Genomic DNA, 57133 nt, shown 5'->3' with positions numbered 1-57133 from the left:
TGTATGTGTGCACGTGTGTGTGTCTGTTGGTATGTTGGTATGTTCGCTAGCATGTACACTTAAGCGCAAACGCTTACTCTCACTCACACCGGAGCAGCAGGAGCAGTAGCAGAAGCAGCAGCAACAGTGGTGGTGGCAGATGGTGGCAGTAGCACTCTCGACGCCCTGAAGACTATGGCCTGAACGCCTCGCAGCGCGGTCCTTCCCCGCGGTTTCCTGACTCACACTCCCTCACACACACACTCACACTCACTCGTATACGCGTCGAGGGGTCATCGATCAGGGGCCAGAACCAGGGGCCAGGGGCCAGGGGTGCTGTGTTCCCTGGACTCACTGGACTTGGACTATCAGAGCTTCACCTGACCTGACCTGTTACTACTACGGGGTTGACTCCTTTCATCCCCCATTTTCTCCGCTGGTTGCTGGGGATGATTGATGGAAAACAACGTCGTCGAACAACCGCCTTCCCCGGCGTGGAGGGAGGGGGAAGGAGGGGGGGGAGCGTTGCACGTTCCAGTGTCTTCCGGTTCGCTTGGAGGGGGAGAGGGGGAGGCGACAGCCTATGGGGTGACGATACGGTGGATTGAAATTCATTAACCCCCACCACCCCCAATCCTGAGAGGGTTGCATGCCACAATTCTGATTAATGACACAGAGAGGCAAAGAGAGGTGAAGAGAGGAGAGAGAGAGAGAGAAAGAGAGAGGGAGAGAGACCCAACATCCGGCCCAAAAGTCCCAAATCGCAGATCGCAGCGCACGTGGCCGTGGCAGAGAGAGAGAGAGAGAGAGAGAGAGAGAGAGAGAGAGAGAGAGAGAGAGAGAGAGAGAGAGAGAGAGAGAGAGAGAGGGATGTGACCAAGCTAAGGGATCATCAAGCTGTTCACAGACACACACACACACACATACAGTTATAGGTGGTGCTCTGGTTGCAGCTTTGATCGGAGTCATCCTTCCAGCCGTCAAATTGACTCCCGAGGGAAGGAAATGGTTACTCGTTTCGTTGAAGGGCGAATACGAGAAATTGTACTCGTCTCGTCTCGTTCCAGGGCACCCTGCACTGCACTGCCACTCGCCTTCTCGGGGCGACTCCCTCTCGCTCCTTGTGTCCTTGTCCGTGTGTTGCAATCCTTCTCCGATCATTCAGTGATTTAAGTGGCAGGACGTTATGATAGATGAACTTGCGAGTTGGCTCCCTTCGGTTCCCTCCTTTTCGCTCTCTTTTTCTCTCTCTCTCTCTCTCTCTCTCTCTCTCTTTCTCTCTCTCTCTTTCTTTCTCTCTTTTGGTCTGGTTCTAACGAGAAGCAACGAAGCACAACATCGGCGAAGGCAACAGCAACCGGAACTGGTCGGGAAAATCTAGCCTCCACACATACACACACACATACACACCGGTTATAGCCGGAAAACTCGCCCGCCGGGAGAAGCACCGTCTTGGAGCCCTTTACCCCCTCTCCCCAGCAAAGCCAAAACTCTTCTCGCTCCTCTCCAGCTCATCCCTTTTCTCATCCCTTGCATCCGTTCGATGCGTGCACCCAGACACACATACACACACACACATACATGCGCGCACGTGTTGCTTGTTCCTTTTCATTTTGCTTTCCTTTTGCTGCTCCCGGTTTCGATGACATCAATAGCGTGCTTCGTGGGAGGCGAGGTGGGTGGGAAATTTATTTGCAACATTCTCTACCTTCCCTCCCCCTCCCCTCCACATCACTCCACCGACCTACACAGCGCAGAAGAAGAAGAAGAAGACGGGCGGAAAGTAACGGTGGCGGTGGCGGTGTTTGTCGCGAAACGCTCCCGGACCCGGAGTTTCCCGGAGAAGAAAATAAAACTTTCCTCCCTTCTGACCCCCCTCCCCCTCCCTCTCTCCCCCTGTACCACTCACTGGCGCTGGTACCAAGCTTGTATTAATATTATTTACAAATTATTCGAAACTTTTAATAGAGTTTCGTCTTGGGATGTTGGGGTGAGTGAGGGGGAGTGGAGAGGGAGTCGAAGGGGGTGCATAAAAGTTTTTCCGTAACCGAAGCGGAGACCGAAGCTAGTGATGCAGGGAAAGGGGGTGGGGGATGGGGGTGGTTGCAGTAAGGGCAATCGACAGGAAGCGCAGGATGCACCAGTTGCACTCTGCACCGGACGAGTAGATAGAGAGAGAGAAAAAAAAAAGTACGTTCAGTCCACTGGCCGTCGTCGTCCCCCCGCCCTCTGGATATTTATCGCACCCCCTTCACAACCCGCGCTCTCTTCCTCTCTCTCTCTCTCTCTCTCTCTCTCTCTCTCTCTCTCTCTCTCTCTTCTTCTCTCTCTCTCTCTCTCTCTCTTTCTCCCTCTCTCTCTTTCCCTCTTCACTCTTGGCTGCATCTTCGCCTTCATTACATCTTGTGCCAATGGATTGACACCGAAGGCGAAGGGCGAAGAAGGCGATTGCAGCACGGCGGGGTTGATTGAACCCTGGCACACCCCTCTATCCCACCCCCCCCCCCCCTCTCCCTCGGTACCGTGCTGCGTCCTCCGTGCTTGCTAATCAGCTTTGAGGTGAGATGAAAAACTGGAGAAACTTTCACATCCGAGAGTCGAGAGCCCGCCCGCCCGCCCGAGATGACCAGATGGGCCTTGGTTTGTGGTGTTCCAGTCACACTGTCCCAGCTGCTGCTGCTGCTACTGTTTGCTGACCATCGCACTGAAGGACCTAACTTTTGGGGGGGAGAGACGCTGCCAAGAACGAGAAACGAGGAATATTGAAGGGGAAAGGAGTTGAGGGGCGAGGGGACCAGGAACACCTTCTACCTCATCATCCACACACACACACACACACACACACACACACACACACACACACACACACACACACACCAGGACGCCGCTGCGATGCTGCTACCACCGATGCTACCCATGCCTCTGTCTGCTCCACCCTCCATCCTTCTCGCCCTTCCCCTCTCCTCAACCCTCCCCTAGTTGTTCCTCCTGGAGTCCTCCTCCTGTGGAGTGGGCCCTCAACCACCAAATACCACCAGGCTGTCCTCGTCCGTCGTTGGCTCGTCCTTCTCCTCTTCTAGCCCCAGCAACGACGCTCCACTCTGCCGCCTACGCTCAGTTGTGTTTCCAGCTATTAGCTGGAGAGGAAAGGAGAAGAAAATGCAGAAGAAGAAGAAGAAGAAGAATAAAAGAAAAAGAAAAAGAAAATATTAGATACTTCATAAGAAATTGGGTATTTTTTCTTTATATTGATGGAAATTGCCAATTTCAAAATTACCCTTTTGTCATTTATTAGTTCATGATTTCGTTTTTAATTATGTGTGTGTGTGTGCGTCGCTTTCAATATGGAGTCCCCCAAGGCGAACATTTCCAACACATTTTGCTTTATTATTTTTTGAGAAGAAACACCACCGGCGCGATATTCCACCAAAAATGCAATGCGAATCATTAAAAGGCAGTTTTTGTGCTAAAAAAATCGCTTGAAAACTTTCGTTGTTGAAAAAAATCCCTCAAAATTATACTTAGTTAGGTTGATGTAGATGTGGTAAATTTTGAGCCGATCTCAAGGCAACGCAACGATTGATTGCAATGTCCTTTGCCAAAAATTGGTCCAATTGAATGCATTGAATTTCATATTCCACCAGGGCATCGCTAGGCCGCATAACATCCTTCTTATGGCCTCCCCCAAAAAAGTAGATCACTTGGCGAGGAACTGTTGCTACACTCGTCATATAGCACTGACCGTGCACTATTCAGACTGCCATTTGTTTCGTTTGTTTTGCGCAACTTTTTGTCGATAACAAGTCAAAAGATGACAGAACAAAATGAAGCATATACATACATATATATATCATTGATCTAATCTTCATTACAAGTATTTTAAAAACGGTCTTTACTTCGGTTGACACGCAAAAAACACGCTATTACTTATGAAACAACCTAGTGTAGCAGTTATGGGAATCCACAGTAAGTAGGGAGTATGGTAGGCAAAAACAAAAATGATATTAAAAGTGTCAACAGCAGATTGACCTACCTTTATAGTGAACGTCCTTGTACATAGTTGGACATATTTTTCCCCCCTTTTCCTGTTTGTTGCGAAAGTCAATGTTGGTCCGCACGGGACGGTGCAGCAGCGGTTGCGGTGGCCGGAAGTTATTCCCTAGTGGTGCCTTCGGATGGTCCGGTCCACCCTGCATCAGCCGGCGGAGCGCGTGTAGCTGTGAAGGCACAATCATCATCAACAGTCATCGTAAACGTCATCGTGAACGTCCTCGTCAACGTCATACCTGCTGCTTGGTAATGTAGATCGGTTTGTTCATGACGATCCAGGTGACGGTTTCGTGGCAGGCCGGGGCCGTCGTGGAACCCTCGTACGTCATGTAGTGCTCGGTGTCCGGCAGCAGATCGCGCACCGAGATCCGCCGGACCGGTGCCTCATCGCCACCGTACCGGATCCGCTCGAGCTGGTCCGTAAGCATGCGGAGCTCCGGGTTCGAGAGGTCGCCGAGCTGCAGCAGCACCGCCACACCGACGATCCCCTGCGCCCGGTACAGCGCGTCGCTGAAGTTCGCGTACAGCTGCGAGTTGTAGCCGAAGATCTGGATCTGGATAGAAAGGGGGGCATGAGCGACCTGACGTGGGTGAACAAAATGGCGGCGACGGCCGCTCTTACCTCGGCCGGAAAGGTGTAGCTTTCGACGCTGTGCTCGGAGCCGAACTGATCGTGCAGCCCGTAGTGGATGTGGATCTCGTGAAACCGGTAGCGGTAGGAAAGGGGGCCCCCGGTCAGGTTAACCGGCACCTGCGGCCCACTCCCGTACGCCGAGATCGTCTCGTTGTCCGCGGTAAAGATGACGCTGTGGCCGGTGTTGGCGATGGTGCCGCTGATCTGCCGAAACGAAACGCAAAAGGAAACAGTGTGTGAGTCGTTGAGGTCTCGTCACGCACACACACACACACCATACTCACGTACCCGGTGTTTGTCGATGTGCAGCGTGCGGAGGTTCGGATCGAACAGGAGGCGCTGCGGTTCCAGGTTGACCGGCGACTGGCGCCGTCCCTTGTTGCACAGTGACCACTCCGGGTTGATCAGACCCCAGAAGGCGGGACCTAGCGGGCCGGAAAAGGAAAAGCAAGCCCCGTGACAGTGAACGTGGGATTAGAGAAGCGATTCTCGGATTCGAATTCGAATTCGAATACGAAGACTCTGACTTGGCAAATTGTGTCTTTGCTGCTGCTGCTGCTGCTGCTGCAGCTGCTGACTCATTGCTCGCACGCTGACTATGTTGGGGTCCCCAATTCCCGGGACATCTCTCTCTCTCTCTCTGTCTTTCTCTCTATATCTCTCTGTCTCTGTCTCGGATCGATCTACTCTCTGGTGAATTGGACTTCAGCCATATTGCAGCAAGATTTAGATCATTTGTCATCAACATCTTGCGGTTTAGGGAGCGAGAGAGAAAGAGAGAGAGAGGGAAGCTCATTTCAACTGCAGTGTGCAGTTCTTCTGGAACTTGAAGCTCCTTCTCTCTCTATTTCTGTCTTTCGCTTTCACACACACACTCTTTTTACTGTCACTGTGACCAACCTCTTCTTTTCCTCTCCTCTGCAGAGATCTACAAAAGAGCAAAGGACAAACACACCGCAAAATGCATTGCATTGCATTGCAAAGGGGAAATCGAAAGCAGAGGTCCTGCAGCAGCAGCAGTCGCTACCGGATCCTCAACTAATGTGCCCGTTGTGTGCTCTCCCCTATTCCCCTCACGGGGGAACGGGACAAGGGGGTGGCTTTGGCTCAAGATGGATGAGCATCTTTTTGGTTCTCCTCCTTCCGGCCGAGAAATCGAGGACCACACCTCGGTGCCACCTCGATTAGGTAATTGATTTTCTCCCGTAGCCTCTAGTAGGCCACGATCGGCGCTGCTGCTGCTGCTGCGTCATCATGGTCGCACTCCGGGATGCCTTCACCTTTGCGCGCTGGCGGTGAAGGTGATGATAATGAGCGCACGACTCATTACCTACGTTGCTCCTCTCGTGGCCTCTGCGAACATTAATTCCCGTTACTCAGCAGCTTCGCGCTGCGCGTCATTAAGGGAGTTTTGGCTCGCAGCCTATATCCGGAGCCTATCCGGAGTGCTTGAGAAGCGGAACATCTTGCGCGAGCACTAAACAAGGCCCTGGAAGCAGCAGCAACAGCAATCTTCCGGAAGTTGCGTGTTTTTTCTAAACAAAACACACACAAACATCAAATACACACAATGCAACAGCATCGTCGGGCAAAGGCTCGCTGTTTGAGGAATAACGGGCCTAGGAAGGAAAGGAATCTTGAATGGCGGAGGAAAAGGGAAGGTCGGGAAAGAGGGTAGTCCGCAAGAAAAAGGTCCGGAACGGCAGCAGCAACAGAGCTTTCGAGCTTCCTTGGCATGGCGGATCCACATACCACGCTATCGTCGCTCGCTTGCTCGCTTTAAATTGCCGAAAGTGAAGCCAAAAAGGCAAGATCCTGGCTGGCCATCCGGAAAGCTAATGAAAAGTCAAAAAGCAATGTAGTATGTGTGTGTGCATCGCGAGGCAAAGATCAAAGGCCCCGAGAGGGTGCATAATTAGTGCCGCGACTACCGCTCGCTCGCTCTATCTCTCTTTCTCTCTCTCTCTCTCTCTCTCTCTCTCTCTCTCTCTCGCTCTCTCTCTCTCGCGCAGTTTATTCGCGTAGAGCTCTGCTCTGATATATCCCTAGAGACCCTGCAGCCCTCAACCCCCAACCTTCCACCCACCCCCCGGGGGGTGTAGATACGCGATTGATTAGCATTATCGGGCCTCGGCCGCCACTCCTGGCAACTCCTGGCGTACAGGCGCAGGCATCGATCGGCAATAAAGCTCGCTCGCGTCTCGTCCCCGAAGGTGATTAAAATAAAACCGGAACCGATGGCGTCGCTGCTGCTGCTGCTGCTGCTGCTGCTGATGGGATCGGGAAATTCCGTAAACCGTCCCCCTCTACCCTCTTCGGTCTTCCTCTTCCTCCTCCTGCAGCAGTGCCGGCGCGGCCGATTCCATCGATATTGCGCCCGGTGACCGTGTGGATGCCTTAGGGGAACACACACACAAGAGCTGGGTGCAGCATAGCCGGCGGAAAAGCGGGGCGGGAAGGTTGAGGGCAAAACACCTGCACACCGGGAGCGACATCAAAATGATTGAAATGCAAATTTTACTACCATCTTTGGGGTGTGGAGAAGGGGGGATGATTTTCTTTCTTTTTTTTCCGTGTCGTTTCAGCTTGTTGGAAAACATAATAAACGAAATAGAACACAGAGAGAGAGAGAGAGAGGGAGAGAGAGCGAGCAAATGAAGGAGAAGCAGCAGAGAAGGAGGAAAAAAGAAATAAAATTGGAAAATGGCGATCATTGGCGAATAGCGTGGAGGTGGTGTGAGCGAAGGGAGGGGGTAGTGTAGAGGGGGGTGGTGAAGGGCCGTGCGCCAGGCCGTTTAATAAAAGATAATGTGCAACGGATATCCGCTTCGCGCTGATCGCGCTTCTTGGGTCCGGGGTTTTTTGCGGGTCGGTCTTTTGTCCAACCCCCTCCCCCGGGGAGGGTGCGGACGGTGGGGATGGTGATTAAGACCTGCTCTAGTAGCCAGCTCTAGTGATATTGATATTTGGGCGCCGTCGAATACCAACCAAGGCGAGTCCTTTGCCTTTCTGACTTGGTGGGGGAGGGGGGAGGGGGAGGGGGGGTGGCTGGTTTGTAGAAATGGAAATTGATTTCCCGCTCCCGGAGAAGGGGTGAAGGGGAAGCGAATTGTCGTAAAAGGGGCGCCCCCTCGATCTAAATCGAGATCGAGGTGACGAACTGCCGTGAAACGAACAGTAAAAAACACCCCAACAAAAGCGGGAGGGGGATGCAGAGTGCGAGGGATGAGGGTGGATGGAAAAACTATTACCTTGGCAATTGGGTTTTTCGCAAACAGTCTCCAGACCGGTGCTGCCAAGGATCGGGCCGCCAGGCCGGCGGTTCGGATTCTATTAATTTAAAATTTTAATACCCGAACCCACCCCCGCGGGGTGGTTATTCGTTTTCCATAGTTTTCCACCATCCAGCCCATCAAACCACCGCCACCACCACCATCAGCTTTACTGTCGCACGCGGCGCGTTTGGCGAAAAAAAAAACAGAACGGAACGGAAAACACTTAGGCAGTAAAGCGAATAGTGGCCCAAGCACCCGGTTCTCCGGGTGTGTGCGTGTGTGTGTGCGTGCGTGTGTGTGTGTGTTTCTTGAAAGGCAAAGAACCCGCGGGAAGTTAGGGTTTTCCCCCTTTTTCAGGAAAACTATATACAGCTCGCAAGCAGAAAGAAATCAAAAAAGGTCTTCGTGGAGGGGGCGCGGGGGTGCAGGGGGATGAAATGGTGCGCGGGGTGGAAAGGGGTACATTACTCAAACTCGGCCTCGGACTGCTTGCCACCTTTGATTAATTATGTTAACACTTTGTCGGTCGCTACACCTTGCTGCGTTGGACCCCGGGAAGAGAGGGGGGCGGGGGTTGCAAAGAGAGAGGGGAAAGAGGGTGGCATCCGGCACCGGAAAACAAATCCAGCGAACCCAGCGAGGGGGTTTCCGCCTTAACGCACCGACAAATTGAGTCGTCGTCGTCGTCGTCGTCAACCCTTGGTCAACGGGCTGGCAGGGGGGTGGTGGTCCCCCCCCCCCCCCCCGCCCCGGTGACGAGTACATTTCCGGACCGGACGGGAGTGGGCAGAAAAAACGGCGCCGCCGGTTTTTGCTTTATAGCTCCACCACTTCACTGTAACCTGCGAGTGGGTGGTAGAAGGGGGGGTCAGAGAGGAGGGAGGCAGGTAGGGCAAAGATTAATCACCACGTCCAGCCACTTCCAGCGGAAGCATTGTGCCTGCCGTTCCAAAGGAAGCACGCGGAACGCAGGACGAGAAAAAATGGCGAAAATGGCGAAGAGTGAATGCACCAAACAGAAAAAAAACGATAAAAACGATCAAAACAAAGGAGCAGATTATTGATGATAAGAGCAAATGTAAGAGAATGGTGCGATCCGGAAAATGGAAAACCGTACACAGGGGATGGACCAAAAGGACCCCGGGGGAAGGGATGTTGAAGATACGCAACGCAACAACCGAAATCCCAAGAAAACAATGCTGGAAATTGGAGTAATTGATTGTGGGGAACGCGCGAATGTGCGAATGCTTTCTCTCTCTCACTCTCTCTGTCTCAAACGGACGGACGAAGCAAAACTAAGGACTAAGCAAAGAACAAATGGAACAGAAGAAGAAAAACAACAACCAAAAAAAAAAGGCAAACCATCGCCGCTTGGCGGCTCATCATGCATAAAGCGTTATGATGGACAGTGGCCAAACAGCAAACATCATTATCGTTTAGCTGCGGATGAGTTGAGCTCCCCCACCCTCCCCTTTTCCCCCCCAAAAGCTGGTGTGGAGAGCAGAAACAACCCAAATCTCATCCAAATTAATGACGCACCTTTCACACCTCATCATCATCATCATCATCATCATCATCACCATCATGGGGATCCTAATCATCCCCGGCGTCTTTCGTGGATGCTTAACAGACGACACACACACACACATACCGCACAATTGGCCAGCGACAATCATAATAAATGGAGCCGTTCGCCGAAAAACAAACACAACCGCACAATCCGCCACCGGACCGGACCGAAATTTTGGCCCATTATTACGGCCGTGACAGAGGTGGTGAAGAGGCAGAGAGGGGGTAGGGAGGGGAGCGCCGCACGACCACTTGAGCAGGCAGCTGGATCAAAAGTTCCGAAGCAGATCTAATTTATAATTCACAACCTTCCAAACCCAACCAGCTGCTGCTGCTGCTGCTGCTGCTGCTGCCGCGTGTTGGTTCTCTGGCTCGGGCTCTCATGGCTCTGGGTGGAGCGTAATTGGTGCTCAGCTCACTCTAACACACCCCACTCCACCCCTCCCACCCCTTTTTTCCATTTCCATTTTTTTTTGTTCTCGTTTCGCTTTACGTTCCGCCTCCTTCCTTCCTTCCTTCCTTGCTGCGCCGTGCCCGCTGCCGACCCAGCATAAAACGTTTAGCAAATGCTCCACCACATCCCCCCTTCCCCCTTCCCCCACCCTTTCAAAACGTTCTTCTCGGTGTAATATTATCTTTTTCGTCGGTCGGTCGGTCCGTCGCTTGGTCGGAGGGTGGGCACCTCCGTTTGGTTTGGAAGTTGTGGGTGGTGGTGTGGGTGAGAGGGTGGCTTGGTTTTCTGCGTTTGCAAACGCCGTTTTTTTTTTGCTGCTTTTTGTTTTTTTTCTTTTCGGTGAACGTCATCGTCAACGACGTCGGTTTTGCGATGCTGCTGCTGCTGCTGCTGCTGCTGCTGCTGCTGCTGCTGCAAGCTCTAAGGTCTAAGCCGGCCGGACATGTTTTTCCATCTCAAAGCACACCCCCAGACACACACACACCTACTGGCAGGCAGAGCGAACGAAGCCAGCTTGCTTCTAAAAGCGTCTCGGGGGGTGGGAGGGATGTTTTCGTTGTTGTTGTTGTTGCGGGGTGGGGGTTTTTGGGGGGATGAAGGCGATTTGCCGAGTTCAAAGCGAGCCAGCAGCCAGAAATGCTTCTCCCCAGATCATCCCCATCCCCATCACAACCACAACGCCCTCCCCCTTCCCCCTGGAAGGATCTTCGACGCCGCATCTCCTGTTTCCTGTTTATCATTCCGAGCGGTCGCGGGGCGCCTCTCGCCGCCGCTTCGCGAGTACATTTGTTCTAACGCCAGCCCGTGTTTGGGTGCTTTTTCCGCACCAGCACACACACACACACAGGCACACACACACACCAACACAACAAGCGGTTGATGGTCAAGCGAAGCGAAAAAGGCGAAAAACCGCAAAAGAGGTTCCTTTCCTTCTCCATCCTATTCATTATTAAAATTAATTGTGAGAAAACAATCAGATGTTGCGTGTTCCGCCCGTTGGAAGAGAAGGGGGAAGGGAGAAGAGGAGAGGTAGGTAGGGACCGAGGGGGTTCAGGACTTGAGCTTGAGCTTGAGCCAAGCGACGACGACGACATCCCCAGCATCTAGTGCATTCCGCGGGAGGTCGCTTGGGTGATGGTCTTGGTAGGATGAGCCCCTTTCTGAACCGAGGCCCATCCCCAGCCCGTTGCTCCCCTCTGACGGGACTGCTTCGCAAGGTTCACCATCTGTCAAAAAACGCTGGAGCGCTCCCGGAGAGAAGGTTCGGAGCCTCCGTCTTCTTCTACTTGCTACGCGCGCGATTTGCCGAACCCTCAACCCTGAGAAACGGACCAGGTGACAAACACACACACACACAGAGGCACACACAGGGCAGGCTACTTACCGGATATACCGTCGTACGTCCACCATTCCTCCCAGCTGACCGCCGTTAATGCTGCAATCGAGACAGAGAAAGAGAGAGAAAATAAGAGAGAGTGTATATAAGTGTGTGTGTTTGAGAGAGAGAGAGAGATGCACAGGATGAAAGGGATGCCACTGATGCCACTGAAGGACTTTCACCTTTCCGTTCTTTTTTTTTATTTATTTCTGTTTTTGCTTGAACCTTGCAGCTTGAACCGAAACCCCTCAGAGAGAGCCCCCTTCGAGTGCGTTCCCCCTACTACTTCCTTCTAGCGTCTTGCTTGCTGAGAATCCCAAGCGAACAGCGCAGCAGCAGCAGCAGCAGTAGCATAAAACCTACGAAATGAGATTGAGGCCTACCACCGCCGCAACCAGACCTCATGGACATGGTTTTTGCGATTTGCGATTTGCGATGTTCGAAAAGAAAACACCTCATTAAGAGCACACACACGCACACACACACAAACACACACATTAACGCACACGCACATAGAGACACAGTCCTTAGGAGCATGTGAAAATGAAGAAAACTCTTGGGATAAATGAGACTCATGTGCAGCAGCAGCAGCAGCAACGATGATCGCGAAAAAAGGGAACGCTCGATGGAAGCGAACGAGCAGCAAAATAGCAAATCGAACTACTAACACACACACACATACACACACACGCGCGCGCCCCCGCAGAGCGTGAAGCAAAGTTTGTTGTGTTGTTTCGCCTTGTACCAATTGTTTGTGCTGCTCGCTACCAAATCATTCTGCCAACTAGTAGCCGGGACTAGCTGGCCCGGACTGATTGATTGCTCGGATCGGAATGTTTTGCACACTACCCCCTTATACACTCGCTCACCACCCCCCCCACCGTCCGTCCGTCCGATATCCCCAGCGTTACCACCGATTGATGGGTTGATTGATGGCTGCCAAAGATTCGAGTGGCGTTAGTGGTGGTGGCCCTGGCCTGGCCTGGCCTGGCTTGCCACAGCATCACTCCAGCGTTGGCGGCGGGAATTTTTCGCGAGGTCGCGAGCAAAACTTTCCTGACCCAACGACGACGACGACGAGAATTATGAAAATTTTTGCCAGGAATCCCGCTCGAAAGGGAAGGGGGGTGCGTGGTAGGGGGAAGGGGGTTGGACAAAAATTGGAGAGAGGGGGGGCAATTAGTCGAGTGGCCTAGTAAGTGCATTGGAAGTCCGTGTGCGCCCTTTGACAGTTCGATCGCTCCCGAAAATCGCGGAGTCGAAAGTTGGTGTGTGTGTGTGTGTGTGTGTGTGTGTGTGTGTGTGTGTGTGTACCAACCCGCTCGGCAAAATCTTGGAGTTGAAGCGCGCGAATTGAAGCGCCGGAGTCGTTGAGAGTTGAGGAAGGTGAAACGATGCAAAAGGGAACGGGGGTGGTGTTTGGTTGTTTGAAGTGCAGTTGCGGGATCGCGGAAAGTTTTGGTTGGTTGGAAAACCAACCGACCAGTTTTCCGCCGGTCGTGCGGTCGCGCGCGATTGATGCGATTGAGCAATTTTCCTGTCAGTTTTTCCGACAGGTGCCCGGGCCCCGGGTTTGGTTTTGATGAAGGGCAGGGGGAGGGGGCGAGGCGGGGGAGGGCTAAGAACCGGTGAACAATGAGTGGAACGGCTGCATTGTTGTGTTTTGGGGATGCAGATGCAGCAGATGGGAGCAAAAAAGCTGTTCAAAAAGCAAAAAAAAAGGGTAAGGGATGGAGCGCAGAGCTGCTTGCTGTGTTGTTGAGACCCCGGGGAGAGAAGGAAGGAGGGTGAGGGGGTGGGAGGATCAATGATAAATATTGGAACTTTTAATCACCTGGCAGCCAACCCCGGGAAGGGATCTTCTCCCTCCGAGGAGGAGAAGGACGACGACGACGATGCGACTGCGAGACTACCACAACGAGGAAGGGATGCAAAAAAGGAGGGAAGGAGGAAGGGAGTGCAGGTTTGCAAACGGTTTTGCGGGGCGCTTTCACCGTTTTCACCGACCACGCACCAGCACCAACAGCAGCAGTAGCAACAGAAGAAAAAAAAGAAGACGAGGAACATGAAGAACGAAACCCACCCTTTTCGGAAGCGTGGTGTTGGGGAGGGGACGGGGGCGGTGAGGTGGGGTGCTGAGGTAAACCCAAAACGATAATAACACATAATCACAGGGAATTTCACTTACGGCAAAAGCGATATCCCCGAGAGCTACCACTGCACGTACGTGGGTGTGTGTGTGTGTGCAGGAGCAGGGAGCAGGGGCAGAAGGGCAGGAAAGGTACATGCAAGTGAAACCACCGGGCAGCTAGTCCAGGGCTGACCAGACCCGGTGCCCAGTTGTGTCTTCTCCGCCGACCAAAGAGGCGCGCACCGAAAACCGTTATCCATCGAGCGGTTATGAAGGGCAGGAGGGAGGGAAGGATAACGGAAGGGGATGAGAGGGTTGGGAACCTGTGTTGGACCATCTGTGCACATCTGTGCCGCTCCCTGTGTGTGTGTGTCTGTTTCCCGAAAATGTGGAAAATCCTATTTGTAAGTACTTACTGGAAATTTTCCACCCCGCATTCGCATCCCTTGAACCGGACAAAGGCAGCAAAGACAGAGCGCAGGAGAGAAAGAGAGAAAGAGAGAGAGAGAGAAACTCCGGATGCCCTCAGAAGAAGAAGACCGCCAGCCAGCTAGGTGGTGGTGGTGGTGCCCGCAACCTAGCAGTTTAATCCCTTTGCCCCTTTCCAGGACATTCAATCCTCCCCCCCGGGGGGTTGGGGGCGGAAAATGGCGGATGGCGACGAGGCGAACGAACGCGCAGCCGATTTCTTTCAGCCGCTCGGGAAAGGGGGCGCAAGCTCGGCCAACCGTCAGGACTTCTAATCCTCCCCCCAAATCCCACTCGTCGGCCGGTGAGAATGGGGTTGTTGTGGGGGGTGTAAGCGAAAGCAATAGCCGGACCCGGGGTTTCAAATGCCTATGCGGTACTGGAGCGCCTAACCTTTCACCCAATAATGCACACACACACACACACACATACACCGACACATTCATACTCATAAACGCGGGGGTGGCGTTCGTGGCGCGGGGGAAAATGTTTCCGGAACCTCGCTAAAAAATGCTCGGACCCCCCGATTTTGCGCTGCCCCAAAAAAGGTTTTTTCTTCTCCCGAGTAGACCAAGAGCAGGCAGTAGAGAGAGGGAGGTCAGCATTTCAATTCAATTACCACCTGCACCCCCTCCCCCACTCCAATCGCAGCCAATATCCTGAACTGGGGCCGCGTTTGCCTTGGAATGCAGGGTGTCACTTGGGTGGCATCGCATTGCAATCCAATCGTCGTCCGCCGGCCAAGGTGGATGCTCGCTGTATGTGTGTGTGTATGTGTGTTGGTGGATGTGGGATTTTCAATTATTTTCTCATTTTCCCCCGGAACGGTGAGGAGCGAAACAGGATTCAGGATTCGGCAGCTTGCGTGTGCGCGCGTGTGCCCGTGTGTGTGTGTGCCAAGCATCAAGACATGACACGATGCGCGTGTAAGGCCCTGCGCGCCCTTCAAAAGTCCTTCAAACGTCCAGCAAAAAAAAAAAAAAGAGACCGCCAGAGCGCCTCTCGGAGAGCGTTCGATCCGCGGAGCAATAAATTAAAAATAATGGAAAACAATCGTCAGTGTATGTGTGTGGGTGTGTGATAGAGGTACTACCTCTGTTATTTGCGCGCACACACACACACACACACAGACACCATACCACACATCCGCCACAACGGGCGCCATGATGATGGACACTCCCGGATTGTTGCTCCCAGGCGAAGTGAAAGGATTATGCGGTTGGAGGGTGGTACGGGGAGGGACAGAGGGGGAAGGGGGTGCAAATCCTCATCGAAACCCCGCTCTACTCCCCCCGCACCACCGTTTTCACACGCACAAACGGTGATCGCTCATAAATCATCGGGGCTATTTATAAACAGACCAGCCCCGGTGACCGGTGGCCTGGCCATGGTGGTCGAGCACTCCCGGTGTGTGCCCACAGACCACAAACCAACGGGCGAGTTGGTTTTTAGGTTGGTCTGACTCCCAACCAGCCAGCCAGCCAGCCAGCCAGCAAGAGCCGCATCTATTACCCAATTGGCCAGTGTGTGCATGTGTTTGTGTGTGTGTTTATGTGTAGCTGAGCTGGGGAAGGGTAAGAAGGGGCTTAGTACAGAGGAAGGGGGTTGGTTGCACCCCTAAACCCCCCCCCCTCCCCCCCGGGCTAAATGGTTTGTCGATGAGTAATGGAAGGAGCAACACATCAGGACATTAGTGAGTCGGCCCATCACCGAGTAGAGAGTCTGAACCGGTCACTTCCAGGATGAGCCACCTCGCACACACATGCACACACACACACACACACACACACACACACACACACACCTCACCATCCCACCCTTGGTCGTAACGTCGTGTTCCATCAATCAGCAGCACGCAACGCAACGCTGGTGCAGAGAGAGCGAGAGAGCGAGAGAGAGTGTGAGAGAGAGAGAGAGAGAGAGAGAGAGAGCGCGCAAGAACGGAGAGGTCCGTTTAGCACCCCAACCCCCTTTAGTCTGGTGTAGTGCTAGTGTCTGGAGCGTTTATGCAAAACATAAACGCGATCCCCCCGCCACCATCGATGCGCCATTATTGCTGCCGCTGTGCCGCGCTCTGCTTCCGGTCGCTGCAGTCTCGCCGGAAACACACACACACACACACTCGTGCACACGTTTTTTTTATGATATATTGCCGCACGGGACGATTCGGCCACCTTTTGCAGCCCCATCCCCTCCGGGGAACCAAGGCAAGGCCCCCGGTAGAGGGCAAGCATCATGGATCGCGCGAAAGAAGAAGTCGCTCGGAACGTTAGGCCCCCGAAATAGTTGTTAATCGCGGTGGCAAGGCAATCTTTCATTTCAGTTGCGAGGGGTGTGTAAGGGATGCAAGGCAGATGCAGACATGCATCCCCTGTAGACGCGCCACCCCCGGCTGAAAAATAAATCCCTCAACACAAATGATAGGTCTTGCGCTCTGCGCTCTACCCGCTCTACTCTATAATCAGAGGCCTTACCATCCCCTATGGAGCTTTCCTTATGAGGAAAGGGCAGCTGCGTCCAGTGTAGCACCCCATCAGGAGGGCACCCCACGGTTTGATGGACCACATCATTCTGCTCGCCACGCCGAACGCGGAACTCACGCGGATAATGGCCATCGCCCGGTCGTGACGTCACCGGTCGTATTCGTCTGCCCTCTGCCCTTGCTCAGGGTCTCTTGCAGCGCGAACCCCAAAACCAAAAACCAAAAACCAAAACCGGAACCAAAACCTCTAGTCTCGGCGCCCATCGCGCTTCCTCGAGTCACGTCGTCTAGAGTCGTCGAGTCGCGCGGTAGAGGGTTGAGTGTCGATCGTTATCGAACCCCATCCCCTTATTTCCAACCCCTTGGGGGAGGAGAAAGAACGGTTCATCAGTTGTTTGTGATTCCTTCGGTTTGGCTCACAGCACCCACCCTCATTTTCTCTCTCTCTCTCTCTTTCTCTCTCTCTCTCTCTCTCTCTCTTTCTCTCTTTCTTTCTCTCTCTCTCTCTCTCTCTCTCACTCTCTCGCTCTCTCTCTGTCTCTCTGTAGGTGTGACGTCTAGCATTATATTATCAAATTACTAATAAACTCTTTCCCGTCCCGTCGTCCCGCATGTGCACCACCCCCCCCCCCCCCCCCCCGCAGTGGCCCATGGTACAGTCTATGTTCCTACCATGGCATCCGGTGGCAGGGTTGCAGATGATGATGGTGGTGGTGATGATTTTGCTGCTAGTGATGGGGTTGCCAGTTGCGAAGACGGTTACGGACGGACGGGCTTCCGGCAACCACACCAAACCAACGCCCCGGAAGATGGTAGCTAGCAGCCGCAAAAATGCCTCCCCTCGCACCTCCCTCCCCCCCCCCCCCTGGGGTGGTGCTAAGAACGTGGTGGTGGGTGTGAAAGATTTAATGATTTTCCCATTAGCGTGACACAATTACCGGTAGGCAGCAACAGCAACAGCAACGCTTGCTGCTGTAAGGCCACCACCACCCCCGGGGTGTTCTTTCAACCCTCTTCCCCCTCACTACAATGTAGTGTAACGCTACAGTGTGGGTTTGATGGTGAACGCGGCAAACACGATGGTGACGTGGCAACGTGACTAGCGAGCCAGCGATCCTGGTGCCAAAAAGGGAGCGGCCCGGGCCCGGGCCTGGTGTCCGGTTCGATCCGGCATCGATGCCCGGTTCCGGTCACACCCTTTTCCCCGCAACCCCCACCACCACCACTACCACTGCCACCGCCACTGTCGCCACACTGTGTGGAACAAAGTGGATGGAAATAAAGTTTAATATCTCGTCGTCAGCGTCGTCAGCGTCGCGTCAGCGGAAGCAGGCCGGCCGGCCGGCCGGGCAAACAGAGGAGTGGCCAGCGAAACTACCCCTTGCGAAGGCCCCCCCCCATACCACCAAAACCACCACCCTCGAAACCGCTAGGCCAGCCGAGCAAACGAGCCCCAGGAAGCCATCAAACGCTACAGCAGCAATTAACTTCCTTTTCTTTCATTCACGCACACACACACACACACACACACACACAGTAGCGAGCAAGAATGTCAAACTAACGGCGGCGGGGAGATCGTTGGCGCTAGCTACTTGGAGAAGTCAAACTATTCTGACTACTGCTGCTACTGCAGTTCCTCCTTCTCCTCCTCATCATCTTGCTGTCCACTCCCGGTCCAGTCCGCGCGTTAACTTGCACAAATTAACAACCCCTCTCTCGCCGCCAAGACACACACACACACACACACACATATTTTCTACCTCCCTACCTTTCCCCACCATTCTCGAAACGCATCCTTGAATGCGTCGCGTTCCTTCTTCGAGTTTGTGAGCGCGCGTGTGTGTGTGTCGCGCTTAATTAGATTGACCAAGCGGCCTCCGGGGGTGGATTTAGAAGAAGGGGAAGGAGATGCAGAAGGGGTACAGTACGTGGGGGATGCGATTATAGTAGTAGTGCTAGCAGCAGCAGCAGCAGCAGCAGCAGCAACAGTAGTAGTAGTAGTGTGATTACGTAAAATTAAAATAACATTTGCGCTTAAGCTTAATTAGGCGAATCGAGCCAAGGCGTCCGCACAACCCTCCCTCCCTCCACTACCCATACCCATTTACCCATAAAATTTCCCCAAAAAAGCAAGCATGGAAAGCAGAAGAAGAAAAAGAAAAATAGGAATAAGAAAAAGGAAAGAACGGACGAAGTTGTGCGACCAGCGACGATGCTTCTTAAGCGCAATTATAGTTGCAACGGGGGTGACCTTTTTGAGGTGGGGCTGGAAGATGGAAGAGAGCGGGAGGGGTGGTGGTTCCACACTTAATCGCCTCGAGCTCGCCTCGGAACACAACCGGAACACCGAGCCAGCCAGCTTATACCGAATATTGTGCCAGCCAGCAGCTACCAGAAACACATCTCAGCGCAGCCAGCTAGCGCCCCTGACGAAACCCCTTCCAGATCCCCTAGGTCACCAACATGCAGTCCTCAATGGCTGAAGGATCCTCTCTCTCTCTCGCTCTCTCTCACCTCACACCAACCTAAAACCAACGCATGAAAGGGGAGGTTAGGGATGACAAGACGAGACGAGAAGGGGAATGCAGTGAGGGGGGAGGGGGTGGCACAGCATATGCACAGTTCTCCAGCTCTTGGGTCCAGTCTCGGGCTCGTCCTCTCGGTCCAAGCTCGGTGGCCGCACAAAAACGGAAAACTTTACCAACCCCAAGCTACAGAACCTGGCATGAGCGCGCGCGTGTGAGTGTGTGCGTGTGTCAGTGTTATAAAGAAAATGACAACCATCTTCTGCTTCTGCTTCTTCTTCTTCTTCTTCTTCTTCTTACCACTCCACTCTCACCACATAATCAGCAAAAAGTCATCGGAGCAAACCTGCTTTCAAATGATAGCAATTAGACCTCCTTCGACCGTCCTTCGTGTCCTAGAGAGAAGGAGAACGAGGAGGAGGAGTACAAGGAGGAGGCTGCACCACCACCACCACCGGAACAGGGACACCCTGTCTGTACCATGCAGCTGGTGGATTTTGCGAACGACAACAACAACAACAACAACAAACTCTGCCTCGCAGCCGTGCACCGTCGGAGCCGTTTTTGTGCCAGCCAGTGCGTGTGTGTGTGTGTGTCAGGGGTGAACAAAATGAAATTAACTGCCGCTCACCAAATAATCGTCGCATAACACGCCCCCCCCAATGCGCTCCCATTCCTATACCTGCCGTGATCGCGATAATTAAAAGCGAGAGCTGCTCGAGCTGCTTTCGAAAGGGAGGGTGGCACGGGGAGCACGCTGTAGGGGAGCACGCTGTAGGGGAGCACGCTATGTGTGTGTGCGTGTGTGCATGGGGAGGTAGGAGAGTGACTCGTGTTTATTGTTTTTTAATTTGCTCGATTGTATTAATTTGATCTCACTTAAGCGGATTCGCGCGCGCGTTGACCGACGGTACGGGGTGGCAGGGGTTGGGAATTGGGAAGAGGGAGGGCGAGGTGTGGTTGCTGTACTGTAGATAAGTTTCTCTCCAATTTTCAAACCCAATGAACCCCCGGGGGATGGGATGACTTGAACTGAGGAGAGTCGTGCCCGTCCCCCCCTTTCGTCGTGCCTTTCGTCTAAAGTCGAGAGTCCGGCTTGAGTATGTGTCATATGTGTAAGAGTATAGGGCATAGCAGTGGCGTCTCGTGCTACGATTTTTTTTCCTCCCATACACCCATTTCTTTAGCGAAAACCCCTGGCGCAATCGACTTACTACTGGAACTGCTACGATTGATGGATTAAATTACTGCAACCAATAATGGGAGAGGGGGGGGGGGGGGGGCGGACCTAAAACTTTAAAACAGATGTGAACTAAAGGCCTAACAAAGATATAGTAACCAGAGGGGTTTAGTAGAGTCACAATAATATTTATTGTAAAGTGGGCTTTTACTTTTGTCACCTCTGTGATCGACCATCTCTCATTTAAACATTTATCAAAAATTTGTTATCAATCCAATCGAGATAAAAGCTAGTGAAACTGAAAGAGGAATGTTAAACCTTCAAGAAAACCACAACACTTGCCGGATACGATAGAAAATGTAGGATTTATAGTCAAAAATCTACAAAAATCAAGGGGTGGGCTTTTACTTATGCCGGTCACTGTATCTTGCGCAACTGGGCACTGTCGCTGGACAGTGCACAAGACAGCCGTATATACGTACACATGAGCAATCGTTTTGCTAGTGATGAATTCGCGCTTAGCGAAATTGTGGCTGTATGGTCTATATGCCCTGTGCACGCTGCGCTGAGCACAAGACGAGCATAGTGAGTGCGACTGGCTTAAACCGAATGCTGTTGCAGGCCAAGCGGATGGGGCGAGGTGAAACAACAAATATAGAGCAAACGAGCTAACTAGCTAGGCTGAGCACTGCTTCTGATGCGGTACACAGACACTTCTTTTTGATCGATTATAAATTTTTTTGTTCCCAATTATACGTTGTGTAATTTTTTTTAAAATAACTTTTAAGTTAATAATAATAATAATCAAATTTGTATGCCCCACAATTGTTCGCCAAATAGTTCTTGTACCACTACTACGATCTCGACCTTGCCGATCGCCGTTGCGCGATGAGATGCACGGTTTTTGGTTCCTGGAATTCGGAATCCGGAACACAACCACAATCTCTACTGGATACCGAACCGACGCACGCACACGAACGTATGACTCCTGTTACAAAACCTAACGAACCACGGCGACCTCCTTCATCTTTGCCTTTTTTTTGCTCATAAATAGACACAGGAGCGTGAACACACACACACGCAGACACATACACGCGCGCGCTGACGGGATCACATCATTCAAGCGATATTATTGCATAATTTGTGTCAAGCCGGGGCCGAGGGTCGAGGGATTGAGGTTCGGATGACAAACGTCATCGTGTCCCACGTGCCAAACCGAACCGGGCGATGCCTTTATGCCCCTTCGCCAGATTTGTGTTCGTGTGTGTTGCGCTCTTTTTTTCGCTCTTCTTTTTTTTTCCTACTCTCCAGTCGTTGTTGTTGTTGCCTTGCAAGTGTTGTCCTTCGTTGTTCTGACCGTTTTTTTTTCTTTCGGGGGAGGAATTTAAGAATGGCAACCCCCACCCCCCACTACCACTACTACTCAACACTACTACCGTTCGGTTTCTCCAACAGTCGGTGGACAACGACGACGACGATGGAAAGGCATAACAGCACGAACCTGGAGCCGGCAGCCGGCACTCTCGACGCAGACACATTGTTTGCCCCCCGGTCCCAGGAGGATTTGGCGGAAGGCACAGGCAGGAGGAGTGCAGGGCAGTGCTTTTGTTTGGATTTGGTTCCGGGAGTTTTTGGCAAGCGCGCACGTACGCCCAAAAGCCGAACCGAACGTTTCGGGTGTTCGCTGCTGCTCCTCCTGCTGTTGCTGCTGCTGCTCCGGTGGGGGTACAAGATATCGGTACGAATCTTGTCATGCCCCGGCCGGAACCACCCCCTCTTCATCCCCTCCTTTCCCAGGGGCAGGCAAAGGCCAACAACGAGACGTCGCTCTTTTTGCGCTCGAAAGCATTCTGCCATGAGGAGGGGGAGGGGGAGGAAGGTGACATGAGGTCAAATAAAGAGAAAAACCGTACCAGACACACACATACCGACACACACACACACACACAGACACACTAGACAGGTAGGCAGGCGTTGTGCAAACACAAAAAGCACTCTCTGCTTTTGCTGCGGAAAGGGATACAGGGGAGGGGGGCCAGGGGTGCGATAGAGCGTCACGGGCCACAAAGCGGAGTGGCTGCTACTCCCCCTCCCCTCCCCCCCTCCCTCTCCTAAAACGCTCAAGGACCACCTGCACCTGAAGCGGATGTAAATAAGCGCAACAAAGCGCGCGAACAACAACCAACCAACCAACCAACCAGACAGTCAGCCAGCGAGCCAGCCAGCTGGCCGGCCACCCATTGCAGTGCACCAAGAAGAGAAGGCAGATTACACACTCACCCTTCCACCTACCACACCCGCACCATCGACCGGAAGGACTGGACTACGATACGAAACACACACACACAAAGACACACAGAGCAGGCGTCGTGCAGGATGTGCCAAGGTGTTTCGGTCTTTCGCCTTCACCGTTCCGGTCGTCACAACCTTCGAGGGGGAGTTTTGCTCCAAGAAGAAACGAGTGAGCAGAAAACGGAAGGGGAAGGGAGGCAGGGGGTGTAAAACCATGAAAACACCACCACGCCACGCGACGCGACCTCCCGTCGAGGCCGAATGTCCAGCTGTCCAACCACGCCACCTTTTTGTCCACCATTTTGTTGCGCCCTCCAGGGGTGCCAGTGTTGTGTGCCGGGAGTAGGGGGTGGAGGCGTGGTGTGGTGAGGATGTCCAGGGACCCCATTCACCTTCATCAGTTTGCCCCAAAAAGGGCACAATGCATGCCGTGTGCCCGTACGTACTGTGATCGTATCCCCCCCGGAGGGGGAGGGGGGAGGGGAAAGGGGGTCAGTTAAATCTGGCGGGACCTTCGGACTTCGCTTATAACCAGCACGCGGGGGGAGTGAAGTGGAAAATATTAAAATTTATTGTAACACACCCACACACACACACACACACACATCACCACGAACACATTTTTCCGAGCGACACGCCAAACCTGTGGGAACTCTCAAAACAGGGAGTCCACCACCCCCTCCCCTTCCCCCCAAAAGGGGTGAAGGTGAGGGTGTCAATGTGTTTTTTTAAACATTTTCTTTGTCAGTTTTTTCAAACATTTTCTGTTCTCTTCTCTTCTTTTCTCTCTTTTTTCACCCTTTTCTATCTGTTTTTTTCTCTCTCTCATCCTCTCTCTCTTTCTTTCTCTCTCTCTCTTTCTCATTCTCTCTTTCTATCCCTCTCTTCTTCTCTCTTTCTCTTCATCTTTCGCTCTTTGTCGCTCGATAATAACTCGTCGTCGGGTGTAACATTCCGTCAAGCGTTGTTTGCGACAATAATTTACAAAGGGAGGGGGTGTGTGGTGTGAGGGGGGTGGAGGAGCAATCCAACAGGTAAGCACCAGCACCGTTTCCACTCGATACCCGGTCTCCAGTAGTCATCAGGCCTCATTGCTCGCCCCGTTGGTCATCGGTCGATGGACTCTCCTGTTCTGAGTCCTGGATTGACCAACGATCACCACTGGCGTGCGGCCTCGAGCGTGAATGTTTCACACACACTCACACTCACACACTCACACACACACACACACACACACACACACACACACACACACACACACACACACACACACACACACATCCAGCCAACCGAACCGAATAGACCGGTCCGGTTTGTTATTGCGCTTCGCGCAAACATTGCAGCTAATGTCCGAGAATGGAATCGGACTCTGTCGGACTTGAACGCACCGTGTTACGATCCCCGTGCTAGCCCCGGTTACTATCCGGACAACATCCGGAATGGACCCTGGACGCTGGATGGTGACGCTGAAGTGACGGATGCGTGTCGCGGATTTTTATGCTCCTCTCGAGGCACGTGACCTGTCAGCAGCAGCAGCAGCAGCAGCGGCAGACATTCCGGCCGCGTTTTATAGCCTTTTGATTTCTCGCGCACATCTCGCAGGCTGCTGGGTGACCACTAGCAGCACCAGCACCACCCACCACCACCCACGACGCGATCCTGCGAAAACGATCTGACAAAGCCAGCCCGATATCTCGTTCGCCCCGGGATGAGAGTGTCTGATGGTTGATGGTTGATGGTTGACAAAAGAGCGAACAGAGTGGAAGAAGTGTAGCCAGGCGGGGGGAGGGGAAGAAGAAGCGGAGTGGAGGAGTTTATGGAACTGCAGCTAAGCTTCAAGCGTCGCGTCGCGTCGCTGCTTGATGCTTTAATCATGTTACCGCGTCACAGGCCGCGGATAATCAGCCGGGTTTGAAGCCGGGGACGACCGGGCGACCGGGTGCATTGTGCCCCTATTGTATCTGACCATCTGCCTCCCTTCTCCTTGCCCCCCCCCCCCATGCCTCATCCTTGGGCCGCTGATTTGTTTCACATTTTACAGTGACTCTTTGGATGGCTTTTGTGGATCGCGTCGTTCGCTCGCTGCATTGCTTCATTGCGCGGTGGCGCGATAAGCGCGACCAACGGGACGAGGACGAATCGGCCGTCCTGGTGCGTCCTGGGGACGCGTCCCCTCTTATCAACTGGGTCAACCGAAACAACGATGGCGACGACGACGACGATGAACCATCATCATAATCATCGCGGCGACCGCGCGCTGCTCTCTGTCGTGGGTTTGCGGGCGCAGGGGTCCAGCACGCCGGCTAGGCGACTGGCTAGCCTCCTTCTCCTCCTCCTCCTCTTCGTCTCACCCTCCGCCACCGCTCTGTTTCGCTTTGTTTTCAACCCCCTGCGTTGCAGTGTTATCAACGCTTTCGGTTTCGGAATCCGATTCCTTTTGCTGTTGCCGGTTTTCTGTCCATCATCACTGGCGAATAAGGTGCAGGGTGCAGGCCCCGGGTGGGAGGAGAGGAAACAGGATGCAGTGTTGAAAGACGAGTTTGCTTTCGCTCGAAGTCGCCGCTCAAGGCTTCAACCCCAAAATCAAAACGCTCCAAGGGGCCCCAAGATTCCAAGGATTGTATTGGGATAGCGTATCGGGAATGAAGGGAAGCAAAGGAGAGTGGGTGTGAGGGAGCAGGTAGCATCATTTTAGCGCCATCAATTTGGGAGTTTGGTTTACGTAATAACCGTGTGATGATGCAAGTGAGGCAAGTGGCAAGACACCCGAATGTTCGAAAAACACAAAACAAAAGTACAGCAGCAGCAGCAGAAGTTTGAAGCATGACACTAGGCCAGGCGTAAGAGAGAGAGAGAGAGAGAGAAAGAGAGAGAGAGAGACAAAGAGAAAGAAAAATGTGTAAAAAGTATTCCATGTGGCGCTGCCAACAACATACGCTGGCTGCTGGACATGCAATGTGTGTGTCTGTATGTGTGTGTGTATGTGTAGCACCTCGTTGCCTGGCCGGAGTATTGCCTGGCCGGATGGTGGTCCTGATTGCCTGGTGTTGCACCGTAACACACACACACACGCACACACACACAGGTGTTTATGAAATCTACGCCATCGCTTCGAGCAGAAAGAAAAGAAGGACGGAAGGAAGGAAGGAAGGAAGGAAGGAAGGAAAGCGGCGCATAATAAGCTGTCCCAGAAGGGCTGCTGGGCTGGGACAGGCTGAGCCAGGGGTGTGCCAGGAGTGTGCAAATGGGGGTGCGGCGGGGTGTAAAACTTTCACCCCCACCCCGGGGGGACGGGACGAGAAGTGGAAGTTGTCGCCCCGTTTATTAGGTTAGGCGGAGTAAGTCCCTCAGACCAGTGTTCTGGTTCTCGGGAAGCGGAGCAAACACGACGGTGCACCTGGGGGATATTACGGGGGGGGGGGGGGGGGGGGGGGGGGGGGGGAATGTAGAAAAGAAAAAGATGGAACGGAGCTATGTATGGGTTGTGCATCCGTTTTTTCCATTACTACCACCACCAGCACCAACAGAAGAAGAAGAAAAAAAACATCCTCCACAAAAACTAGAGCTCGCGCTGTGGCCAAAAAAAGGGATGCAAAGATTGGGGTGCACCGAGAGAGGGAGGGTTAAAGGCGGGGGAGGCGTTCATGGCACTTGTCCCACTACCTCGCGAGCGCACGTTATTACGAACTTGCAGTAACTAGTGCGAAAACTTGTGTGTGAGTGTGGCTGGTAGGTGCGAAGACACACGCCACAACGAGCCAAGGGGGAGGGGTAAGGGTGTTGTCCGGAGGATCCCGGGTTTTTTTCTTCTTCTGGCCACACGATTCCGCGGATTAACCCTGGAATCGAGGGGAACCTGCTGGACCTCCACTGCGGAAACGTGCTACTGCCTCAAACGGAGCGGAATTGAAGATGGTGTCGCCTTTTGCGGGGCAGGGGAGGGGGTTGGTAGTGGTGGTGGTTTTCCCAAACGATACGATTTCTAATTTTACTCGCTTGACCTCCTCCTCCTCCTCCTCCACCTCCACCAGCGGCCGCCGCAGCATCCCATCAAAGTAGTTACTACACACATAAACATCAACACCCGCACACACACACACACGCACGCACACTCACACACCTAATACATCTCGCCAGCAAGCATCATTTTCCCCACTCCCCTCTCCCTGCTAGCTTAACGGGTTGCGGAGTGTGTCGGCCGAATTGATGTTCTTCCTTGGGTGTCTTCTGTGCCACAACCTCCCTTCCTACCCCTAATCTCACCCCCTCACCCCCACGCACACATATCTCACAAATTGCATATCGAGCAGGCCTGTGAGTGGGTGGCTGGGAGGGAGGAAAACTTTCTTTCCATACACTCACCCCCCCTCCCCGGGTTACCCTCATCAACCCCCCCCCCCCCCCCATACCGGCACATACGACCGATGGTAGTGATGGTTTTTCGGTGCCCGGCCCAAAATGACGTCCGGTTACGGGCCATAGACACTGGACCCGCCGGGTGCGGATGCATAAAATGACAAGCCACAGCCAGAGCCAGCAGCCGTGTCCGTTTGAGCGTTTTATTTATCTGCCTCCCCTTCCACCACCGCCCCGCATTCTCTGACTCTAACAGCGTCCTTCTTCTTCCTTCATGTGTCCCACTTGTGTGTGTGTATGGATTTACGGGGTAGACGAAGCGACGAAAGTGTGTGGGGGAAAGCGCTGGAGGAAGCAATTTGGTGTCTCGATGGATATCAAACCCCCCGGTTGCCCGGTGTGGAAGGAAGGAAGGATGGAAGGAACGGCCGGGCCGAGAGTCAAATTAAGAAACAACTTCCCGAGCACCGGCTGATGATGTTGGAACCAAACGGGCCAAAGGGCTGTAAAGTGGTACCGTTGGGTGGTGGGTGGTGGTGGTGTGAGGGAGCGTCGCCGCTTTTATCGCCGTTTTATCGTTTCGGTGGAGGAGGAGCAGAAAAGCGAAACAGAGAGTTCGGTGCGCGGTAACGTACGGAAGGAAGGAAACATATTTTAACGTTCACATAACGCCACGTCTCGTCTCGTCTCGCTTGTCGTCGTCATCGTCGTCATCACCGTTCTTTTCCTCCTCCTCCTCCTCTTTCTTGAGGCCCATAAATGCTGCCGGCGTGGAAAGAGGAGTGCGAGTTCGAGAAAAGGGGAACCGGAACTGGGGGTCGGGGTTGTGTCACTTCGCAATCTAGCGGCAGCTATCACCCCTGGCAACACCAGTTCGGGGTTTTCCGGGCTGTGGCTTTTGCTGTGGCTGAGCGGCGTCTGCAACAACAACAACAACATTAGCAACAACAGCAACAGCAGCAACAACAGCAGCAGCAGCAGCAATATTGGCTAATGGAATGATTTTCTAGGGAGGCGAAAGATCGCGTCGCGAGTGGCGATGCTCAATTATTGACGCATTGACTGCTGACGTTACCCGTTGGTTTCCATCCCCCTCCCCCCTCCAGACCTTCCGGTGCGGTGTTCTCCATCACACCGCAACCCGGACTCGAAAGCGTACCCCCCCAAAGGGGGTAAGCGGGTAGATTATTCATCAATTAGCGTTTTCCAGCGATTCGTATTCGTAAAGTGCATTTGTTCATGCGACTCTCGCAATACCGATTTTCCGACAACCAAGACGAGCGCTAGGATAAAGCATGGAACAATCAATATTTGGCCGCTAATTTCTAATCATTGCAGCGCGCCTAGTGGTCACTTTGCCATTCCGTTGACAGCGTTTTAATCATTGTAGTTTGTTTATTTAGTGGTCAAATTTTTGTCAAAATTGATCCACGCCTGCAAAAGTTATCGCCGATGGAACGCAAAGGGCGAAAAAACGTATATTAGAAATGTATAAAAACCAACTGAAATAAGGGTGTAGATGTGCAGTAAGAGGGCAACTGATGTGATCTACCGCACTGTGCAACAAATTTTCGGGGATTGTCAAACTGAAAATTAAACAAGTCATATAAAAAACCTCTAATGCATAATTTGCATCAATATTTCTAATTAAAGGCAATAAGAAAACCTACAAAATGACACCTTTCTTTTCTTTATGTGTGTGATTTTTTGACTGAGATATGACCTGTTTATGTGCGGCCAAATATTAACTGTTCCATGCTTTAGCCGAGGCCTATACTCTCAGGGTAGCTTCAGGCGGAGGTACAGGTAGCTGGATTCAAGAGCCGCACACGTGCACCTTCCATTCCAAGGTAGGAGAAAGAAAGAACCAATCACAATCTGGATCGCACATCTCGTGCATTTAGACGTCAAATCAAAACAGGCTCAAAACACACTCGAGTCGACCAATCGACGACCACACCACGCGGCCGTTGGCCATTGCATTGTTTACTGCAACGGCCCCTGGCCCCTGCCTTATCGCTCATTGGCCGATACCGGGGGGGGGGGGTCATCGACGCCCTAGCGCCGCCTGTCCAGTGGAGACTCTTTCGGTATTTGTGTTTTGGATAATCGCCGGGGAATTAACGATGAAGTTGCGCATTTTTTTTTCGTTTTTTTTTTGCATGAATTCACTGACACTGTGTTGAAAATTTGGGGCCACAACACACACACACACCAATATATCTGTTTTGCTCCCTACGATCGTTCCGTTGGCGAGATTTGCAACTTTCGATGCGCGTGCAACGAAAATCTTACTGTGTGTGTATGTGTGTGTGTGGACGTGATTTGGGCATTCCTTACCTGGTATCTGAAGCAGCAGCAGCAGCACCGCGATCGCCGCCGCCGCCCCGTTCCGGCCCGTGCTCAGCAGCACCGATCCGCCGCGACCGCCACACCCGACGGTGGCCTGTATCGTGGCCGGTGTCATCTCCGGCCCTTCCTTGCTCCCTCCTGGCTCCTTGCCGCTCTTCCGCTTCTTCCGCTTCTTCTTCTTCTTTTTCTTCGGTTGCACTCACACCTGCACCTCCTCCTGCACCGTCCTGCAACCTGCACCTACACCAGCGACTCCTGACTCGACTGCTCCTCCTGCTGCTGCTGCTGCTGCTGCTAGGGGTTGCTGTTGGTGGCACAAATCGTCGTTCCGCTTGCTGCTGCTGCTGCCGCTGCTGCTGCTGCTGCTACGAGCCGCCGGTTCCGGATGCATCACACTGGCGCACACACGTGGCTCGTGCGTCCAAGTGCAGCCGGCTGCAGCACGTGCAGCCACCGCACACACACACTCGCACACACACACACGGACTCGCACACACAGACACAGATAGCACCTGGCCACAGCACGCAGCGGACGACGACGGACTCCTGCTGCTCCCGGTTGCCGGATGACCACGCACCGGATTTTTTGTGGTTGATTGAGTGGTGGTGGTGGTGGTGGGGGTGGTGGTGTCGGGGGATGGTGCTCCCTTCAGCCCTCTGTGATGCTTCCCGTCTTCGTGTTATCTGTTGGTTTTTTTTTAAACAAAACAAAACAAAAACAAACCCAGAATCAAAACAACGTCAATTTCCATGCATGATTACAATTAGCAGATGCCCACGATGATGATGATGATGATGATGATGATGATGATGATGCAAGTTTGATATCTCCTGATGGAGTGGTACATCATCAGCAGCAGCAGCAGCAGCAGCACACTTCACTTTCCAGCTTTGCACAATCTCACCCTTTCCTTTGCAACCCTTGTGCTCATCCCCCCTTGTCCTACTCCACGCGGTACGTCCGTGGTGTCTAGCAGCCCTGCGCTCAGCTCCCATTTTCCTCTTCCTTTTCTTCTCCGTGTTTGACCGCCCAGAAGTCCTCGAAGTTCAACCGGAAATAAAAATAAAATAAAACTTTCTCACACACACACGCGCGCGCGTCCACATCCAGACACAAAGTTTGTGGCCGCAGCTGGAGCCGCGCACGACTTTTCCGGGGGTTTTCCAGCGTGAAACTTCGGCCGGCCGGCCGCCAACCCGGGCATCCCGGGCATCTAAGCGAGTTCGGTGCTTCGGTTTGGCGAGCGAGCGAGCAGCAAGCAGCACTCTTATTGTTTCTACGACGCGCCAGACGGGACCGGGACCGGGACCGGGACCGGGACCGGGCTGTATCATGTACCGGCTCCAACGGCCACGACCACGGCCACGGTCAGGTCAGCTGCTGCCCGGTTGTTATTAATGTTTTATGATGCTTTCATGCACCGATGCAACCCCCCCACCTGGACACCCCCCCTGGTTGGGTGCATCGACGGTTGTGCTGCACGGGACGGTCTCGGTCCCGAGAGGCCCCCGAGAGAGCTGTTGAGCTAAACCAAGCGAAAGGGATGAAGAAGAAGAAAAAGAAAAAGAAGAAGCAGTAGCGAAAAAAGGGTGCACCCTGCATCCCCTTATCATCCCATCCTTTTTATTCCCCTAACTATCTGTCTCTCTTGTTCGCTCTCTCTCTCTCTCGCTCTCTCTCTGTGGCCGGTGCCAGTGACAGTGGCTGGCCCGGGAGTGGCCGACAGCATTGGTGCATTTGGTTAACGCGCGAGCACCCATCGGTCCGAAAGGAGGGAGTACTCCGGGGGAGGTGTACGGGATCGCATGCACGCATACCAGTGTGTACGCGGAGTGGAAAAGTTGGCAGACCGCGGGTTTTTGGGCAGCATCAGAAGCGCCAGGCAGCGCGGGAACCAGCGCCATGGCAGTGAACCACTGAAGTGAAAGCCACACTAGTGCACCCCACGGAGAAGGGGGGTGGAAGGGGATGAAAGGAACGGAGTGGCATGTGCCAGCAAATAGTGTTTTTCGGGTGCACGATGCGCCTATGATGCAGGCGTCTGGTGGCCCACTCGTATCTCGGTGTGTGCCTGTGTGTGTGTGCATTTCCGGGGGTAGTTTTGTGATGTCGTCGCGTTGTGCGGGCGTGTGTTTGCGATACCGTTTGATCATCATCACTCGGTTGGCCTCACAGGGTGCTGCTTAGGCCTACACACCTACTAGGTCTAGCTTCGCTTAACATCCCCGAAGGGTTGCGCGGGTAAAGGGTTGAGGGGTGCCAAAACACACGAAAAAGAAAAAAACCAAAACCAACCCACGGAACCTACTGAATTCTGGATAACCAACCACCGGAGCGGCCACTGCACTCTGTTGTGGCCCTCTTCCCTGGTGGCTCGTGCCTACAGCTGCACCCCCTCCCCCACCCCCGCACTCCGGGAAAGGCGCATGGGGTATCAATTAGAAGGGAGCTGCGAGAAACAAAACAATTACGTAGTTAAACAGGAGTTGCCCGGTTGGTGGTGGTGGTGGTGTAATGGCTTTCAACAGCTACAAAACCCTCAACAGGGGCTGCTGATTGTTGCTTCACGAGTCCACGGCATCACGAATCTCCTGCTGCTGCTGTTACTGCTACTGCTATCTGATCATCCGGTCCGGAGCGAAGTTCAAACGTCCTCGAGTAGGTCAGTACGGGCTAAGATGGGCAAAAGAAGAGAGAGGGAGAGAGAGAGAGAGCCTGTGTATGTGTGTGTGTGTTTGTCTGTGCAGTCGATACCGAAGCAGGGCAGTGGATGGATGCTTAAGACACAACCCAGCGGAGGGGGTTGAAATGAAGGGGTGCGATAAATTTGTACAATTTAGCCACCACCCCCACCCCCACCGAATCGAAGTCGCTCGCCGAATGGTAATTACCATCGCGCACGCCAACCAGGACCAGGAGCACCAGTAGCTTGCTCCTTGCTTCCTTCCTCCCCTATCATCATCCCCTCTATCGCTCGTGATCGTGAGCCCCTCCCTAAGACGGCAATGAATGTGTGTGTGTGTTTGGGTCTGTGTGTGTGTGTGTGTGTGTGTGTGTGTGGGTGAGAGCGAGGATTAATAGCTCCGCTTTCGCTACCTCTCTCTCTCTCTCTCTACCTTCCTCCCAACCCCCCAAACGGATCGCGAATGACTTTGATGCCAACCGCCTCGCTCTCGCTTCGCAGTTTGCGGTTCAACCGAACGGAAATGGAAAAGCGTAAAATTGGCCAAGCCAAACAACTTGCTGCTCCCTGGAATTCCGCCCCCTTCCCTTCCCGCCTTCCCTTCCCTTTCCGCATATTCTATTCCCCTATTCCCTTATCTCTCTAGTAGTTGCAATCGTGCACCCTCGCGCACAAGTTACGCCGATCGTTCTCGCAGAAGTCGTGCAGCCAGCTGCTGCTGCTACTCGTACAAACAGACACACACACACACACACACACACACGCTCCACAGGAGGAGCAAATTTCAAGTTCGGTTCCGGTTCGGTACCGGAAGGAAGAAGAAAAACGGGAGAAAAGGGGCAGGCGGCAATCGAAAAATGGATATTTATTCCCGTATAATTGCGATTTAGGTGGAACCGTGCACACACACACACACACTCATGCACACCCTCGTGCACACACCCCGTGCACACATGGGCACACAGACGTACCGGGCACGTTGCACGGCACGCGTTCAGTCGATAAATTCTAAAGCGAGCACGATCCAGCCAGAACTCCCTGAAACCACCAACCACCCCCTTCTGCACCCCCCGAGCCATCCAAGGCCAACCATCGCACGACTGACTGGCTGGCTGGCAGACTCGGTTGGCCGGAAAAGACGATCGGAGGGGAGGGTGGGGTGTTCCGGGGATCGGGGAGTGGAGGGAGAACCTTGAGCCTGGCCTAACGTGCACGACGAGATAGTTGTCGGGCCGCGAAAAAGGGTTTCCTTCCCCCTCGCAATTCGCTCATGGCTGCATCATCCCCATCATCCCCATCATCATCCCCATCACCATCATCATCATCGAGCTGCCGCCGGTCGCGTGGCTGGCTGAGGACGACGACGACGACGACGTGGGGTATTGTAGTATGAGGGGGGGGGGGGGGGGGGGCCTGGAGGTTTGGTCTCTTACTCCCAACGAGCAGCTCCCAACCCGCCCACTCTCGAAGTCGAAGATTAGTTCGAGGGAGAGAATTTAATAAACATAAATTACCCTCCCATTCCCTTTCCCTCCCTTCCTCCCTTCCTCACCTGCATTGGTGCATCATAGCAAAAGGGGGTGTGGGGGGATAGGGGGTTGGGAAGGCGGGGTGTGGTGGCACATCGCTTGAGGCAATGCAATCTAGCAGCCGACGGAGCGGGCCGCTGCATTGTATCGCGTTGCAGCCGGCCTCCGCCGGGCGTACCCGGGGGATGCTACCACCCCCTCTTTCCCCTTCCCCCGCTCCCTTCCTCTCACCGCGCGCGCGAAATTTGACAGGCACCTGGCAGCAGGTTCTCTCTATCTTCCTCACCTCCCGCTTCTCCTCCTCCTCTTTTCGATGATGGAAAAATCCGAGGAAAATGAGATTTTCCTTCCACCCACCCCACCCTACCCAAAGCCTGCCGTTGACTGCACGAAAGACACACACACACATATGGGCGCGCCGAGACGAGTGCCAGACGCCCGGAAGCGATAGTTTGAGGAGTCACGGAACGTCGAGAGAGAGAGAGAGAGAGAGAGAGAGAGTTTGCCATTACACCGCTCCAGGGGGATGGGGTGGATGTTGTTCCCTCATCAACAGCCTGCGGCTCAACAGCTCAAAACAACTCAATCTTCAAAGCCTCCCCTCGGAGAGAGCGAAAGAGAGAGAGCGAGCCAGAGAGAGAGAGAGAGAGAGAGAGAGAGAGAGAGAGAGAGAAAGGGAGAGGAAACAGGAGCAGTGAGTGGCACCTCATCCATCCGTGACTTTGATGATTGATGATGAAACTGGTCCCCAGTGTGTGTGTGTATGTGTGTGTATGTGAGGGGAGGGGGGTGAAGAGTGCATAGTGCAAGTGCATCCTCTCCTGCATCCCCTGATCTCGGGCTCTCCGGTACCCATCCTCCCCACCCCCATCCCCCTCCTCCCCCTCACATATTTTGACTGATAGCCGCTCCGAATGGATCAGCAAGAGGGAGGGAGGGGGGGAGGGGGGGGGTTGCATCCGTTTTCTAGTGTTTTTTTTTGTGCTCAAACAAACCATTTGCAAGAGAAATGGCCGACACCGTACACACACACACACACGTGGAGGGTGCTTGACAGTTTAGTTCAAACTTCCATCGCCTCAGACCAAAGCACTTGGTTGGACTGGCAAAGTCTGGATTGCGGAAGCGGGTTGGTCGTCATTCAATATTTTCCAGCGCATTCCAGCGATCTGCCTGAGTGTGTGTGTGTGTGTGTGTGTGTGTGTGTGTGGGGTGCAGCATCTTTTAGAAATTTGCTCCTCCTCCCCGCTGAATCGCTTTTTCAACCCCCGTTTTGAGTACATAGAAAGAGAGAGAGAGAGAGAGAGAGAGAGAGAGAGAGAGAGAGACAGAGAGAGAACGTAGACGATACCAATTCGATGGCACATTTTGGCGCTGGCACACACTCACACACACGCTCTGACAAGCTGATTTCCGGTTTCTGGGGTTGAGGTTTGGGAGGTTTGCTTCAATCAAACGCAACGCAACGCGACGTGGCGTAGGGGGCAGCGGAGAGAGACGCCAGCCCAGGCACAGGAAACGCAAACACTCATAACCGTTCCTTCGCCTTTTGCGCCCTTTTGCGCCCTTTTTTCGCGCCGGGGTCCATAAAACGAAGTCGAAGTCATATTTCCGTCCGCACCACGTGCCCTTGCGCCGACACTGCCAGCATCCCTGTGGGCTAGCTGGCTGGCTGGTTGGGGGTGTTTGTGTTTGTGTACAATCAGACAATGTTCCGAACCGAATGATGATGATGCTGCTGCTGCTGCTGTTCGTGCTGCCATCGCAAATCCATTTTCTGCAAACACAAAATCGAGCGATATAGCAGCTGCCGGGGAAGGGGAAGGGGGTTCGGGGAGGGGAGGGGGGGGTGGGGGCCCGTTGAGAGGGAGCGAGTTACGGGAGCTCGCCGAAGGAGCTCGTAAAAGCATAATGCATAAAATGCATCATCAGCTCACGGCGACGGCACGTGAGACGCTACCAATCGGTGTGTGTGTGTGCATGTGTGTTTGCAGGCAGTGAAGGTCAGGGAGAGGGATAGAAAGGGAAGGGAAGGGAGGGGGGAGAGGGAGGGATGAGTGGTCAAAAATGTTTGAGCAGTTGAAAGTGTGTGTGTGTGTGTTCGGCACCCCTGAGAGAAACCAACCCCCCCCCCCCCCCCCGGTTTCTCATCCCCATCCCACGACCCCTTTTGGTATTTGGTGTGTGCGTGGGAAACCGTGACCGTGACGTGATAGAGACCAAACGAGTCAATAAAGTCCCGGACCGAAGCTAAACGAGTCTCGATCTACCTCACACCCCCACCCCCTCCCCGTCCCCCTCCCCGTCTCCGTGTGAGGGTGAAACGTCAATAAATCGAGTGGTGCCCGAGTGGTGGACTGGTGCAACCGAGAACCCTACAGGCTGCAGCCGTGCCGTGCCGCGAATCATCTCTCGTTCTCCCCGAGCAGTTTGCGAGCAGGACAACATGGCACACACGCACAGAGCAACCCCCTATACTCGCTCCCCCCTTTTCAGCATTCAGTCAATTGAAAGCGATCCGCACCACGACGACGATGACGACGATGATGACGACGAGGGAATCGAACATTCTAACGTTCTCCATACCGTAGGCCACGGTAGGCTTCGGGAACCGGAACCCCGGACCGGTCCCCAGACCGCGTTTCGGACTCTACGTAGCCTACGTCTACGACTCGTCGTCGTCGTGCGTCGTCGTCCTCCAGGTCATCATGATGGCTCCGTGCAAATCAGATTAAGTGTCGATTAGAGCGAGAAAGAGAGAAGGAGGGGGAGAGAGAGAGAGAGGCAGAGAGCGAGAGAGAAGAGAGAGCGAGGCAGTCGGACACACCGGAAATCGCCAGCATCAGCGCAGCCGGGTCGAATCAAACAACAACGGGCTATCCCCCCAGGGGGCCTCTCCTCCTCCTCCTCCCTCTCCTCATGCTCCTCCTTCTCCACCGGGAGCTGCTCCGAGTCCGAGCTGCTCAGGACGAATGGTCCGAATGGCACGTCACAGACCCGTCACAGCGACGGCGAGCGACGTAATTAAATGATCGCCAGTGCCAGAGCAGGGGGGTGCAAGCAAGGGTGCAACCACCCTTATACTGACATTTGCCTCTTGGTCTGCCTTGCAGGGCCAGTTGCAGCCAGGACTGCTGCTGTTGCTGCTGCTGCTGCTGCTGCTGATATCGATCTCTGATCGGGATATTCCTCGGCCCCGGAAAAATCCCCCGAAACAACTCTTTCTGTGTGTACGGGTGTGTGTGCAACGACGAGGACATTACCCTAGTCATCATCACCCCCACACCCCCCCCCCCTCCCTCGCTAAAGAAACACAATTTACAGAGGGGGTGCGATGGTAGTTCTGGGGGGGAGGGGGTAGCAGCAGCAACCACCACCAAAAACCACAGCGACCGCCACACAGTGACAGCCAGCCAGCCAGCCAGTGCAATCCGGGGATCAATATCGTGGATAATTGATTTCCTGTCGGAGTTGGAGTCCTCCTTCTTCTTCGACGACGACTTCGGAGTCGTCGCTTGACTTCCGGACTTCCCCGACCCGGGCAAGACCTCTGCCGTGGACCCCTGCGTCCGTACCGCAAACGTTATTATGAACGATTAGGACAGTGTTTGCAATAGAGAAGGAGTTCCTCCGCCATCACCTTGATTGCTGCTGCTGCTGCTGCTGCTCATCGAGAAGTTGCTGCGCCAGCTGCAGCTGCTCCTGGCGGTGGCGACAACTCCCAGTACGTACCCGTACGACTCAAAGTTGTCACAGATCACGTGCTCTCCGTTTGTGTAGATGTGTGTGTGAGTGTGTGTGGTGATGAGGTATAAGGAAAGGTATCTATGGACACATTGTTTTGACACACCGCTGGGGAAGCCTCCGTCAGCATCCACAAATGGCGCACACAAAACACACACACACACACGCACGCAGAGAAAGAGAGAGAGAGAGACACTCACAGGGAGATAGGAAGCTGGTTCTGTTGTTGCACCATTACTGCTACTGTCTTATCTCTTCCTTATTTCGATCGCAATGAGTTGTGATTGTTGCGCGCGTATCTTTGTGTGTGTCCGTGTGTGTGTGTGTGTTTGAGAGGTTTTGACTTCACTTGGAGTCAGTCACCAGCAGCAGTCAGCTCGAGTGACTCGTCAGGTCAGGACCTCCTCCAAAGGTCCCCTCGTCCCCCAGAAGCAAAGGCAAAGCAAGGCGATTGAACGCGATCGAATCAACTGGGGCGCACTGGCCATTTCCACACACGCACACGCACACAGACACAGAGTACGCACCCTTCCTGTGTAGGTTCGTTACACACACACACACACACACACACACACACACACACACACACACACACACACACACAGAGTATTGCAGCACTTTGCCACCACCTACCTTGACTGCTCGTCCGCCAACAACCGGAAGCGAAACAATATCGAAACAATCACCACCACCACCACCACCAACAACCTTTCCCCTTTGCGAGTGCGGCCAGCCAACAAACATCCACACACACACACACACACACTCACGTATGTACACAAAAAAAAACAAGCAAAACACTTTCCAAACAAAGTCCGCGAGCGCAAACTTTCTCGCAATTAGTATCAATGGCTCGGCTGATGAGGAACCGATATACGTTCGGGCCCCCCCTGTGTAGTGCCATTCTGGCTGCGCGCGCGCGTGTGTGTGTGTGTGTGTTTGTTACACGGTTCCAGGGGATGTTGAATTTGCTTTACGTTCTTCGTGCCCGTTCGTTCGTTCGTTCGTTCGCTGCTTGGCTTTGGCGCTGGTCAGCAGCAGCTGGAACGCGAAGTCGTGAAGTCAGCAAACGCCGAATCAACGCCGTCGACGAGTTAAGCTGAGTGCAGTAGCAGTAGCAGCAGCGGAATCAGCACCACTACCACTACCAACAATATTGGAGGTAAGAAGGGAAGAAGCAGAGCAGGAAATTGGGCAGCAGGAGGGGATGGGCAAATGGTTCTGGCTGGCTGGCTGGCTGGCTGGCTGGCCGTTGCCATTCCACCGCGCTGCCGGGCGCGCCCAGTAGTTGGGACAGTAGCTTCGTTACTCGCTACTTCCACTCCCGTACCCACCCGTACACCCACCATTCATTCTCCATTACTATCTTTTCCCGTTTGTTTAGACACACTTACACACACAGTCATCCCGAAGGACGGTTCGCTCGGTTCGCTGGAGCAACTAGTTTGCTGGCCGGGACGGCAGGACGGCCAAAAAAAGGGTGACGCGACCTGCGAAGAAGGGAAGGGAGGAGAAGAAAAACCCAGAAGAGCACCCCCACCTGACCACCGCTGACTACAAAATCGAACCAAGGGGAACATTCCCCCCGGTGAGAGCGAGGGAGAGAGGGTGTTCCTTTTGTTTTTCCACCTCCACACACACACACACACACACTAGCACACTCACTAACACACAGGGACCGGAGCCGCGACCTCTGGTTCGGACTGCCCCTGGACTGCTTGGCGAAGCAAAGATTTAGTGAACCTTTTATCTGATTAAGTAGCCCAGGGTGTGCAGGTGGTGGTGGCATTGGTGGTGCTGGTTTGACTCCTGACCTTTGCCACCCCCCAGCGTCTCTACGGCAAGGTGATGAAACCATCGACCACGACGACCACGACGACGACGACGACCACCGATAACGATGGCGGTTCAGGGGCGGAGGGCGGTAATGAAAATGTAGCAACCTACCCCCCCCCCACCCCCTTCCTCCTCCCTCGGCAGTGCAATACTAGCGTGCAGCCAGTCGGTGAGTCGGTGAAGAGCGCGAGCTTTGGGTGGTTTTGGGTTTTGTCCCAACTGGTGGGATGCGGATGAGGAGGAGGAGAAGGTGGGTGCGAAAGTGACGTGTCTGGACGCGTGGACGCGGCGGGGGTTGCAAAAAGGGGTGGCAAACGTGTGGATGGGGGGAAGGAGCAACACAAAACTCCACTCGCAACAACATTGCAACATCATTAGCTTGGCCGCGGTTCAATTACACACAAAACGAACACCTTGACACACACACACACACACACACACGTCGGATGTTGGATGATAAAGTCAACCGTCTACAGCCACACACACACACACAAGGGCAGCTGGCAGAGAGATTGATCGCTGTCACTCGAGTTGAAGTTGGAAGTTATATAGTGACCACCGAGGGGAGGTGTGGGGGTGAGGGGTTGCTTCGCGGATTCAAAGACAGCCCCCGCTCGTGGCTCGTTCTCGTTTCTCTGCACCACTGCTTACAGGCCTTGTATGTGAATGTGTGTGTGTGTGTGTGTGTGTCAACAACAACAACAGCAACAATGAAAGGCTGCACCCGCGAGGCTGGTCCCTGGAGTACACGGAACCGTTCTGTGCTGTGTTGTTGTTCCGTGGTGTTCCGGAAGGTGTACCCGGAAGCGGCCTGCAAGAATGGCGTCCCTGGACAACCGGACGGAGACCGGACTAGCTGGTGCGACCTGCGCCGTATGACCAATCACGGGTGGAACCAACCAAACGAATCGATGTTGGAGAACCTATTACTACTGCTACTACTACTAAAGCCAGTACAAGTTAGAATCTGGCCGCACAGAATAGGTCATATCTTTGCCAAGAAATTACGTTCAACTAAAGGAATCATTTTGTTGGATTGTCTATATTGGGTTTAAGAAGAAATATTGATGATGAAAATTATTCCTTAGTTTTTTTTTAGATATGACTGTTTATAAGCGTTGAGCTTTGACATCACCCAATATTGTTTTGTACACTATACACTTCAGGCCACTTCGTTTGCCCTCATGTTGTACATCACCTGCATTTCTACTGTGTTTTTTTTTTCGTCATACACTTCTGATACATTTCTTAAGTTTCCCTTTAATAGATCGATGGAAAACCAAAAATCCGGACAATTTGGTGGTCCGATGGTTTTTTTTCCCGTGAAATCGGTCGATACGAAATCGAAAAAATTAACATCACACTTACACAGGATCGTTGGTGAACAAATGGAAGGACAGAAAACCCTTTTTTTTGCACAAATTTCGAATGAGAACGTTGCTCGAATGGTAAAAACACCATTTGTTTTTTTGCCACTATATCAGATCCCATGCCCCAATCCATCATCTTACGGGCATCCATTTATCTGCAAAAAAAAAAACGTTCCCCTGACAGCATTCCCTCTGGGATTGGGTTGCTTAGTATTTTTAGAAAATAGCATTTTTACGTGTGTGTGTGTGTGTGTGTGTGTTTGTTTCATCATCCATCCAAATGCAACGTTTGAGTGCGATCAACACTCGTTCCTGGCACGGATTTTGAGCAATCAAGCTTAGGTTCTAGAGCCCTGTTTGCCTATTTTCTGGAAGGATACAACCTCAAACGTTCTCACAAAAAATGTTTGCCAAACTGTAATGACGTCCATCGTAATTTGTTTTTTTTTTAGCATTTCGCAAAGCGATCTCAGGGCTGTTGTGAACAGTTCTTACTATTAGTTTTGTCCGTAGAATCTAGCATATGTTTCCCCTTTTGCGGCTATTTTTTTGGCCAGGTTTAACGTAAGAGTCTCCCCCGAATAAATATGTTTAAATATGGTATTTTGAGTTGATTTTGGAATCCGAAAGGGATTTTCGTAGTAAGTAGTATAGATTTTTTTTTCTGCGTTCGTTTCCGTTCGTTGCGCTCCATCGGCGATAACTTTTGAAGGGGAGGGTTCAATTTTGACAATGTGTTTGTCACTAAACGAAGAAACTATTACGATTGCAACACTATCAACAGAAGAGACCATCAGGACGAAGATACATTTAAGGGGCGCTGCCGTGATTAAAGATCACTGAGCGGCTAGATTTTGGCTGGTTCAGGCTTTACTGCTGTCTTTACAAGACCAACACATCTCTCACACACACACACATCTATTCTCCTTGCAAACTGAGCCTTCGCAGTTCGAGTAGTTGGATGCTTGATGAGAAGCTGATAATGAGCTGATGACGAGTGCGTTCTGTCACAGGACTGTGGCCACACCAAGCGCTTTAGATCCAACGGCGAGGAGAGAAAAAGAGACCGAGGGCGAGAGAGAGAAAGGGAGAGCGTAAGTGAAGCCAATTGATCGCCTCATTATGGGTACGCCTGGACCTGGGTCCGGGACTGGACTGTTAACCGGAAGAGAAAGAGAGTCAGAGAGAGAGAAAGAGAAAGAGAAAGAAAGAGAGAGAAGGAGTTGTTCAGCAGCAACCCCTTTTCCAGTCCAGCCGAGTGTCCGGTGACCGATTTGCAGCGGACCAATGCATCCCTTACTTGCATCCCTTACTATACGCATCTCCTTCGTTAGGAGCGGGGAAGCGTAGCTCGGTTCTTCTCGGTGGGTCTTAAGCCTCCGAGCTTTTGGCTTGGCTGAATTTCCCATTTTCCTGCTGAATGGAGTTCGATCGATCGCTGGTCGATACGATGGGGGTTGTAAAGTGGAGGGAAGGGGTTGCAAAATTGCATGAGCCTGGCCCCTGCTGGTTCTGCTTAAGTGCCGAATGAGTAGTGGCCGAGGTGGAGCGCATATTTCAAGCAAAAAAAAGGTGAACGAATCATGATGATGATGATGATGATGTTGATGGAGAATAGCCAGGACTCCGTGGTATCTGGTCAGCTCAGGGAGATCCAGCACAGACCAAACCCCGGCTGCAGTAGTAGCAGAAGTAGTAGTACTAGTAGTAGTAGTAGCAGCAGCAGCAGCAGCAGCAGCACTGATCACGCATCGGCCGCATTTCTAATCCGCTTACGAATCTAAACATTGGCCCTGCAGGGGAGTCCCGGTCCCAGGTTCAGCAGCTCCAGGATGCATCGCACTCGGGATTCAGGCAACTCCTCCTTCCTTCCCTTGAGGAATGTGTTTGTGTGTACAGGATATGGAAAAAGGGGGGGAGGGCGCAAAATGGAAAGCGAGTTCCGTTCGCTGGACTTCGCTATCTCTCTCTCTCTCTGGAGGCTGGAGAGTCCGGAGTGAAATCGTAAAGCTGAAGCAAGCTGGTGGTACCCACCGCATCGAAGGCACACACACACACACACACGAGGCCTGAAACCTGGAGCCCGAACCATTGGGGGATCCATTGAAGGCCACCACATAGTCGAAATCGATTCCGATCGATCTCGCGCAACCTGACGGCTGCTTGAAGTGCACGTGGCGGCTGGCGTGTCCGTAGCCGTCCAGCAGACCGGGGTCCTTCACCAAATTCCCGACCAGCCCGTCAACCAGTGTGCCATTTACAGCTTTCCAGACCTCTCAGGCCTCCGCTTTTTTGGGAGCAGAGTTGCTCCTTGACTCTGCTGCTACGACAGCTTCAGCGGCAACCGGCAACCGGTCAATACTGTCGATAGTTCGTCGCGCACAGGTGCCAATGACAAAGCTACAAACTTGCTGTCCCTCTCTCTCTCTCTGCTCTCTTTGCTCTCTCTCTTTCTCTCTCTTTCTCTCTCTTTCTCTTTATTTTGCTCTCTTTTCCTTTGCTCTTGTCACTGTCGTTAACATACGCTGCCAATAATATCAACGCTCCGCTATGTTAAAAAAAAAACAACCCCCACCCCCCTCCCCTTTTAGGCAATCGCCACAAGCCTACCAACCCCCCTGGATCCATGGCCCGGGTGCGTGCGTGTGTATGTGTGTCTAGAGTGAAACATCATAGTGATTTCGGTAGCGAGATTGAGGTTCTGGGCTGTAGTAGCAGGGATAGGGAAAGGGGGTTGGAGAGTGGTGGGGGCGAAACGAGCGCGTCAGCTTATACATACAGATTATTGAATTAAAGTTGAGACGAAGGAGCAAGTTTAGGGCTGGAAGGGCCGATTGGTCCCGCTTTTGCCTTCTCCTTCTCATCGCCTCTCATAAACTGCCTCCTTCGCCCCGTCCTCGCATGCGTTTTGTGCGTCCTGTCCTGTGTATACACACACACGCGCACACGCGTGCACACGGAGACGTGCGAGCCACAAGACCAGCACAGGTAAAGCAGAACACCGCTGGAATGGAAGGTGGCTGGTGGCCAATCTTTTTGCCAACTAGAAGGTTCACACACACAAAAGACGGCTGCCACCATTTCGCGGCCAGCCAGCCTGCCAGATGGTTTTCCGCGAGCGAGCCGCGAGGATTAGGAAGGAAATGGGAACTGGCTGCCAACGGGCTTGACACACTCTCACCGCGGGGTCGCGGGGTCCTCGAACAATAGGCCTGGACCTGGTGGGGGTAAAACGGAACTTTTTTCTCCTTTAGACACACTTTTCGAAGGGAAAAACAGGAAACGGAGGCTGGTGGAGTGGACCAGGTTTTTGGGGAGGGGGGGTGAGCGCGATCAGACCAAAAGTTTTCGCTCTCCAAACGCTCCAAAAGACAACCGAGAAAACGATTGGTCGTCAGGTGGTGGTGGTGGTGGTGGTTGTACTGCTGCGCAACGTGTAACAGTTTGGCACACCGAGAGTAAACGCCCGCCGCCCAACGGATTACCACAAGCGGATGGGGGTGGGCACAACTTTTGAAGGGCAGTGGAGGGGGTAGGGGGTGCGGGGTACGGGGTCGCGAGCTGTCCAGTCGCGCGGTTCTACTGCTGGCTTTTTTGGCTTACACCAAAAGACCCAAAGCGCGACTAGTGCGCGAACTCGAGAGACAAGAACCGTTACGGGTACTCCTTGGCCACCCCCACCACCCCCGTTGGTTGGTGGTTGACTCCAAAATTAGATCTCCTCGTAGCCACAGAAAGCGCTACAGAAAGCTACCCGAGAAGCTACGAAATACCGTCGACTTCCGGGCAAGGGGGCTGGAAGAAATAGAAATTGTTCAATCTGACAGCTGTGACAGAGTGTCACAGCGTGCGTGCGTGCGTGCGTGTGTGATGGGGTGCGTGAAAATAGTTGCAGCAGTGCCACTACCACCTCGAGACTAGGACAGCAGGTTTGTTTGCTGCTACTGCCGGGTCCCTTCCTTCATCGGGAATTTCATTTATTCCAGGGGGATGATGCAAGATGGGGATGAAGATTTTTATTTTTTATATTTTTATTTTTTATTTTCCACTTTTGCTCGCCAGACGGCCAGAGTGCGGTGCGGGCCCTCCTGGACCGGAAGCGAGCATCCCCGGGAGCATACTCAAGAGCTACTAGTTCTTCTGTTTCTTCTTTTGCTCGAATGATGCATGTGTAATGCTGCCGCTGCTACCTTTACGCTGCCATTCTGACGCTCAAAGATGATTGAGCCACGCAGCCTGGGATGTGTCTGGATTCTGGTTACCAGGTATTCCAGGTATTGCACGCGCACCAACAGGACTCCCCTTCGACTCCGAACATGCTCGTTGCATGTTGCAAGAAAGACAGACAGACGACAGCACGCCAGACGGGGCGCTTGGTTTGTAGACAATGCTGCTGCTGCTGCTGTTTAAACGGGATAAAAAGGGTGCTCCAGAATTGGGGGGAGGGGGTCCGAGGTCCTTTGGTCCAGCTACTCCCTCCCCTTCCGCCCTCCTAACCCCTTTGCAATGCTTTTACCTTTCAAATGTGGCATATGGTGGGGTGGTGCGCACGGCGGGTTTGACGGTTCAGCGGTTGCCTCTCGTTAGTGGTGCGATGCCCGCTGTCCGTGTCTTGCATTCCCTCTAAGGTGCACCCCCATCCCCCACCCCTCTCCATCCCTGCTGCTGATGCTGATAGCAAACGACCGTTTAATCGAGCTAGTCGTCGTCGCACACAGTCGCCTGATGCCAGCACGCCGTGTGTGTGTGTCTGTGTGTGTGCATGTGTGTGCATAATGGCAATTGGACGTCTCGCCGGAGCATCGGATTTATATGATTATTTGACGGACGGATCAGTCTCGCGCTGTCTCACTCGCAATCTCTCCACCCCCTTCCTTCCTCTCTCCCCACTTCTTTCTCCACGGTCGCTCACTGGAAAGGATGTTTGGTTTTAATTTAACCGTTCCTCCACCACCTTCGGTTTTTTTTTTGGTTTTTAGGTGCCCACCCTAGAGGCCTACAGGGATCCGTAGCCGTGGCCGTCTGGGGTCTATTATCTCTGGGGGAGCTGCTGCTGGCTGCTGCTGGATCGCCCGTTCGTTCGTTGGAGTGTAGCCAGCTTAGGGAGTGGAGGGGTCATGATCATCGAAAGCCTATCAATCTACGCGAATGGCCGGGCGCACCAAATGAATTTCCTGCCCCTTCCCCTTGCCCCTTCCTTTCAAACTCACACACACACACACACACACACATCCATTCGTGTGCCTCACGCCACGGGTGGTGGTTCTCGGATCGGATCGCAAGATTTGCAATTTTAATGAATGGCTTCTCGGTTTCTACGCCAGCCAGCCAGCCAACAGCGGACACGGACAGCAGGCAGGCAGGCAGACAGACAGACGGACGGAACCGACTGAATGCTATAGAGCTGCGACACACACACACACACACACAAAATGGCATGAGCGAAAAATGATGAAAAACGTGGATGGTGGAGCACAGCACTGCAAACACACACACACACACGGTCAGCGGACAGTTGGTTGACGGACCATGGCACCATCGGACCCCGTCCCCGTTGCACCTATCCTCCCCCCATATGTGTGTGTGCCCGAGAGAGAATTCATTACCGGGAAATGCACCGGGAATGCTGTTCGATTCGATTTGGATTTTTGATTTCTGTCGCTCGCTTGCACGTCTCCAGCAATCCGTAACCAGGCAGCGAAAGGGTACTGGTGGTGGTGGCCAGGTCAGGGTTCTCGCCCGCCCGGAGGAGAGCACCCCCCTTTTTTGGAGGCATTTCCCGCTGCCGTCGGAACCACGGAACAGGCATGTGTGTCTGTGCTGTTTGGTTTCGATTGCCGCCCGGGAGATCGCAGAAGCTCGCAGCCGTGCGCGTGTATGTGTGTGTGTGTGTGGGGTTTGCAATTTTAAGTGGTCATCTGGTATTTTCGGGGGCTACGATCGCATGATGATGATGATGATGAAGTCGCCGAACGCCGAACGGTGCGGTCAATGCGTAATGAGGGGTGGTAGGGCACATCCACAAAACAACCCCCTTAGAAAAGCACCCCCCTTCGCTTCATCACCCCTTCATGGGGGAGCTCTCAATTGGGTTCTGTGACTAATTGGCCACAGATGACGCCAAAGTGGCAGGGAGGCAGTGCGCGCTTTTTCGCCATTCGACACCGTTCTACACATACAGGCACACAAGGCACACAAGACACAAAAACCCTCTGCTTCAGGTCAACCCGACGGCCGATGCCAAATGATTTAATGGACCACGGGACCCCGGGACCCCGGGACCCCGACGGCTGGTGTCCTGACTGGTGTTTGGTTTGCTTTCTCCCCTCCCCTCATTATTGGCATCATTATCATCCCTTCGCATTAGTATTAGCGCATTACGCGGCGTTCTGGCAATACTCCAGGATCCGGATCCGATTCCGATCGGGGATCGGGGATCGAGAATCGAGAATTTCTGGACAACCGGGGGCAATCCAGCAATATTCCAATTGTTCCCCACCCCCTTCGAGTGATGGGTTTCGACGGAACACAACACACACGCACACACACAGAATGCAACGTTTCGTGACCGAAAGACCGATCGCCTTTTTGCTACGCAAAAAAATGGACCGAGTCCAAGTGCTCGCCTCTAGCTTCCACGTCCCTGCGTGCGTGTGTGCGTCTTGTGATCGGTTGGCTTTCACTTTCACACACACACACACACACCGTGGCGATCGCACCGCTTCTAACGCAAGGAGCAAACGCCCTGGATGACACCCGCGTGGAAGGACACAACTTCCTGTCCATGACCGTCGTTTAAATCATCGCGACTCGCCAAGCGCCAGGTCAACAGGCGACGAAAGAGCGGCGACGGATGGTTGGTGGAGTAACATCATCATCCTCGCGTGGTTTTGATCGTTGGTTTTTTTTTCTTTGGTTCGTTTTTCCCTCGTTTCAGAAGAATCTGCTTTCTGCCACACAATGAACACAACAAACGACGTCGTCAACGACAAAAACGACGTTGTCGAAAGTGTTTTTCGATATCGCTCACTTATTAATAAAAGGCATAGACGGGGGATGGAACAGCATACCATTTGTGGAGTTTGCAATCCACGTTTTGCAAATGTTTTGCCGTAAAAAAATCATCACATAAAGTAAACAGTACATCACATAAAAGTAAACCAATTTGCTAGTACTCCTAGTTCTCGAGGCAGACCTCTAAATGGTAAAAACCAAAAAACCAAAAAAAAATAAGGTCCCAAAACCGTCTCGGACTTGTCGCCCAACAGGGGACTAACTTGCTGGGATTTTTCAACCGCACACGAGGAAAAGAGGGAAAATGGAAGCTTCCTTTGAGGCCTTTTCGAGTGTCCTGATCCTGATCTTCACCGAGAGACGACATTCGATGCACCTAACACCCTGCTAGCAGCCTAATCTGATCGTACACTATTATAGTACCACACTCTTGCACACTCGCACACGCACTGTCACACGTACACGTAGCCTACCTTATGATCTACCAGGTGCAGGCATTGCACAAGCGGTGATCAGCAGCAGCAGCATTAGCAGCAGCTGATGTGTGAGTAGTGTGTAGAATGTTGATTGGTGATCAGCCGTCGTCGTCGTTGTCGAAGCTTTCGGATCTCAACACCACGGAGCACCGAAGTTCAGCGTTCAGCAGATTGCAGAGCGCTCCAGAGGAGATCCAGAGAGGAGCACCTGGATCTCGAGTGGTTCGCGATCTTCACGGTTCCACGTGCTGCTGCAGCTGCTGCTGTTGTTGCGGTTGTTGCTGCTGTTCAAACAGACACACACAAATGCACACATACACGGGAGACACACGTACCACGTAAAGGTTGGAGCACACACACACACGGGCGCGCGTAGGCACACACACACACACACACGTGAAGGATTCGCGAATGGACGCTCAGTGGTCGTCGTCGTCGCCGCCGCCGCCGCTTTCAGTCTAGTCGCCACCGTTGCCCAATAACGACTGAAATGCAACGTCGTCATCGGCAGCAGCAGCAGCAGCAGCAACAGTAGTAGCAGCACCAGCAACAACCCCAACTCTTGCTGCACAAGCACTTCCACCTTTCACCCCCTACCCCCCCTCCCCCTCCCCTCACTCACCGAGTTTCGAGCGGTTTCGAAGAGGAAGCCAATCGAACGTCGAGTCGAGCAGTCGGTCGAACAGTCGAATGGGGGGCCCGAACGCCGGGTTCGTGTTCCTTCGGGTTCTCGGGTTCTCGGGTTCTCGGGCTTCGGGCTTCGGGCGGCATCCCTGGCCCAATCCCAACGCACCGTTTCGACGCGGGTTCGGGCGCCCCCCAAAACGGACGACAACGACGACGGTGACGAAGTAGAACCGACCGGCCCGCGTTCGTGAGCCCGAACTGCGAACCTCGCGCGGGTCTTCTCGGAACAAACCCCAACAATAGCAACAACAACAACAACAACACATTGAAGAGGTTCGCTCCCTGAGGTCCCAAGTCAGTCTCCATTTTTCTACTCGCTACTGCCTTCGCTACTGCTACTGCCTTTGATTGTGAAACCTCCTGGATTCCTTCTTCTTCTGCCCTCCTTCTGAGGAGCCACATTCTTCCGTGTTCCGGGGGGGGAGGGGGTAAAATCCTCCCCCACTCCCCCCATCATCCCTTGCTTCGATCAAAGAGGGAGAGATCCTCAACCTTTACGCTGCCCCGTATGGCAGCCCTCCCTATTGGCCTTGCCCTCACCCCGAGCAAAATCCCTACCCACCCCCTTCCCCCACTATCCCTGCTGTTGGTGTCATCCCCTTGACGCGCGCGATCGGTCATCGGTCACGGAGACCACAGGGCCCCCCTGTTTGGATTGGATTGGATTGGCCACCGGGATCGTCCCGGGTAAGGTACACAACACGGGACGACCACAACACACCCCTGCCCTTTCCTGCCCGGTCCCCGCGGTTGACCGACACGCCGCGGACTTGCTCCAAACTTTCTCCATTTGGCGAAGTGAACCCATTTCGCGTAGATTAAATCGCGCATCTTCCCCCCATCACCGACACACACACACACACACACACACGCCCGTCTAACTGCCATCCCTTAGCTCTGTGGAATGTGCGATGTGTGTGTGTGTCTGGCCTTCCTTGCATCAAATCGCTGATTCTGCTACCCTCTTCTGATAGGGCGCGCGCGCGTGTGTGTGTGTGTGTGTGTATGTGCACAGCGGAGGTGAGCGTCTCGAAGCGTCATGCTTTGATAATTGTAGACCATCGGCCACCAGCCACAGACACCCCTGCTCACCCCGTGACCGTGGGCAAAAAAGTTTTACTATTTTATTTCTCGCCATTTTTCCCCTGGTCAGGGAGGAAGAGGAGAGGAAGAGGAACCCTCCTCCCTCGGATCGGAAGGAAGCGGTAAAGGTGAGCGCGTTAGGTTTCCGGCGTATTCCGGTCCAAAGGAAGATGAAGACCAACAATGAAGTCTCCGAACGCCGAATGGTTGCTGTGCGTGTGTGTGTGTGTGTGTGTGTCGCGAGGATTTAAGGGGACCACCGGGGATTACCTGCGGCTAGATGACATTCCCGGGGAAGCAGGATGAGGAGCGAGGAGCGAGGACAAGAGGCGAGATTACTTCTTACTTTTATTGTTTTCCTCCTCCACACAGGATCACGCAATCATCCCCCCAAAAATTGGCCCACCTAGCATATTACTAGCCTCCCTCTCCACCACCAAACCGGAGCTAAGTTTTGATTTTTCCATCCACCAGGACTCAGGACGAGGATGAGAGATAAAAAAGCGAAACGGAAAAGAAAACGATAATTGAGCCCCAAACAACAACAACAACAACAGCGTCAAGGGTGTGAGCAGCGTCACGGGGAGGGGAGGAGTGATTGGCGCTGCAGTGAAGCATGAAGTGAAGCGAGAGATACGCCGCGCTCGATTCGATTCGATGCGCATAAGCGTCAATCGCGTCCCAGCACCACAGCAGCAGCAGTAGCAGCAACCATTTAGCGTGTGACAGCTGTAGCGAAAGATAGGGTGAGAGTCATCATACCCGCCCCATCCCCCCTCCCGCTGCAGAAAAGGGGTTGATTGCCCTGATTGACATCATCATTTGTCAAAGCCCTTCAATGATGGCCCTGGCCATGGTCGGATGATGCGGTTTGTAAATGTGCTCCACTAACCAACCCCTCTTTCATCCCTCTTTTCCCTCCCTTTTCAGCGGCGACGCGATCTGACGAGTCAATGAGCTTGCGGCTGAGCTGCTGCACTGCCTGCAAGACGTTGTGCCGCGAATTGAGAGACGACGACGACGATGGTGATGATGAAGACTGCAGCAGCTTTACAGCTTCAGTCTGCTGTTGCTGCAGCAGCAGCAGCAGTATTGCGTTCCCCGCGCTGTCGCGACGGCACGATCGATTCTCCATCGAACAGTCGGTGGCTCGGGGGGGAGGAAGGTAATGGTAATAATGGAATCGACTATCGACACGCATCTCGCGGGCACTTCACGCCAGCCAGCCAGCAGCAAATTCATTGCAGCAGCAGCAGCAGTAGAAGCAGATATAGGAGGGGTGGATGAGAAACTGTGGGGGTGACTTTTTCCATCAATATGGTAATTTTGGAGCCGTTAAACCCGCGACAGAAGCAGAGAGACAACGGACTGTCTCTTTTTCTCTCTCTTTCGATTCTACCAGAGCTCCAAACGATACACCGCGGTCCATCCACGGTGATTGTGGGGTGGGTGGGCTTTGATTTAGCACGCGATTCGGGCGCGCAATTGCCATTCGGAGGCACGCGCGCGACGCTGCCGCGAAGTCAAAAGCCGCGCGCAGCACGAGGGAAGCGTTTCAAGGAGGGGGGATGAAAGAAGACGCATCAAAGGAAAGATGAAGAAGGGGGGGGACACCTACTAATCGGTCAATCGGACCAGCGACGACTCGCCTCGCCGATCGGTCACCAAATGATCTTCCTAAACGATTTGCATAACCGCTAGGCGCACGGCCAAACAGGGGTTTACTAAAGGAGGGAATATAATGAATGGATGCGGAGGGGATAGAAGGCGTGAAGGCGGGAGGTTGGGCAACCCTACCCCTCCAGCCAGGACCGATGCGCGATGCTCGGGGATGCGATGGAGTGTTGCTGGCTTCTTGTTTTCCCTTTTTACTGCTTGCATTGCTTTTCCTATTCTGTTTTTTTTTCTTTATCTCGCTCTCTCTCTGTCGCCATCTCTACAAGGACGCCCCTAACATATCGTTACATCTTAACTGGGACAGCCCGCCACTCTGTTCTCCATCCTGCTGCCCCCCTTCTCCGACCCCCAGCCCTCGCAGTGATGCTGACGGTAGCAGACGCCCCCTCCAGAAAAGCCGGAATCGACTTGCCCAGCCCAGCCCGCGGCACAAGTGCTTCTCCAATCGGATTACACACGCCTACACGCCTACACACACACACACACACACATACATGTACAAGGATACGGACAAGATAGAGACAAGGTACTTACAAGCTCCTCGACCGTCTCGACGCCTTCTCGTCCACTTTCTCTACAGCTCCTCGGGCTCCCACACACACACACACACACACACACACACACACACACCCTCCTTCTGCTGCTGCTGCTGCTGGCTAGTTGCTGGCATGTGACGCCTGCGAGGTAGGCAAATCAAAGCACCAGCAAGCGTTGCGCGCGGACGTGACATAAAATTTAAATGCTGACTCCCGGTTTCCACCCGGTACTCGGGGGTGGGGGTGGTTTTGAATTTATGCTTCCTTCGCCCCCCCCCCACCCAAGGGGCACCGTTCCACGTCTCGACACCCCACCCCCTCCCCCCCTAAAACCCGAAGCCAGCGTTCAGTCAGCGGCTCAATCGGCTAAGCAGCTGTTTCGCCTCGTTGGTGGATTGACAAAAAAAAGGGAGGGGGCCGAGAGGGGGACAGGGTTTTTTTTCTGCTTCTTCATCATCGCACTCAAAACCACCACCTCCCCTCACCCATTCGTTTCCCGTTTTTCCGAAGGCAAATCGAATCCGCGGTGGCGGCGGTGGCGTTGTGTTTGTTCGTTGGCGGCGCCGAAATCGAAGAAGGAAGCCAATAGCGCCGCGAAAGTGGAGTGACGCACGTGTCCCTGGGGAGCGGGGTGAAGCACGCGTTTACAATTCAATGGTAGCGCTGACGAAGAGAGAGAAAGAGAAAGAGAGGGAGTGCAGTTGGTGGGCTTCACACTGATAAGGGAAGGGATAAGGTGAGCTGGCTGGCGGGGAGGGATGAGGAGCAGGAGAATGGAGGAGGAGTTCCCCAGCATCGCCAGCATCCAAAAATCGACGAGGAACGAGAATGTTGCTTTGATAATTTCTTGGCAGCCGTCAGCAACCAGCAACTTCAAAACAACGTCACAGCGGGGCGCGGGGAGGGGGATCGAGGAGCCCAGGGAACGTCAAAACAATCCCCCCTATCCCCTAACGCCCACTGGACACCCGTTTACGGCGCGGATTTCGGGGAAACTAGAGATTGATTGATCCCAGGGCTTGATCCCGCGGATCCTCGGGTCCTCTGGTTGAGGTTATGGTTTCATGCTCGTGATGTTCCGGCCTCCGATTGCTCGCTGGCTGACTGTGCAATACGGCATCTACCTGGTGTAGCACCTTAAGGTCCACTGTTTGCCTTCAGATGGGTATATTATTTTAAAACATTGGATGACACAAAAATTCAGCTCCAATGCTTACTTCGAGGAATTCTATATTCTTACTCTAATTTGCTCATCATCGCCTACTGTGGTACTTTTATTTTTCTATACCCATCAGACCAAAGAACGCTTGGTTTGTGCAAACCAAGGATGGATTGCGATTAATTTGCGATTTTGTCTTACAACGGAGATTTATCAAGTGGTTTAAGACTGATGATTATTGTGGTTCGAACAAAAACCCACGTTTAGTAAATCCAGAACTATTTGTGATGAAATGAAAATGGTTTGATTTTAATTGACTCATTTCATAGTCCGGAGAAATAAATGGTTCCATCCACAATATCAAGCAGAACGTATGCATTAACAAAAAGAGATCAAATTTGAATGGCGATAAAAAGAAAAAAAACTAAGACAGATAATTATGTTCTGTAAACTACATATGGAAGATGGATCAGTTTACTTGCAAAAAAATAAAATAATAAACCTCTATCAGCCTCTAAACGAGATGGGGCAATTGCAACAATAAAAAAGCACAGAAATAACTTGAAAACACTTGTGCACACATATGTTTTCGATCTTCCATATGTAATTTGCAGAACACAATTATCTGTCTATTTTTTTAACGCATACTGGATTGCGCAGTCGAAATTCAAGAAGGCTTTAAGAGTTGGGTAGCAGAACGAACGTTTGCGGGGTCAACTAGTGGTTTAAAAAAAAGGGAAAATGAGTAACCGAACCACCTTTCCTCAACCCCTTTTTATTTAAACCCCTTTTTGTTCCTCAAAACCAAATCGCTTTGGACGCACGACGCGAGACGCAGTGCGGATTGGTGCGGCTCTGTTGGAAGGTCAGCTACTGTGAGCTGTTCAAACCCGGAAGCAACTGTTGCATGAGCATCAATATGGGGGAAAAAAATCGAATAAATAATAATTGGCTTCTTAAATAGAAGAATAATGTGTTTTATTTTCCGACAAAAAAATAACAGCGGCTTTAAGGTAAGAATAACACCTGAAGCAAAGGTATCTCGTGCCAAAAGGCTTAAGACAGCATTGGCTCATGGGCCAGACAGTGCCTCTTTCCGACGGTTCCGACTTTCCAGGAGGCCAACACGCACCGTACGCGCTTTCTCCAGCGTTTTTTCCTCCATTTTCATTAATCATTTTGCCCGTCATCCGCTTGGCCATGATTTCATTTGATAGCGAGAGAGAGACAAGCAGAGCAAGTCGTCGTACGTCCGTCGTCGGCCTCGACGCCTTTAAGACAACAACCGAGTTCACGGCTCCCCAAAGCCCAAAAGTGAGGAGGAGTGAGTGTTAAGGTGATGAAGAGAGTACGAGGAAAAGCCGGGAGTAACGTGGAGAAATGATCGAATGGGGAAAACCGAAAGGAAATTACCTTAACAAACACCGACAAGGCAGAGGGTTGGGGAGGGAAGCAAAAGGATTGAGTGACGAAGAAGTAGAAACAGGGGGGCAGGGACGCGCGCGGGCAGCAAATGGCATCCCATTCCCCCGTAATGCCCCTTTCCCCGGGTTTTGTGTATGTGTGAGACAATTATGGGAATGTGTTTTCACAGATCACACAGACCACCCGGACTGGCGGCGGTTGCTGGCACAATCACTGAGCTGCTGAGCGGTTTTCGCAACTCACTGCCGCTGCTGCCGCTGCTGCTGCTGCTGCCGTTGTCATCATCATCCCCCCACCCCCGGCCCCCGGTCCCAGTCCCGGTGACCTTTGAGGGTGTGGGTGGCGAGAGAGAAAACAAATCAGAAAACTGGGAAGCACTTTTCTTAACTTACAACACACCACCACCACCAGCTCACACTTCCGGTCGCACTCTCTCCCCGGTCCCGACACTCGCCTCACTCACACTCGCCTCGGGGGAGTATCGCCACCCTCCACCCCCACCCTTCTCTCCGGTGCTCGAGGTGAACACGATTGAATTGATGATTGCCATTTTCCGCCGGCAATGTCAGAATGTGACCCACAGAAAGAGAGAGAGGGTGAGAGAGAGAGAGAGAGATGAGCTGATGAGGACACGGGGCGCTGTGTCCTCGCGCCCCACACGGACATACGACGGAGAAGGGATATGGTGTGGAGGGGTGGAAATGAAAAAGTAGCCCAGCCGGGCCGAGGGTGGGGGGATGGGGGGGGTGGGGGTGGTTTTGGTTTATTTATTTATTTGCTCATTTCTTCTACTGAATTGTTTTCGCTCGCTTGCTCCCTTGCTCGCTCTACTCAGTACCCTCTGTGTGTGTGTGTGTGTGAGTGTGTGTGTGTTGATTTGTGTTTTCTTTACCCTTCTTCTCGCTGTGCGCACATCCTTGACTCGGGTCGGCACTCCCTCGGCGTCCGTCTTCCGTCTATGTGAGACACACACACACACACAACCCCAGCCGCAAAAAACCACAATGAGCCGCAGACCGTCAACCCGGTTGGGTGGGAGGCTGGAAATCTTGGGCGCGGGGTGGTATAAACCGAAGTCGGTCGGTCGGTCACCCCCTCCCCCTCCCCATCCTTCCCCCTGGTGTTGGACTGCGACTGATGCTCACATATGCTCGAATAATGGGCAGATTTTTCGCCACTTGTCCTTCCCCTCCCCTGGCCTTCCTCCCCTTACACCTCTTCAACGTAGCGTGGGACGGAAAGAGGAAGGAAGGGAGAGAAAAAGGGGAAAAGTTTTCCTCGCGTTCACCTCGCGGCTCGCCGTCCGTGTCGTGGAGTTCGGTCCTCCCCCCCTCCCAGGAAGGCCCATGGTGCACACCCTAGAGACTCAACCCCTGGCACACACACACACACACCCACACGCGCCGCCGGCAAACCTCAACCCCCAAAATGGTGACGTTCTGACGATTGAATAAAATCCGGAAGGAACCACCGGAGGCGGAATCCATCCGGTGCTGATGGTTAGAAATTTATTTTGTCCCCCCCCCCACCACTTCTTCTTCCCGTTTTGCCCTTCATCCAACCCCCTGCGGGCGGAGGATAGCATCTCAACGAGCCGTATGACGAGCGGCATGAATTATGGCTAACCCATCTGTAATCGTGGCTGTCGGCGGCTGAATGGCGCAATGGTGGACAGGGAAACAGGAGGCACAGGCTCAGGCCCTGTTCCTGGCACCGGTATGTGTGTGTGTGTGTCGGGGTGTGTGCGGAAAAGTACGGCACGGAAACTAATCTAATTCCAATCTAATTCATCAGAGAAAAATTAAAACAAATCGTAAGCATAATCTATCTCGCGCCAAACCAGACCCTCCGGTCCACCGGCCACGGTATGCCAGGATACGGGAGCGCCCAGAGCGCTGATATCCATTGCAGAAACCCTGGACGCAACGAAATGCAACGAAAATACGGCAGCGAGCTCGCTGCCTGGCTGCTCAAAGCTCACTTAAGGTGCTTACAACGGGAAGCGGGATTTTGTGTCTGCCAAATGGAAGGGGAGGAAGGGATAGGGGAGTGTGCTGGAATGCGCTCGTTCCTTCAAGCGGGGCGGGGAGGCAATGAAACAGCATACCAGCGGAACGTTACCTTATTGTTGTTGATGTTGTTGGTTGCATTTGGTGTCTTTGCGCGCGGCGCTCGCCATGTTTCAATTCCGGCTGCCGGCTGCCGGCTCTTGTGTTCGACTCCCCCGCCCTCCCCTGCTGCTGTTGGCTGGCGAGACAAAAATTCAATCTTCTCACCACCACCACCACCACCACCAGCAGTAGTTGTAGTAGAAACAGAGACCATTCAAAGGAGCAATTGGAGGCCTCGTGCTACAACCATAGGCGGCCCAGACCAATCCAGTGTGTCAAATCCTTGAGCGAGAGAGAGAGAGAGAGAGAGAGAGAGAGAGAGAGAGAGAGAGAGAGAGAGAGAGAGAGAGAGAGAGAGAGAGAGAGAGAGAGAGAGAGAGAGAGAGAGAGAGAGAGCGAACTGCAAGGCGTACAGCCCGCCAGCCTGCCAGCCTTGCACAGAAACATTTATGTAAATTTGTGATTTGATTTGAGCGAGCGTCAGCGAGCGAGTGGACTGGAAATGGCGGTGCGACGAAGCGAAGCAACCCTCCTGGTCCGCCACTGGAAGAGAAGGAAGGGATGGGGAGGGTAATAATAAGCATTTCATCACCGAGACACCAGCGTGTGACGATTTCTGAAGCTGAAAACGGGATTGTTGCTGTTGCTGGTGCTGCGAAGACCGATAGACGGACGGG

The 57133-nt window shown here is 53.2% G+C and overlaps 1 protein-coding gene across 1 annotated transcript; it reads right to left on the bottom strand.

Annotated features, from left to right (window-relative positions):
* Window positions 1-2615: 2615 nt before the first annotated feature.
* Window positions 2616-47804, bottom strand: LOC125952642 (carbonic anhydrase-related protein 10). The gene is made up of 8 exons (XM_049682250.1): window positions 47776-47804; window positions 29114-29809; window positions 11346-11396; window positions 4952-5088; window positions 4652-4867; window positions 4266-4583; window positions 4013-4196; window positions 2616-3116 (listed from the first exon to the last, which is right to left on the bottom strand). The coding sequence occupies exons 2-8, from the start codon at window positions 29238-29240 to the stop codon at window positions 3094-3096; spliced, it is 1056 nt and encodes a 351-aa protein (XP_049538207.1). The 5' UTR covers window positions 29241-29809; window positions 47776-47804; the 3' UTR covers window positions 2616-3093.
* Window positions 47805-57133: the final 9329 nt, after the last annotated feature.

This window comes from Anopheles darlingi, chromosome X (genome assembly GCF_943734745.1).
Source record: "Anopheles darlingi chromosome X, idAnoDarlMG_H_01, whole genome shotgun sequence".
NCBI lineage: Eukaryota > Metazoa > Arthropoda > Insecta > Diptera > Culicidae > Anopheles > Anopheles darlingi.
This window is presented reverse-complemented; position numbering and strand designations above follow the sequence as displayed.

Coding starts and splice junctions, on each gene's coding strand:
- LOC125952642 (XM_049682250.1), bottom strand. CDS start 29,240: ATGACACCGGCCACGATACAGGCCACCGTCGGGTGTGGCGGTCGCGGC. Junction 4,868..4,951: donor TGCACATCGACAAACACCGG/GTACGTGAGTAT, acceptor TCGTTTCGGCAG/ATCAGCGGCACCATCGCCAA. Junction 4,197..4,265: donor TCTACATTACCAAGCAGCAG/GTATGACGTTGA, acceptor GTGCCTTCACAG/CTACACGCGCTCCGCCGGCT.